At 43.8% G+C, this 70856-nt stretch overlaps 2 protein-coding genes across 7 annotated transcripts; one reads left to right on the top strand and one right to left on the bottom strand.

Moving 5' to 3' along the window:
• The first annotated feature begins 9271 nt into the window (after positions 1-9271).
• LOC107522575 (NACHT, LRR and PYD domains-containing protein 1b allele 5-like) lies at positions 9272-41327 on the top strand. Of its 4 annotated transcripts, XM_016188552.2 has the most exons (17): positions 9272-9431; positions 11539-11570; positions 13554-13598; positions 15371-15412; positions 15724-15753; positions 17998-18042; positions 18366-18413; positions 18555-18601; positions 18711-18760; positions 20107-20324; positions 20428-20678; positions 24424-24558; positions 25946-26084; positions 31262-31315; positions 31562-31642; positions 37180-37452; positions 39980-41327. In XM_016188552.2, the coding sequence occupies exons 1-17, from the start codon at positions 9400-9402 to the stop codon at positions 39997-39999; spliced, it is 1542 nt and encodes a 513-aa protein (XP_016044038.1). In that variant the 5' UTR covers positions 9272-9399; the 3' UTR covers positions 40000-41327. The 4 variants fall into 4 exon arrangements, with proteins under 4 accessions (XP_016044038.1, XP_016044039.1, XP_060053563.1 ...); XM_016188553.2 differs by lacking the exon at positions 18366-18413; XM_060197580.1 differs by lacking the exon at positions 15371-15412.
• Positions 22801-53604, bottom strand: IL12A (interleukin 12A). Of its 3 annotated transcripts, none has more exons than XM_060197585.1 (7): positions 53123-53604; positions 52512-52666; positions 49584-49697; positions 48302-48343; positions 48171-48212; positions 47935-48081; positions 22801-23047 (listed from the first exon to the last, which is right to left on the bottom strand). In XM_060197585.1, exons 1-7 carry the CDS (start codon positions 53568-53570, stop codon positions 22982-22984), a joined length of 1014 nt encoding a protein of 337 aa, XP_060053568.1. In that variant the 5' UTR covers positions 53571-53604; the 3' UTR covers positions 22801-22981. The 3 variants fall into 3 exon arrangements, with proteins under 3 accessions (XP_060053568.1, XP_060053567.1, XP_060053566.1); XM_060197584.1 differs by lacking the exon at positions 22801-23047 and adding an exon at positions 44727-45330 and having other exon boundaries at positions 47935-48078; XM_060197583.1 differs by lacking the exon at positions 22801-23047 and adding an exon at positions 44727-45330.
• Positions 53605-70856: the final 17252 nt, after the last annotated feature.

Consider the following 70856-nt stretch of genomic DNA (forward strand, 5'->3'; position numbering starts at 1 on the left):
ATATGAATAACTCACTCCTGGTTTGACCCCTAGCACCACATGTAGTGAAGTGGGCCTCTCTCTCCCTGTCTTTCTCTCTCTCCCACCCTGCCCCGTATCTTATGTGTCATATGCATAAAATAAATCTTAAAAACGAATAATCTGGGGCCAGGTGGTGGCACACTTGGTTGTATTACAATGTGCAAGGACCCACGTTCAAGCCCCTGCGGGGGAAAGTTCTGCAAGTGGTGAAGCAGTGAGGCAGGTGTCTCTCTGTCTCTTTCCCTATTTTCCTCTTCCCTCTCGATTTCTGACTGTCTCTATCCAATATGTTGTTAAAATTTCGGAGGCTCCTGCCGGCCGGTCTAGCTTCACGGGCGGGTAAGAGACGCGGAGACAACGGCTGGGCAGGGAAGCTGTATTTCTTTATTCAGGAACAACGATTCATAAACTAAGACAAACTAATCACCAAACAGAACTCTGCTGTCTCTTTGTGGCGGCGCAAGCACTCTCCCTTACTCTGTAACTCAGGAACCCTCCAACTCTGGAACTCTGAAATGCTCCAACTCTGTCACTCTGGAACTCTGGCGGGTTTCCTAGGGGCGGGGCCAAGCGGGCCTGCGAAATTAACTGGACTGATCTAATTCTCTTGGCGGGGGAGAACTAGAACCCAATGTAAAGCATACAACAATTCCCCCCTTTTTTTTAACTAAATGGCTACAGTATCAAGGGTGTGGGGTGAACAGAAACATATCATACAGGCATTTTTAAAAAAAAGAAACTGGCACAAACATGGAGAAACATGCAAGCAAATAACAAGAACCAGTGTGTTGCCAAGGGAAAGCCTGAGGGGGCCATATCTGCCTCTGTGGGCTAAACTTTATCAGCTTAAAAAAACATTTCTTGCCTCTGGGGGGCGTACTTTTTTCAACGGGCATTTGCATGGGGGCGGGGAACGGCCTAGAGTCCCAAAGGCAGCTGGCTGCAATTTACTTACTATGAAACAAAACTTGTTATTAGCATATTTCTAATAGAGAAGGAATTTGAGACTTTTACATAGCAACAATGTCTTTTAACCTTTTGTTACACCCATTCAAGATGGAGTCACGTTGTACTCAGGAAAGGAAACCTCAGGCATGAGAATAATTAGCATAGCCATTGTGCGATCTACCATTTCTAATAGAGAAGGTAACGGAGAGTTTTACACATCAACAGGTCTATTTAACCTTTTGTTTAGACCAACTTAGTTAAAATATATTGCTTGTTAACTAATTTTTACCTTAGACTTTAAATGTAAGTTAATTTTATCTTTATGAGAATTATGTTGAAAACCTTTTTCATTTAACTTTGACTAGTAAGAATTTAGCCTTAAAGTTACTGTTTACCAAACTTTAAACATACACATAAACATGGTCATTAATACACAAGGAGAGAAACCTTTGTTATGAAGACATGTCATTTTAAACACGAATTTAGATATGTACTGTCTTAGTTGTTGGGGGGGGGGGGTTCACCATCCGGAGGTGGCTTCCTGCGCAGCTTCACTTCTAGGAATTGCAGGTTGCGATCTCTGCACAAATCTCTGCGTACTCCAGCTTGTCTGCCTTCAGACCAGACCGGCAGCTGGAGATCTCGTGTGTCCAGTTTCGGCAGGGAGTCCGGGGGTCCGGGAGGTCCAGGACCGTTCCAGAATTCATAGCAAGAGGGCAGGCAGGCCAGTTTTGTAGAAGGCGTGGGCCTAGGTGCCCAGGGGTGGCGGCCATGATAGGCCACTGCGGCCGTCCCATGGCCCTGCCATGTCTGCTGCCCTGCTCGCAGTGGCCGAGCAGCATGGAGGGATCCCGTGTCCAGTGCCCTGCGCCACGCGGTGGAGAGCCGGCTCCTGTGGGCTGGCCTGCGTGCTGGCATTGGGCTCTTGCATGGTGTCATCGGGCTCCAGCGTGCTGGCGTCGGGCTCCAGCGTGCTGGCGTCGGCCTCCTGCGGGCTGCAGGGCTGCGGGGCTGCGGGCGCGGTGCACGGGGTTGTCTGGGTGCAGCCGGCTGGCTGGCTGTTTAACCAGGTGGAAACAGCAGCTCTACGCCTCACCTCCCACCCACTGGCTCTTCCCGCTGGCTGTTTTGAGTGCGCCTGAGCGAGTGGAAACCACAGAGTGGTCCAGAGATAAATGTTCCAGAAACAGCAAAACAGTCTCGTGAAGAAAGAGCAGAGGCCTTTGGAGATCTCTTCACAAGCAGAAGAGAAGGCCATAGTGCATAGGTAGTCAAATTGTCTTTACTTATCTGAGAGATGCGCAGGTCAGGTCCACGTGGGCGCCATTTGTTGTTAAAATTTCGGAGGCTCCTGCCGGCCGGTCTAGCTTCACGGGCGGGTAACAGAGACGCGGAGACAACGGCTGGGCAGGGAAGCTGTATTTCTTTATTCAGGAACAACGATTCATAAACTAAGACAAACTAATCACCAAACAGAACTCTGCTGTCTCTTTGTGGCGGCGCAAGCACTCTCCCTTACTCTGTAACTCAGGAACCCTCCAACTCTGGAACTCTGAAACGCTCCAACTCTGTCACTCTGGAACTCTGGCGGGTTTCCTAGGGGCGGGGCCAAGCGGGCCTGCGAAATTAACTGGACTGATCTAATTCTCTTGGCGGGGGAGAACTAGAACCCAATGTAAAGCATACAACACCAATAAATAAGGATTATGATTATGATAATAATAACAATAATAATAATACCAAATAATCCTTGGTTGGCAAAACAGTTCACTTGGATAGTGTAAAGCTTTGCCATATGTGTGATCTAGGTTCAAGCCTGGCCCCCACTGCATTAGAGGACGCTTTGGTGCTCTGGCCTCTTTCATTCATCATTTCAGCCTCTTTTTCTCTGTCTCTTTCTATCTGAGAGAAAAGAAAAAGTCATACAGGAGCAATGAAGTCCCTGAAACGAGAAGAGAAAGAAAGAAAGAGGGAGAGAGAAAGGGAGCCAGGCGGTGGTGCAGCGGGTTAAGTGCATGTGGTGTGAGGCACAAGGACCGGCATAAGAATCCCAGTTTGAGCCCCCAGCTCCCCACCTGGGGGAGTCGCTTCACAAGAAGTAAAGCAGGTCTGCAGGTGTCTATCTTTCTCTCCCCCTTTCTGTCTTCCTCTCCTCTCTCCATTTCTCTCTGTCCTACCCAACAACGACAGCAATAACAACAACAATAATAACAACAACAACAACGACGATAAACAAGGGCAACAAAAGGGGAAAAATTATAAAATAAATTTTAAAAAAAAGAGAGAGGGAGAGAAAGGCCTGCTGATTTAATTGAAAACAAAGACATTTGACTTTGATACCCCATCACACTTAAACCCTTGATGTAAAAGCAATGAAACAAAGAACTAGGGTTAGTGGAATTCATAACAGATGACAACAGAACTTTTGGGTGTGGCCTGCTGCTAAAAGAGATAAAAGGATATCACTTAGCCTTTCTGGAGAAAAAAAGGAGAGACTAAGTTGAAAGACCCCTGAAGAATATTGATTTTTGAGGATAAGAACCTGAATTCTGGTTTCATTGTCCTGGTCCTATAGCTGCCTATTACCTCTTAGAATTAGACGAATAATTTGTAGAAGAATCTTACAGAAGAATTTATGAAGTGTGAGGACAAATAGCCAATACTGGAATAGTTCAAAGAGACAGTTCAGATTTTCTTGGTTATGCTCTTCAGAAGACTTATCTAGGCAATAAAACATTTTAGTCTGTTCCTTCTTGGGTTCCAGTGTGGTTCCTTAGTTGTTCATTAAGCATTTAGCCACTGATAGGAATTATGGTTTCCTGGCAGTGGGTTTACCACCAAGAGGGTAAAGGGCTGTGAGAGTGCTGTAAGCCTCCTTTTATTGGAATAGCACATATGTTTTCTTAGTCAGATAAGCAGGTTCACAACAGCCCTGAGATGCCATGAAAAGTACCTTAAACAAAACCTGGATATCTTCACTCTAGAAAACAATCATTGCTAGCTCCAAGGTAGCACAGAGTCCGAGAGCATATAGCAATTCCTTAAGGGAGGACCAGAGAGTGGCTTTCCATGAGGAGAGATTTCCATGGACTATCAAAGCATCCTGAGACTTTCTTTGTATCTGTAACTTGCTGCTGCTGATTTACCAGGTCTGATGCAAAAGACAAGCATCTGTCTATCGTGCAGAGAGAAAATGGAGTCATCTTTGCCAAATTGAAACCAGAAAAACAGCTGTTCTCTCATTAAAGGCCTTGATCTATGGTTTGCTCTCAGATATATATTTAAGGAATGCTCCAAGATGCTTCTAGGAGCATTTATGCCTGAGGCTCTGTGCTCTCAGGTTCAATCCCCACCACCACCACAAGCCAGAGTTGAGCAGTGTTCTGGCACAAAATTTAAAAAAATGAACTTACAGTTTAAACCTAAAACCATGTAAGACACAAACACAAATTTCTTTTTTTTTTAATTTCCTTTTTTTTTATGAAATGAGGTAAGGTTTTTTTTTTTTTTCATTGTTTTGGTTTTTTTGCCTCCAGGGTTATTGTTGGGGCTCAGTGCCTGCACTACAAACCCACTGCTCCTGGAGGCCATTTTTTCCCATTTTTGTCGCCCTTGTTGTTGTATTTATTATTGTTGTTGTTGGATAGGACAGAGAGAAACTGAGAGGGGAGGGGAAGACAAAGAGGGAGGGAGAAAGATAGACACCTGCAGACCTGCTTCACCACTTGTGAAGCAACCCCCCTGTAGGTGGGGAGCCGGGGACTTGAACTGAGATCCTCATGTCAGTCCATGCGCTTTGTGCCATGTATGCTTAACCTGCTGTGCTACCTCCTGGCCCCGCAAACACAAATTTCATACAGTAGACTACTCAAAATGAGAGTGCCAAAAAAGAACATTTAAGTATTTTTTTATATTAATGGACAAGGGTTAAGTAAATAGCACTTAACTAGGGTTAAGTAAATAGTTATTAAGATGGATTAAGCTTTTTAGGTGTAGAATAAGAACAAATTGAAGAATATACATAACTTTTGAGGCAAACAATGTTAGTGCAAAAAACAATGTTTTCTATAATATATATATATATATATATATATGAAGATACAAAGAAGTAGCGTGGAAGGGATATTCACAGCTGAGGTGAGTGCTTAGTTCAGGACTAAATCTCAAATAAGATGCACAAAAATTTATGCCCAGGCTTTAACACAGAGTACTTACCAACAAGAAACCTGGCTAGGCCACAGAGAAAGAAGATACTCCACATCTTGACTTAACCAAAGGTATGAGGCAAAAATATCACATACATTTAAATGAAAGGGGAAGGAGAGGAGGAAAATTGCCCTTCCCTCCCATTCAAATGCTGCCTCCTTTCCCTCTAGCAAAGATAGCTTACCTGGAAAGTGCTCTCATTTTGCTTTGCCATGACCCAGACTTGAGCCTAGTCCCACCCCCCATGTGTTATCTTTCCTGCTCTACCTGAAAAAGACAGCTCCTTGAAGACCCCCTACCAAAAAAAAAAAAAAAAAGAAAAAGAAAAAAAGAAAAATGAAGTGAAGATAGAATTCAGTTGTTGACCTGGGTTTTTGGATTATTTAAGGGACTCTTAAGCCCAAAGGAACACCCTTGTGTGACTTGTCTTACTTAATATTTACTAGTTGTAGGATCTTGTAGATAGTTCAACTGTGGAGCACAGGACATGCATGTGTAAGACCCTAGTTCAGTTCCCTGTACTAACAAATGCAGAGCTCTCACTCTTATTCATAAAAATAAATAAGCAGGGGGTCGGGCAGTAGCGCAGTGGGTTAAGCACACGTGGTGGAAAGCCCAAGGACCAGGGTAGGGAATCCAGTTCGGCCTGGCTCCCCACCTGAAGGGGAGTCACTTCACAGGCGGTGAAGCAGGTCTGCAGGTATCTGTCTTTCTCTCCCCCTCCTCTCTCCATTTCTCTCTGTCCTATCCAACAACAATGACATCAATAACAGTGATAATAATAACTGCAACGATGGAACAACCAGGGCAACAAAAGGGAAAAGATGGCCTCCAGGAGCAGTGGATTTGTGGTGCAGGCACCGAGCCCCATCAATAACCCTGAAGGCAAAATAAATAAATAAATAAATAAATAAGCATACCTATGAAAAAGTTATAAATTAACTGAATATACTGATAATTGAAATATATGTTGTTGTGTCCTTGAGACAAACATTTCCATTAAAGATAAAGGAGGAGAGGGTTCAGAGTTGACTCCATGTAAGGCAGTGTGAGTGCCTCTCCCTTTTAAAAAAGATTTATTTACTCTTTGTTTATTTGTTTCCCAGAGCACTATTCAGTTCTGGTTTATGGTGGAGAAGGGGGCTGAAGCTGGGACTTGGGAGCCTCAGGAATGAGAGTCTCTTTGCATAACCATTATGCTATCTACCCATGCCTGATTAATTTATTTGGTTGTTAAATTTTTTATCTTAATTTATTTATTGGATAGAGACAGCCAGAAATTGAGAGGGAAGGGGGAGATAAGAGAGAAAGATAGACACCTGCAGCACTGCTTCACCACTTGCAAAGCTTTCCCCCTGCAGGTGGGGACCAGGGGACTTGGGTCCTTGCACATTGTAATGTTTGCTCAGCCAGGTGCACCACCACCTGGCCCCTTATTTATTGCCTCTAGGGTTATCTCTGGGGCTTGATGCCTGCACTATGAATCCACTGCTCCTGGAGGCTATATTTTGTCCCTTTTGTTGCCCTGGTTGTTTATTGTTATTATTGTTGTTATTGCTGTTGTTGTTGTTGGATAGGACAGAGAAATTGAGAGAGGAGGGGAAGACAGAGAGGGGGAGAGAAAGATAGACACCTGCAGACCTGCTTAACCATCCATGAAGTGCCCCGAACCCCCCCCCCCGCAGGTGGGGAGCCGGGGGCTCAAACTGGGATCCTTGTGCTGGTTCTTGCACCATGTACGCTTAACCTGCTATGCTACCGCTTTACTACCACCCCACCGCCATTTATTTATTTTTATTGCCATCAGGGTTATGGTTTGGGCTCAGAGCCTGTATGATGAATCCACAGCTCCTAGTGGCCATTACCCCACCCCTTTATTTGACAAGTCAGAAAGAAATTGAGAGGGTGGTGGTGGAACGGAGAGATAGAGGAGAAAGAGAGATACTTTCAGACCTGCTTCACCACTTGTGAAGTGTACCCCCTGCATATGGGGAGGGGGGACTCAAACCTGGGTTCTTGTGTATGGTAATGTGTGTGCTTAACCATCACTGGACGGCAATGTATTTATTTGAGAGACAGAGAGATCAGAACAGTGCTCAGGTCTGGCATGTCAGAGCAGGGATTGGGCCTAGGTCTTCAGGCATGCAAGTCTGTGCTTCAACACTTAGCATCTTCCTGATCCAGAAACCCCCTCTTGTTTTCTACTGACTATTCCTATAGTGAGGGGCTCTATACCCAGCAGGGGCTCTGTACCCAGAAGGGGCCCCTCAGCTCTGATCACACTCCTCCAAATGCACACTAGCTGGGAAGCAGATGATAATGGAGGGTCTCTTATGCATTCTAAGAGGTTGGACTTCATTTTGAAGATGAAAGAGACTTACAAGGTATTATGATGAAGTAAATGATGAGATTTTTATCAGAAAGAAAGGAGTGGAGAGGAAGACCAGTTTAGAGGTAGCTTTATTTATTGGGCATCTCTGACATGCCAGGTGACTGCTAGACTTCAGGCACTGTCTGAAGAGCCTGAATGGGCTAGTTTCTTTCCTGGGAGCTTCCCTTGGACTTCAGATGGGAGAATCACCAGATTTTTTGACTTCTTAATGATAGGAGTCTCAGGAAGAGACTTTACAGAATGGTAGGAAAGGGTTCCAATGTTGGTCAGTTGATTTGATGAAGGTTTATATCTGGAATGGATCAGGAAGCTGGGTGAGCTGTAGATGCATGTTCTCAAAACATCTGACCCAGGGGTGGGCATTCTGGAGGGAGAACAGGCTTCCTCTGGGAAGAAGCAAAGGTCAAATTTGTCAATCAAAACACTTGAACATTTGGTCTTCTGTGACACAAACAGTGTAAACCCTTTGTTTGTGTTCAGATATGATCAGTGAATGGCTGATTCTTGTTATGGCTCATCCTGGTCACAGAGGCTGTGGTTGGTTTATGAAGCCATTTATGTTGAACAGGAGGTGACCAGCTCAATGCTAGGCCACTTTGCTCACAACAGTCTATCCTGGTGAGTATGTTTGTCCAGGTCTTATGGCTGGACAAACATACCCCTTCCACACACTGAGACAAACCAGCAGGACTGCCACCAGGAGGTAGGCAGGGTATCCTGGGGCCTGGGAGGCAGAAGAATCTAAAAGGCAGTGTCCCTCCATACAGCCCTTGTATGCCATTTCCATAGGGACCTCACGGGCCCGCAGAACTTAGAAATTTCAGTCTAACTGCCTCCTTCCTTAATTATTTAATGAGCACCTACTGTGTGCCAAACCAGTGCTCCCACCCCCTCATGGAAATGATAAGCAAAAAGTGCTGCTGAAAAGGGTGGAAAGGAAAAAGGGTGATGGTGGTGGTGGTGGTGTGTGGCCAGGGTTGTTCTGGCAGGGATTCCCACACTGCAATGGACTTGGAACTTGTCCTATATATCCTGTTCTTGCACTGGTTTTAATTGGGTCTGGAAGACCATCAGGCCCTCCAGATTTAAAATCTCCCCGGTTGATCTTCTGTGCAGCAGATTTTGAAAACCACAGGATTAATCTACCAGTCCTCACAGCTGGGGAATGCAGGGCCACACAGCTGTTGACTACCGAGAAGAAAGTGCTGTTGGTCACCCAACACCTATATTCAGATAAAAAACAAAACAAAAACAAAACCCAACCTAGCTAAGAATTACTGGGAGTTTACGCATCCTGAGAAGCAATCAGGAAACTTTTCGGTAGGAAAGTAGTAGTTTGTGGCACCAGGTGAAATCCTCAGATAAAAGAGTATCCGGCCCAATCAGATGATTGGAGCTCACAGTTCCCGCGAAAGGGTGCTCGACTGCCTCCACACCAGCCGCCGCTGGGCCAGGGTTCCCACGTGTGCGATCCTTCACACTGGTGTGCACATATGTGCTGCTAGAGTGCAAGCCGGTGTGCACACATGTGCCGCTAGTATGCACGGCGGTGTGCACACGTGCGCAGCTGGGGTGCACTCACTGGGCCCCGGACAAACGCTATTTCCGTTAGGAAACCCCGGTCGCCACCCGCCGCTCGCTCCCCCTTCCCGCCAGTCCCCTCCCCCGGCCGCCCCGCTCGCTCCGCCTCCCCCGTCCCCTCCCCGGGCCGCTCCTCCAGGCTCGGCTCCGCTCGCCCCTCCCTCCGTGGTGCGTGGCCGTCGCCGGCTGCGCGGGGTCGCGCTCAGCGCACGAGTCCCTTCAGCGGCCGCCCCCGGCGCGGCTGAGCTACGATGAGCCTGAGCCCCGGGGTCCCGGAGAGCAGGTGAGCGCAGCCGCGGGCCTGGGGGTCGGCAGAGGGGCGGGGCGGCGGCGGCGCCGCGTGGAGCTGCCTGGTCGCCGGCCGCTCCCGCATCCGGGTTGTGCCCCAGTTCTGGCTCCCGGCACCGCGGCTCCGCTCCCCCTTCCCCGCCCCAGCTCTGGGCTCCGGCCGCACGAACAAAGCGCGGGCCAGCAGCGACGCCATCTGCCCGCGCGGCTTCCCAAAGTGGGGTGGGGTGCCGGCGTGCCCCGAGCCCCGATTTCGTACCCCGACAGGTCCCGGCGGCACCACCTGGGGAGAGCAGGAGGCTCGGGGCCGCGCGCAGGTGCCCGCGGATGGCGGCCGCGCTCTGCTCCGAGGCCCCGCGCGCCGGGCGGGAGGCGCGTCCTGTAGGCGGCGCTGCGGACCCCTCACTCCACTCCTGCCTGCGCCCCCTGCGCCCCATCAGTGCCATGCTGTCCCCCGCCTTTGTACTTTGGCCGGGTGGATGCAGGTGCCCAGATGGGTCCAGGAGGGCAGGACTGACCGGGTCCCCCGGGAACGGCGCATTAGAGGACGCTCGAGGTCCCCGTCCTCAGGTGCCCTTGGCTCCAAGGCCTCAGCAACCCGGAGCCCCACGCCCCCCCCCCCCCCCTGGCGTCGCGAGGAGGACTTGGAGGTCGGCCCCAACTGGGTGTCCGGGTCTTTGAACACCCAACTCGCAAATTGCTGAGAGCAGGATTATTTCTCTTAATCCCGCCCCCCCCCCCCCAAACACACATACACTGTGGGACGGACTGTGTGTCTGTGCACTGAAGACTCGAGGTCAACATTCCCATCCAAAGACCCTTTAAAAACAAGCCCTCCATGAGGAGCTGGCTTGGGTGCTCTAATGGTATCGTGGAGCCTTTTTGAGAAGAAGACCTTTTTTTTTCATTCTCTTTTCTTTTCTTTTTTCTTTAAAAAACCAAACAAACCAAAAACTGTTGCAGTCAGGAAGTCAGGCAGGAAAAGCAATATGTTGATTTTGTGTTCGGTTACTTGTCCTTGGGAGAGAACTACAGGAGGACATGAGAACTGAGTCCCCTGGGAGGGAATACCAACAGCCTTTCTTTTGAGGCATCTACTTAACAGCGAGGCATGAATGTTCTTACTAAAGCGAATTTTGCGTAAAATTATGCGTTAAATTATGTCTAAAGTAAAGATCTCTCCCTCCAACACAAGTAAGGTATTGGATGGAAAACCATAATAATGGGATATTCGTATACTCACAGACACCAGCAGCGCTAACCTGGGGACTGTTCAGTGTCTGGACCACTTGCCCTCCTGGTGCGTCTTTGAACTGCAGCTCTGTCCTCTCCATCATTTATTTCCTAACCTGCACCTGGGAGCTGGTCTCCTAAGGGACTTGTGGCTCATGCCTCACTGAGAGATCCAGGGTGGCAACAAAGTCCTCACAGCTGTGTCAGACCTGGGCATTCTCAGCAAACTATAGCGCCCACAGGTGTTTGCTACTGTTGCTTGCCATTTTTAGTGACTGTGCAGAATGCCACTGATACTTAGTCCCACATTTTTGGACATTTAACTATTTACCACAGATTTTTTTAATTACCAAGGGATAAGAGTCTCTAACCAGAACATTTGATCTGTCATTTATGTATCAAATGAATATTGTTTTTGTTTGTCTTTTGTGCAGACTATCAGTCAGTGTGTTGAATGCTAGGAATCTGGAACCCATAGCTGTCTATACAAACTATAGAAATGATCCCTGAAAGTATAGTCTTTCATAGCTGCCTATACAGAACACTCACATCTACATGCACAGCACTGCAGAGCGATAAACCCATCAGTCCTGGTGCATATCAGAAGCTGGCTCAGAGGGGTTCTGTTCTACTGATGCGGGTTAGGGGGCAGGGAAGGAAGGAGCTCAGTTATGCTTGATGGGCTCTATTACCTGATGATTTGAACCAGGAAACAAGTGGAGAGGGCTTGCAAGGATCATGCTGGAAAGAGAGTTCTGGATCCACTTCATTGCTAGAGAAACACATTATGATGGTTATTCTAGAGATTTTTATGCACTTGTATGAAATTCACATTGGTTTATAAAATGTTTCTTATTTCCTTTTTCTAGTGATGATCACAATGCTGTTTCAGAAGGAAAAGGTATGGCTTTCCAAGTCCATGCTGAGATACTGAAATATTCACTTTTAGAATAGTGTTCATTTTACTTATTGGGTACAATTGCTTTTTTGTGTTCATGCATTCTCACATTTACAGAAATAGGAATGTATTGAAATAATCATTGGGTTAGGCTATTGTTATAATAATGGTAAATTTAACTCTAGTATGTATAGGGATGCATTTTTCCAATTTGTCTGTTCTCTTTATCCCCCACCATGACTGTCACCCTGAGGCTGATTGCTCTCTGGAGGTTAGTCCCAGGACCACTACAACATTAGCTGGTGCACTTGACTTAGGAAGTCCTTAGTTAATTGTTGGACTGCTGTCTTACTTTTGCAAGTTCTCTGCCCCTCTCAGAGTTTACTATTTCCACATGGAACAGTAATTGTCAACCAAGTGTCTTGGTTCAGCTTTCATGCAGATGTACAGTTTGGCAGGTGTGTGTAGTTGTCTGTCCGCTCATGCTAGCTGGGCTTCTCTAACTTGGTGCGCCACCAGAACCTGACCTGCAAGAAACATACCTGTCTTAGCTTTTGCCTGTTTCTGCTCACCCCGCACCCTTCAGTCAGATGTGCTGAATACTTTGGCATTTCAGTGATTGCTCTAGTGCACAGTGCTCCCTGCTTGGCTGTCTGTGGACTCAGGAGCTGTTTACTGGGGCATAGATTTTTCTCCGATTTCTGTAGTGTGCCAGTCACAGGACTCTTAAGTGGACTCTTAAGTCAGTGTTCATAAGATTTAATGAATATAGGGGATTAGTCTGCCAATACCTGGGCCCCTACTCTCCAGCCAGTGCAGATTTCTCCCACTAGTTCTCCATCCTCAGAACTGGTTTTTGGTGCCTAATTGAGTTTGCCACACAAGAATGGGGACATGGCAAACCAAGGAGACTCTCCTCTCCAGAAACACCCTGGCTTTAGTGGACACTGTTGGCAACTCCCACCTATATTTTTAATTTTCATCATGTAATCTTTTTCTGAGTCTCCCTTACAGTCTACATTCCATGGCCACCTGCCCCAGTTAGACTTCTGTCATTATTCCCATCACTGCAGTAGTTACTTCCTATCAAAGTGCAACTGTCCTGGACTCCAGTCCCTCCAGTGTCCACTAACACATGGTGACTCCAGGGCCAGTGTGGCCATGTGTCCTGTGACTCCCTGAACTCCTGTCTTTTTCTGTGGGAGAAGCATCCTGACACCTAATTGTATTCAAGGCTTTCCTGGCCACCTTACCTCATCTGCCCAACCCTCTAGAGTTACCACACTGAGTTGCTGACAGTTGTTCACCAGATAGAGAGTTAACTAGGGAAGGACTTTGATTCTTTGACATAATAATGCCATTGTCTGTCTTTCAGTTACAAAATCTAAAGCCAAGTGCTCCCCCACCCCCCTTTCTGGAGTCAAATGACTTAATTGGTAGGGATCTTTGTAGGGAAGTGCTGAGCTGGTCAAACAGAAAAGCAATAAAACTCCTCTGGCACCAAATCCAGTGATGAATAGGGAACCATAGGGAACCAAGCAAGTGTAATTGTGACTTTCTGTCCTCCCTCTACTAGAAAAGACTGAGGCTTCTTGGTGTGGATATTTATTTGGTATTACTGGGCCTTCACTACTTGAAGGTTGGCTTTTTCAGATAGAGAGGAAGAGGGAGAGACAACACAAGAAGAAACACCATAGCACTAAAGCTTCCTTCAGTGCTGTAGGACTCCTGTGTGGTGGGATGGGGCTCAAACTTGGGTAGTGCTCACAGCAAAGCAGGCATCCTTCTGGTGAGCTATCCTGCTGCTTGAGATTCAGCTTATTTTGCCATGGTAGCTGTATCATAGTTGATGTGCAAAGCTGCTTTGGGCCTAAAGAGGTGATATGATTTATAGTGGATGATCCCTCCGTTGCTAGTCACTACTACAAAAGTAAACATGGTGTTTTATTTTGCACTATTAACCTTTACTTCTTTTTCCAAATTTAGATTGCCCTAGCCCCAACCTAGACATATCAAAGGACTCTAAGTCAGGTAAGAGATATGATTAATACTTGTAAATGCCCAAATGAAGTGTTTACAAAATAGCTAGTTGGTTTATCTTTCTGCTTTACTTCAAGTACATTGAGAGAAAGATAGGGAATCTCATCTTTCTACATGAGTCATATTTTTGGTTTTCTGATTCCTCTCCCTAGTGAGAGCAGTGATGTTAAGATCTGAGGGGTGACCCTTGCACTCTGCCCACCCCCCCACACACACACTTCCACTCCATGCTACTGGTAACTCAAAACAACCTATAAGAGTAAAAACTAAAGTTGTTATGATTAGAAGAAACAATTTTTTTAAAATAAAGAAATAAAAAAAAAAGTTTTTTTTTTTAATCCCAGGGGCAGGCTGCTTAGGGGCTGATTCAGACAAGATCTGTTCTATAGTTCCAGACTCCTAGGGGAAGCAGCAGGACAGCAAGTGGCAGGAGTTGGTGAGGCCTTCATTCCACACTCATCACATTCATGGAGAATCTGAAGGGAAACAGGTGTTTTAAATTGGTTCTTCTGAGGATTGATGTATAAATATATATAAAATCATTTCCATAAATATGTATAGAATGTATGTATATGTAAAATAGATAATTCTAAATGAGAGTAAAATTCTGTAGAGGAGTAAATATCACTCAGAAAAACTGCTCATAACAACTGTTGTTATTGTTCTCATTATTATCCTCAAATCTCCCTCCTCCATGTGGCTGTTGCCAGTCTCTGGTTCTGACATGTGTAAGGAAGAGATCTGAGAGTAGGACAGTAACTTTGATTGTATTAGACAGCCCATGTATTTGCTCACTGATTGCCCGCCTGAGTGGCGTGTGAGGGAGAAGGTGTGAAGGCGCAATGGGAGTGGAAGGGAGGTGATGACCTTGGCCAGACTGTGCCTGGTGTTTCTGTGGTTGGTAGGGGAGATCCAGAGCCCTGGAGGTGGAATGGGACTCCAGATTGGGAGTGAGTGGAATGTCCTATCTGGGGTAGGGAAGAGGCTAGGAGGGCAAGAGGGGAGTATAGAAGAGGGGGAGGCCAGTGGGGCACAGGGGAGTAGGAGCATGAGGCCAGTGCTAGGGTGCCTTGTAGGAGCCATGGATACAGCATTTCCAGACCTTTGGGGGCAGGAGGGATAAGGGTCCCTTCTTTTTAAAATCTTTTATTTATTGATTATTGAATAAAGACAGAGAAATTGAGAGGGAAGGGGGGATAGGGAGGGAAAGAGACAGAGTCCTATAGCCCTGCTTCACCACTTGGGAAGCTTTCCCCTTGCAAGTGGGGACCAGGGGCTTGAACCTAGGTCCCTGTGCATTGTAATGTGAGTACTGAACCAAGTGCATCACTGCCTGGCCCAGGTGAGGGTTTCTAACTGGAATGGTTCAACTGGCCAGTTACAGCAGGGTGTGGTGGGCAACTGAGTTCCTAGAGACTGCTTGTTTAGAGTAGTTGGATATGGGCAGCATTTGTCCTGTGCATCAACGAAAGTGGCATCCACACCCAAGAATTCTGAAACCGTCCTTGAACATGTGCCCTTCTGGATGCACAGGTGTGAGATAGGCTGAGTGACACCCAGAGAAGGTGATTTTGCAGCCAAATATTATCCCAGCTCATATTTCAAAGATGGGAGTCTACCTTACCTATCGACAGAGGAGAATTAGCTCCCTACCATGGGGATCAGATGAGTTTCGACTTAGTGAAAGAGAGTTGAAAAGAAGAGGAGTAGGGTCTGTTTCGTAACATATCCTTCACCCTCTGTGTGTGTGTTTTTTCACTTAGGAGAGGACAGCGTGTCGGAGAGCAGTTCTGAGAGTGATTCTGGTGAGTGACGAGGTGGGCTTTTCTTTAATCTCAGAGTTCAGTGGAATGATTTTAAAGGCTGGGAGGGCAACAGCACTTACATGGCTTGAGGACATGAATTGTTAGCTCGTTTTTGTAAAGACGTGCTTATAGGGTAAGTCATTTCTAGTTGGCAAGCAAAGTGGCAAAACAGGATGAGCTGAGGAAGAAAGGCAGGAAGCGGTTGCTATTGGCAAGAGGCAGACATTGCTCTCATCTGCTGCAGCCTGTGTTTCCCCTGAGTTATACTTCACCATGTGACAAATCTGACTTGCACTCTTTTCTTCTTGTAGATAATGGGGAGCCTAACCCAGAAACAACAAGTGAGTATTTCCTTCCTTTGAACTTTCTATGTGTCTGTGGTTGGGAGGAAGTATGCTTGCTTTGGGATTTAAAAGTAGGAGGATCCTTGTTCATTATCTCTTTTGGTACAAAATTAAGTGAAACCTCAGGGGACTTGTAGACATCCTGACACCTTGAGCTACTGAGCCCATGACTGAAGGGCTGTGTTCTTGCTTTGTCTTGAGATGCCAGGTGTGCTGTGGTTTCCTGAGGGGAACAGATTGAAGCTTGAAGCTGTGCGCAATATGCAGTGTAGCCTCGGCTGGGTGGCCTGCCTTCCTTCTTGTCACTGCTCACAGTAGTCTTAGGATGAGCTACTGCAATGTTGTGTCATTTGTGGCTTAAAGTTCCTGGTTTGCTCTTCTGGCTGTTTGTGAACAACTTGGCTATGAAAACAACTTAAGGACACAGGCTCTTGATATAAAAGATGGTGTTTGTGAAGTTTTGTGAGTGACTAAGCTTATATTTTTAACTGATGTTACTTCACTGAAAGCTTTCCCCTAGTTCTTAAGAGTATGATCTGCTTGGGGACATAAATACCTTAGTGTGGCTTCAGAGGATTCCGTTGTAATATTTCTAAATACATGAGCTCTTTAAATTCAGAAGCCTCTCTGTGTTTAATCTAAGTCTGTCTGTAGCTGCCTGGTGGGGCACTTGTGAAGGTGATTGTGAAACCTTTGAATGGTGGTGTGTGTGGACAAGAACCTGTCTTTGTCTCTGAATCCCCATCCTGGATTAGATACCAAGGGAAAATGTGCCCCAGCCCTCCTGCTCCACGCCCTTATATACATTGTGGATTTTTTTTTTTAAATCTTCAACATGCATGCCTCGATGGATTGGGCTAGACTAGAGACGAAAAGAGAAAGCTATATAGTGGAATCATTGTTACCCCTGACTGCCACTTGTGTAGATTTTAGAGGCACCCAAGAGGCCTGGTGTTTTGTGTTTTTTTTTGTTTGTTTTGTTTTGTTTTCCAAGTTCATTTGTATCAGCTCTCTAGATTCCACATATGCGTGAAACCATCTGGTAGTTGTCTTTCATCTCTACTTATTTTGCTAAGCATAATCACCTCCAGTTCCATCCAGTTTGTCTTAAAAGACATCTTTTTTTTTTTTATTGCAAAGTAGTATTCTATGGAATATATACCTCATAACTTCTTTAGCCAGTTATCTGATAGTGGGTATTTAGGCTGCTTCCACTCTTTGGCTATTGTGAAAATTCAGCTATGAACATAGGGAGCTTATGTACCTCCTACTTAGTGGATAAATGCCTAAGAGTGATAGATTTAGGGAGTCGGGCTGTAGCGCAGCGGGTTAAGCGCAGGTGGCGCAAAGCACAAGGACCGGCATAAAGATCCCGGTTCGAACCCCGGCTCCCCACCTGCAGGGGAGTCGCTTCACAGGCGGTGAAGCAGGTCTGCAGGTGTCTATCTTTCTCTCCTCCTCTCTGTCTTCGCCTCCTCTCTCCATTTCTCTCTGTCCTATCCAACAACGACAACAACAATAATAACTACAACAATAAAACAACAAGGGCAACAAAAGGGAATAAATAAAAAAAAATAAAATATTTAAAAAAATTTTTAAAAAAAGAGTGATAGATTTGGCATTTTCTGTGAGTGGTGAGGATACTTGCTTATATCTGTAGCCCAACTGGATGTTGGTGGCCCTGCCTTCCCCTCAGGCCATTCTCTCTGTGAAAGGCTGGTTGTTCTCCTAGCCAGGAGAGAAAGAGGCACTCTCCTCCCACCTCCATTCTCAGTGAGATGTGGTATGATGTTCTGGGCTGTCTGGCTGCTCTCCAGCCTATTTGCTTCTTCATGAGCCTAGTCTTGGGGTCACTTGCCTCATGGACTGGAGAGTAGCTGTGGTTTACACATTGGGAATAACTGCCTTAATTTCCCTCCTGTGGCTGGTTGCCTGTGCTTGCTAGTTGGTTGGGATTCTATAGCTTCCTTTTTTCTCTGCTAAGTAGACAAACTGCCTGCTTACACAGACTTTTACACTCATCCTGGTTGGAATCTGCCTATACCCAGATGTGAATTACCTTCTTGCTTCTAAGTTCTCTGTACTCCCCGGTGGGCTGATCCCACCATCTCTGGCAGAGTCTAGTCCCCACCAGGCCACCCTTCTTTGGGCCTCAGCGCTCCAGTTGAGCACTGGTGGGGGTTTAGAATGAGTGAAGGGTGGCCCATGACCTTGTGTCCTGAGTTCTTCCTGTCTCCATAGATGGGGATCTAGGAGAGTCTTCTGCTGAGGAAGCTTCTGCTCAGGGTAAGATGGAGTAGTGCACTTTTCTCCTTGTTTCCTAGGGATCTCCTGGCACTGGTGGTGGGGAAAGAAAGGCTAAGGAGAGTGGGTGGTCTCCAGGTAGAAGGTCAGATACAGACAAGTGGAAACTGAGAGGCTCTTTCAGATTAGTTTTCATGCGTTACAGTGGGACTCACAAGCATGATCATGAATCATGTGTTACCCAACCCCCTCATGGAAGTGTTTCACATTCATGTTTCATGTTCCTGTGGGTTATGAAGTGGAGGCGGGTGCTTAGTAGTCACAGTTTGCCCTGTGTGGTGGCTGTGCGATGCTGTCTTTTACAGCTGAGGAGTGGGAGGAGAAGGAGCTGCCCACGCATTATCTAAATTCAGGTGTGAATTTACACATTCCAAAATAGTCCTTTAGCTATCATTCTTGTTGAGGAACTTGTGCTTTTGAACTTTTTAACATGGGCCTACTGTGTACATGGAAAAGATCACTCAGATAAGTACTTCTGTTTCTCTGTTCTTTAGAATTTAGTAAAATCCAGTCTCAGTGTGAACACTGCAATGCTGAAAATGTAAGTATCTTTCAGTTATAAAACATGATTTTCCTAATTTGCTTTAGGAAAACAGCATGACATTGAATATCACCTACTGATGTATTTTATATTTGTACTTTTTCTCCAGAAGCACCATGAGCAGGTGACTCCCAGGCTCCTTGCCCGGGGACAGTTTTTGTAAGTAAATGTGAATACGAGAGACTTAATATTATCAGTAATTTTTTTTTAAAAAAAAAAACAATGTGACCTTATTTGGATTTAGGGTATTTTTATTTTATTTTTTAAAGATTTATTTAAAAAAGTTTTTTTTGGGAGTCGGGCGGTAGCGCAGCGGGTTAAGCGCAGGTGGCGCAAAGCACAAGGACTGGAGGAAGGATCCCGGTTTGAGCCCCCAGCTCCCCACCTGCAGGGGAGTCGCTTCACAGGCGGTAAAGCAGGTCTGCAGGTGTCTGTCTTTCACTCCCCCTTTCTGTCTTCCCCTCCTCTCTCCATTTCTCTCTGCCCTATCCAACAACAATGACATCAATAATAACTACAACAATAAAACAACGGCAACAAATAAATAAATAAATATAAAAAAATTAAAAAAAAATTTTTTTTGCCTCCAGGGTTATTGCTGGGACTCAGTGCCTGCACTACAAATCCACTGCTCCTGTCAGCCATTTTTTCAGTATTTTTGGATAGGACAGAGAGAAACTGAGAGGAGAGAGAGAAAGATAAACACCTGCAGACCTGCCTTACTGCTTGTGAAGCGACTCCCCTGCAGGTGGGGAGCTGGGGATCCTTGTGCGGGTCCTTACACTTCATATTATGTGCGATTAACCTGGTGCACCACCAACCAGCTCCTAAAGATATATTTATTTAATGAGATTATGAGCTTGGCAGATAGACAGATAAATATAACACAAGCATCACTGTGCGCAAGTGATGCGAAAGATTGAACTATCTTGGGGCCTCAGTCATGCAATTCCAGGGCTGTTCTATGACACCTCCTCCTGGACTGTTTTTTGTTTTTTTTTAATATTGGTTAAGGTTTGTTAGGAGAAAACAAGAGAGGGTGAGTAAAGCAGCATACTGGGGATTGAACCTGTGGCCTTTAGAATCTCAGCTATGCAGCTTGGTGCTCTAGCAGGCTGAGATGTCCTTACCAGTAATATATATATATATATATATATTTGAACTGGAGCACCACTCCATTTGAGCTACTGGTGGTGCTGGGGATTAAACCAATGGCCTCAAGTGCAAGTTCTGTTGTTGAGTTTCCACTGTGCTAGCTCCCTAGCCCAGCACTTTATGACATAAAAATACAGTAGGGGAGACCAAACAGCATAGCTAATGTAATACATCTTAAGTAGTTACTTGGCTTGTCTGTTCTTTGTAACAGTGCTTCTTTGTAGTGTTTTAGAGTTCCCTTTACTTTTTGTTTGAATGAAATTGTTTTGAGTTAAACAATTGTAAGACATCCTTCCCTAGCCAAAGGCTAAGTAGGACAAACATCAATCTGTTTTATCTGTCCACTGCAGACTGAAGGTGGACTCAGAGGGAACATACCAGTGCTCGGAAACTGGCCTGATATTCGAGGTTACCAGAAAAGTCGACATCAAGTACTGCATTTTGTCCTGGAGCAAATACGCAGACCTGGTTGTGAAGCCCTGGGTGGTGGGAGGGCCCTTGTTTGATGTGAAGTGTGACCCAGCCAGCCTCACCTCCATCCAGTTTCCGCACTCCCTCTGCCTGGGGCGTAAGTACTGGTAGCTAGAAGAGTGATGTGTGTGTGTGTGTGTGTGTGTGTGTGTATACACCTGATACCAGAGATGCTGATTTTTGCTCTCATGTTTTGATAGGCCATGATACCAATATGACGTTCAAAGTCTTCCATGTGAAGAGCTCTGGAGCCTCATTAGAGTACACGGTGGACCATTCTGCAACCCACGTGAAGTGGCGTGTGAGCTCACTTTCTCCCGTGGGGCCCGTCATTCAGAGCGAAGAAGCTATATTCCACCATGGAGCTGTGATCCTCTACAAAGTCATTGACCACAACCCATCCTTGTCTTTTCGTGTGTACATAGCAACCAATAATGAGTCCTTCATCAAGGTAAAGCCTGTGAGGAGGGAATGAGTGAGACTTTGTGTTGATTGTCACACCCTACTTGATCTAAGTGTCCCCCCAACAATAGTCTCATCTGGCTCTGACCTGTGGGGGCTGTGAAGTCACAGCCTGGTTGTGTGCAGGTCCTTGATTCATATGACGCCTGTACCTGACAGCAGATGGGGAAGTAGCTCTCCTAAGAGGCAAGCAAGCCTGCCATCTGTTCCCTGCAGCCTTGCTACTTAGAATGTCATCTGGGTCCAGGACCTGCAGCCATGGTGCCAGCTAGGAGCTCATAAGATTTCTCTCAGTTCCCCAGCATACCCACCACCACTACCTACCCACCACACCTTGAATTGAGCCTGTGTGAGTCAGGAAGGTGGTCCAGACCTGTCTTCTGGGAAGCCTGTGCTCACAGGTGCGCTGCTTTCAAGGTACATCCCTCATGGCTGTAGTATATTCATGGGGTACACTGCTCACAGGATACTCTGGGATGTTTGATTCTTTGCGTCAAGTGTAAGGTGCTTGGTGTTTCTTCATCAGAGCTCCTTGAGGATGGTGGACTTCCTGGTTTACTCCTTTTAGGGCAAGTGTTTGGATGAAAATTGACCTAAGGTTCTGGGTTTCACAGCAGCAAAAATTATACAGTGCCTGTTGTGGTCAAGGTGGGAGACCGGAGGGAGGGAATTTTTAAGTTCATAATGGAGCCACTTTTCTAAAATTTAGATGGATACTGTGATGTTTAACTCATTTTCTGAGAGTCTGTAGTTGAGGACAGGGTGGTGAGGAGTTCTTACTTACCTTCAGTGTGGCCAGCGGAGGGAGAAATGGAAGGGTCGACGTCATCAGCATGAGCTCTATAGCTAAGCACACCAGTGACTAAGTTAGAGGTACCAAGGAGACATTACAGTGGTTATGCAAAAGACATTCTAAGGTCCCAGATTCAATTCCGCATGACCCACCATAAGCCAGAGTTCCTTTGGTGTTTGTCTGTCTCCCTCTCTTTCATTTAAATAAATAAATATTTTTAAAGGATTTATAAGAACAAGAAAGAACTTACATTGAACTCTTCCAGTGTTTTTCATTTCTATTATTTTCATGGCTTCAGATATAAGTTACAATGCTTGCAAGTTAGCCACATAAAGTTTAAAAAACTTGAGTAACAGGATTTTAGATTTTTTTTTTTTTTTTTTTTTTTTGTCTCCAGGGTTATTGCTGGGGCTCAGTGCCTGCACCATGAATTTACCACTCCTGGGGGCCATTTTTCCCATTTTGTTGCCTTTGTTGTTGGTGGTGGTGTTATTGTTTTTATAGCTGTTGTTGGATAGGACAGAGAGAAATCAAGAGAAGAGGGGAAGACAGAGAGAGGGAGAGACAGACACCTGCAGACCTGCTTCACTGCCTGTGAAATCACCCCCCTGCAGGTGGGGAGCCAGTGGCTCAAACCTGAATCCTTGTGCTGGTCCTTGCACTTCGTGCCATATGTGCTTAACCCGTTGCACTACCGCTCAGCCCCTAGATTTTAGACTTTTTTTTTAAGAAGATGAAAATATGCTTCCTATATAAATCCCATTATTCTGGAATCTAATCTTCAAAGTGATATAAATTATAAACAACACAGATTTGGAATAAGTACTAGTATTCAGTAAATAAACATATATATATATATATGTTGGTATGTGTGAACTTAATCAGTTATAATGTCATCATCCACCACACTGATTGCTTCAGCTGATGTAAAGAGAGGACCCTTGGAGCATTGCAGAGCTTGCCTGCCTAGGGCAGGATGCTCTTCCTGTTTGAGGTTTTATTTTTACTTCTTGGCTTGAAATTTTCCTCTGTCTGCAGATAACCCACATCTCCTGTTCAGCTGCACAGCTGCTTTTCAGAGTAGCCTCTAGGGGCATTCTGATGCACAGCCTCCCTGGACCACACAGAGGGATGGCTGTGAGCTAGTGTGGTCAACATGGGAAGAAGCACAGTATATGGAACCTATTTGCATTGAAATCTTTTTTTTTTTAAATTTTTTATTTATAAAAGGAAACATTGACAAAACCATAGGATAAGAGAGGTAGAACTCTACACAATTCCCACCACCAGATCTCCGTATCCCATCCCTTCCCCTGATAGCTTTCCTATTCTTTAACCCTCTGGGAGTATGGACCCAAGGCCATTATGGTGTGCATAAGGTGGAAGGTCTGGCTTCTGTAATTACTTCCCTGCTGAACATGAATGTTGATAGGTCGATCCATACTCCCAGTCTGTCTCTCTCGTTCCCTAGTGGGGAAGGGATTTGGGGAAGTGGAGCTTCAGGACACATTGGTGTGGTTGTCTGTCCAGGGAAGTCTGGTCGGCATCATGCTAGCATTTGGAACCTGGTGGTTGACAAGAGAGTTAACATACAAAGCCAAACAAACTGTTGACCAATTATGGACCTAAGAGCTGGAATAATGCAGATGAGGAGTTGGGGGGGGTCCTCCATTTTGTAGCTAGCTAGTAGGCATATTTTAGTTAAATTCCAAAGGGCCTGTGGCTATACTAGGTTTTTTTTTTCTTTCTTTTTCTTTTTGCCCTTGAGCCTGAAATCTGATATGCCAGTGGATTCAAGTTATTGTCTGGGGAGATGATGTCATGGCTGGAAAAAGGACCAGAAAGCTGGATCAGGGAAGAGAGTAGCTCCCTAATATGGGAAAGGAGTATAAATATTGTTGACTGTAAACCTCATCGATTTGATGTGATCTGGGGCTCATAATTAGCTTAGGATCCTATGTGACCTCTGCATCCCTGTAGATCTGAGCTCACATTCTGTGGTCATGAGTAGGAACATTCCAAGCTGCCCCAATATCAACCCATCTTCCTCAGGTGTAGCATAGAGTATGTTGTCCATCCTCCCTTCGGAAGATGGAACATTCTCTACCATTGTTGATCCAAGTTGAGGGCAATGTCCTATGGGGCCCACAAAGGGGTCTACTGTGTTGTTCCTGATAGAAATGACCGGTGACAATGGAGAGGGATTTTTTCGAGGTCTAGGCTCATCAAGTCTGTTTGGGAATCTCAGGACTCCCTGATTAGGGCCCCAGCTGATGGAGTGGCCTGATAGTGACTAAAGAGTCATTGTTACTATATTGCATTGAAATTTTTGCTTTCTCTTTGGTGGTGAGCTAGCAATCCATACATGTGTAATGCTGTTTCAGTTCTTAGATCCTGTGGAAGTGAATTGTTGTTGTCACACAGGGCCTCTGTGTTGCTTTTGGTGGTACTGCTTTTGTAGGTTGTTTGAGGATTTGGGGCCTGAAGTATGGTTGCATGTTGGGTTTGGGAAGCACTGTGGAACCACCCCTGATATTGAACCAAGAGACAGATTCCATGGTCTGCTTGTTGTGTACTTGCACCTTTTTTTTTTTTTTGGTTGTTATTGGGGCGTCATTGCTCCAGATCAATTTTTTTTTCTTTTTCAGATAGGAGATACAGAGACAGAGATACAGGGAAGTGGGGAAGATAACATAGTACTGAAGGCTCTTTTGGTATGGTGGAGGCTGGGCTTGAACCTGAGTCACATGCATTTGGCCAAAGCGGCTGCTCTTATCCAGCTCCTCTCTCTCTCTCTCATACAAACACATATTCTCTCTCTCCCTCTCTCTCTCTCTCTCTCTCACACACACACACACACACACACACACACACACACACACACACACACACACACTGCTGTTGCTGATGAATCTCAACCAAAGCCTGTTTCTACCTTTAGGATATTTCCAAGTCTGTAAAGCACTCCTCTAAAAAATTCATGAAAATTGACAAGCCTCCTGTTTGCCAGAAGTTGTTGCAGAATGGAAGGAAATACAGACTGATCAGTGAGCCTGAAGCTGAGATCACCCCTGAGGTATGTATCTAGAGCCATTGTGGATGGCAGGATAGATGAATCTATCTTAGATAATAGTATTTTGGTGGTTGGAGAGGTGGCTCAGATGGTGGAGTGCATTTCTTGCTTGTGTGAGGGGTTCAGCCCCTGACAGTCCATGTAACAGAGTGGGCTTAGATTCTCTTAAATGGACATGGTATTTTCATTACATGCTTGAGTTGTGCTCACTATCATCTGTGGAGATTTGTTTTTTACCCTTTTTAGGTTGATTATCATAGTGCTTACATTTAAAATATTTATACATTTATTAGTGAGAAAACCAGAGCATCACTGGCATATGTGGTACCTGGATTTGAACTTGTTACCTCATGCCTGCAAATTCTGCATCCTGCCACTATGTCACTTTGTGGACTGCTGCTTTATAGTTTTCATAAAGTTGAAAACATTTTGATTCAGTGAAATTATGAGGCAGGAGAGAATTAATTATGATGGTCTGTGGGGACTAGTCTTGGTCAGAGACAACAGACATTCTCTGTGACCCTCCTTCCATTTTCTGGCTGGGGTATCTGGAGTCTAAACAACAGAACTTGTTTAGAACCATATGCCATGGCTTTTGGTACCATAGTCTGGCCACGACTTGCAGAGATGGCCTTTCTGCATGGATAGAGCATCATGGCCATTGTGAGAAGAGCAGACTTTGAAAGTTATACTTTAAAAAACAGAACCAAGGGGAGTCAGGTGGTAGTGCAGCAGGTTAAATGCATGTGGCGCAAAGTGCCAAGGACCAGAGTGAGGATCCCGGTTGGATCCCCAGCTCCCCCACCTGCAGGGGAGTTGCTTCACAAGTGGTGAAGCAGGTCTGTAGGTGTCTTTCTCTCCCCCTCTCTGTCTTCCCCTTTTCTCTCCGTTTCTCTCTGTTCTAACAACGATAACATCAATGACAACAACAATAATAACTACAACAACAATAAAAATAACAAGCAACAAAAGGGAATAAATAAATAAATATTTAAAAAAAAAAACAGAACCAAGGTGGGAGACATGCACCAAGCAGAGCACATACCTTCCATGCACAAGACTCTGGGTTTGATCCCTGGAATCGTATGGGAGCACCATGGCACCAGGGGAAGCTCTGTGAATGTTCAGAGGCTGTATTGGGCATCTTTAAGGCCTTGAATTCATTCCCTGATGCTACATTAGAAAAAGAAAAAGACACAAACGATCCATGGGACTGGAAGCCACAAGGCAGCAGCAGAGTCACCTGGAGGGAGGAGGTGGGGAGCTGGAGAAGGCGCGAGCCCTCAAGCCAGCCTCTCTTGTCATTGATTTGTGTTTGGTTTTTTATCTGTCATTGTGTGTTGTTGATGGATGGCACTTTAAAGTTAAAAAGCTTTTTTTTTTTTAATAGGAAATTGAATTTGTGGATGGCTCACTTTTAAAATTGAAAAGTTACATTGAAGTTTATTTAGAGCAGCCAGTAGAATTCAAGTTACTTCTGGTTGAAATGGATTCTGAGGAAATTGTATGGAAAGCGAAACTGAGAGAATGTAAGTGTTTTGGCTCTTGGATGGGAATTGGTTTGTGGGATGTTGAGTGGCAGTCTACCAGTAATTGTCCCATCAGTGGCATGTGGAAATCTACAAAAAATAGGGTATACAATCCTGTATTCTACCAGCTGTGCTGTATACAGTCCTGTATTCTACCAGCTGTGCTGCATACAGTCCTGTATTCTACCAGCTGTGCTGCATACAGTCCTGTATTCTACCAGCTGTGCTGTATAACAGTCCTGTATTCTACCAGCTGTGCTGCATACAGTTCTGTATTCTACCAGCTGTGCTATATACAGTCCTGTATTCTACCAGCTGTGCTGCATACAGTCCTGTATTCTACCAGCTGTGCTGCATACAGTCCTGTATTGTACCAGCTGTGCTGCATACAGTCCTGTATTCTACCAGCTGTGCTGCATACAGTCCTGTATTCTACCAGCTGTGCTGCATACAGTCCTGTATTCTACCAGCTGTGCTGCATACAGTCCTGTATTCTACCAGCTGTGCTGCATACAGTCCTGTATTCTACCAGCTGTGCTGCATACAGTCCTGTATTCTACCAGCTGTGCTGCATACAGTCCTATATTCTACCAGCTGTGCTGCGTACAGTCCTGTATTCTACCAGCTGTGCTGCATACAGTCCTGTATTCTACCAGCTGTGCTGCATACAGTCCTGTATTCTACCAGCTATGCTGTATACAATCCTGTATTCTACCAGCTATGCTGTATGTCCCAGCCACAAAGTTACTCTTTTTTTTTTCTTCCTTTTTTTTTGTCATCACCAGTCCTGGCTGGCTTTTTTTTTTTTTTCTCAGAAACAGAGATAGCTAGGAAGACACAGCAGCACTGAAGCTTCCTTTAATGTGGTGGGACGTGGGCTTGAACCTGGACTTGCCCATGACAAAGCAAATCCAAGTGAATTGTCTTGTTAACCCAAGTTAGTACTTATTAATCACAATGAATAATACCAGCACCTTAGTAGTTAGTACTGGCCATGCAAATAGAAGATGCTCTTTTGGGCTTGCCTTGTTCTTCTTCTAGCGTTTGCCCTTCTTCCGTAGCCAGTCAACAGCGTCAGGTTGAGCCTGATGTCTGCTTGTTGCTGGCTTTGAAAGTGACTGGGATCCATGTGGATTCAGTCGGCTAGGAAGGATCGTCAGTTTCCCCAATGAATGGGTACTCACGGGATGCACCACGAGAAGGTCGATCCAGTGCATCCCGGCTTGCCTTGTGAGATGTGGTAGAAGGAGCACTTGTTTTTTTTTGTTTTGCTTTTTTTTTTTTTTTACTTTGTTTTGCTTTGTTTTTCTAATTTGGATGCTTTTTTACTTCTCTTGGTAGTTCTTTTTTCTATTTATTTATTTACTACCAGAGCACTGCTCAGCTCTAGCTTATGGTGGTACTGAGGATTCAGTCTGGTACCTTTGGTACCTCAAGCATAAAGTCTTTTTGCATAACGGCTGTTTTGTCTTCCCGGCTCCATTTTCCTTTTCTTATTTAATTTTTTTTTTACAGTTTTGGTTTACACATTTTTTTTCTCTTGATAATTTTCAAAACCATTCTATAGTGCCTCTTAATATATATGTGTATATATATATATATATGTTTTAAACTTTTTAATAATACTCTGCTTTGTAAGATGTTTCTGGTTCCCTTAAGTTCTGGAGGCCTGAGCTAATGAGGTTGCCCATCTCTGTGCTGGTATCATCACTAATGGAACCTAAGAAGACTTGTGAGGAACACAGGCACCTGTTGGGACAGTGGCTGAAGTGCAGGCAGGATGGGTGCACCAGATCACAGCATAGTGCCCAGAAAGAGCTCCCCTAGCATGGCATTTTCTTTCTTTTTAAAAATTATCTTTATTTATTTCTTGGATAGAGACAGCCAGAAGTTGAGAGGAAAAGGGGTGATAGGGAGAAAGACAGAGAGACACCTGCAACACTGCTTTACCGCTTGTGAAGCTTTCCTCCTACAGATGGGGACTGGGAGCTCGAACCCAAGTCGTTGTGCACTGTAAGCTGTGCACTCAACCAGGTGCACCACCACCTGGCCCACATAGCATTTTCCACAATTCAGAATGACAGCAGTTGAGATGGTTTTAGGGGGAGCTCATAGAAATGCATTTTAAAGTGTTTGTGTGACCTCCTTTCCAGTGTGGCACATAACACTGGTGTTCTGTTTGTAGTAGTAGCTAGAGATCTAGACAAATACTGAGTGAATAACACTTCATTTGTCAGCAGAGTGTGGCACAGATTAGCAGGTGGAATGTTGATGGCGTGGGTTTAGAAAACACTTGCCTTGTGAGATGTAGAAGGAACACTTTTTTTTTTACTTTGTTTTGTTTTGTTTAGCTAATTTGGATGCTTTATTTCTTTTAAAAATTTTATTAGTGATTTAATATTGATGTATAGAATTATAAGATAACAGGTATAATTCCACTCCTTTTCAACCACCAGAGTTCTGTGTCCCCATTCCCTCCATTGGAAACTGCAGTAATTCTCCCAAGATCACAGATATGAGTTGACTATTATTTCTATAACTATCTATATTTATATATATTTGCCCATTTTTTTCCCTATGGTCCTGCCTTCTCTTTCTTCTTATTTTATTTTTATTTTATAAAATTACATGTCAACAGGGGTTTAAATCCACACCATTCCCACCACCAGAGTTCTGAATCTTCAGTCTCCCCACTGGTATCCATCACAGTTCCTCTAAGGTTGTGGACATGGGTCAACCATCTTCTCTACAACTATCTGCTCACATTTATACCTGATCGCCCCCTTTTTTTTCTCCTGATCCAATCCACTCTTCCCCTCCAAGCCACTCATGACAACATAGCTACCTCCATATGTCCCTCTCCTTTTCCTTCTCTCTCTCTGGGTGCTGATGGAGCTGGAGTTCAGAGCCTTCTTATCTTCATCCTATCACTTCCCCAGCTGGGAGTATGCCTTCTCTTTCTAAGTCACACCTATTCTACTACTTCTGAGTATCCTTCTCCCCCAAGCCTCCTTTCCCCCCTTCTTTTCTCTCTAGGTCCTGATGGAATTAGAGTTGAGAGCCCCTGGTCATCTTCCCCTAGCACTTACCCCCTTGGGATTATGGAGGAGCACTTGCTGTTTTATCTCATATGTCAAACCTAGTACTTCTGTGTGCAGGCCACATTAGACCTCAGCATTGTGTTCGAATTTTAGAGGTTCAAGACCTAGGGTACCAGGTGGTGGTGCACCCAGTTAAGCGCACATAGTATAAAGTGCAAGGATCTGGGTTCAAGCCCCCAGATCCTCACCTTCCATTGAAGCAGGTGAAGCAGTTCAGTAGGTATATATCTTCTCTCTTTCTCTCTGTTTCCCCCTCCCCTCTCATTCTCTCTGTCCTATTCAATAAATGGAAAGAATAGCTGCTAGGAGCAGTGGATTTGTAATGCCTGCAACCATCGATAACCCTAGAAGCAAAAAAAAAAAGATTCAAGACTTAGAGCCTCATGAACATTCACAATTACTTTATATATACATTTTATTTATTTATTTTTTTATTGTTGTAGTTATTGTTATTGTTGGATAGGACAGAAAGAAATGGAGAGAGGAAGGGAAGACAGGAGGAGAGAAAGACAGACACCTGCAGACCTGCTTCACCACTGTGAAGCAACCCCCCTGCAGGTGGGGAGCTAGGGGCTCAAACCAGAATCCTTACGCTGGTCCTTGCACTTTGCGCCACCTGCACTCACTGTGCTACTGCCCAACTCCCTATTTATTTTAATTTTAATGAGAGTGAGATAGGGAGGAGAGAAAGACAGACCAGAGCACTGCTCTGCTGGCACTCACGTGGAGTGGCTCCAGCTGGGGGGGGGGGGGTTAGGCCTCCTATCCTCCCTCACTGGTTCTAGTGACCGCGTGAAATAGAAAGAGGCATCGGGAGATATTCTGGTACGAACATCCGTTTATTTGGAGATGGGTACAGGCTTTTATACTGAATTAAACAAAGAGCATTTTTCACATGTGTCAGAAATTACAGGTTTCTTAAAGGTCAGCTTGCCCCCATGGTAGGGGGTTGGTATGACAAGAAGTGATGAGATACATAAAGGTCAAGACAATTAGTTTCCATGATTCAGGCAAGTTAATTATCCAAAGGCATTTGAGAAAAGCATAGGGGTTAAACCAGTAAGTTGAGGTAGAAGAAGAAAAACAAAGATTGATGTAAATCACAGCTATCAAAGGGCACAAGGAAATAGAATATGGGGTCTCATTGCCAGGTACTGGCAGGGGTGTATGATAGAGTGTGTTCTCCTATATGGTTGAAAGGTGAAGTTTTAGTGAATGTGTGAACTTTGAATGGACTTTGAAGCAAGCAGCCACTTAGTCTGCTAGCAAGAGAATGGACTAAATGTGAGAGGCAGTAGGCTTTCTGTGAGCTTGAGAGACTAACAAGGAGAAACTGAGTCTGGGAGACTTTTCCTCTTGGCTCGTCTCTATAAGGAGAGAGGCTAACAAGTGGGGTGTCTTTCCAGACCTCCATCCGAGGATGGGAGAGCTCCCCTAAGCTCTACCAAGCTTTCACATAGTCCCACACTGCTCAGCTCTGGTATATGGTGGTGAGGGAGATTGAACCTGGGACTTGGGAGCCTCAGGTATGAGAGTCCTCTTACATAACCATGCTATCTCCTTTGCCCACAGGTACTTTTTTTTTTAATATTTATTTTATTTATTTATTCTCTTTTGTTGCCCTTGTTGTTTTTTTTATTGTTGTAGTTATTATTGTTGTTGTCGTTCTTGGATAGTACAGAGAGAAATGGAGAGAGGAGGGGAAGACAGAGAGGAGGAGAGAAAGCTAGACACCTGCAGACCTGCTTCACCACCTGTGAAGTGACTCCCCTGCAGGTGGGGAGCCGGGGTTCGAACCGGGATCCTTATGCCGATCCTTGTGCTTTGCACCACCTGTGCTTAGCCCGCTGCGCTACAGCCTGACTCCCCCCACAGGTGCTTTTAACAAATGCATATATTAACAAGAGATAGAGAAAACTAGGGCATCCCTCCAGCATATGCAGTGCAGGGGATGGGCTGCATGCACGTGAGTCCTGTGCTCTACCTGCTAAGCACCTCCCTGGCCACACACACTTAAGTTTTTTAGTTCAGGCTTCAAACCACTTCCCCCCATCGATAATTGTTGTGCTTTAACAGGTGACTGGGTCCAGCATGACCAGAATCGGAACATCTCAAAAAGCTGCATAAGTGGTGAGTATGAGTAGCTAGAACCCGCTCTTCTGTACCTTCCATTCAAGAGGGTTAGTAAGTACTTTGTTCCACACAAGTTGTGACATTAAAGGTCTGTTAAGTTTAATAATTCCTAGTCACCTTAATAGCCATTGAGTCCATTGTCTATTTATTTCTACCTGTATGGTGATTGTAAAGAGTATTTTAGATTAAATGTGATAGAAAGTAACCACAGGGTAAAACCAATATGTTGATTTTACTTTTAAGGTAACAGACGCCGGAAAATGAGCAGCAGTTTGGCTGATGAGGAAGCCTATGATAAAAGGATGAGACAGGTTGACACTTCAGGTTTGTAAAAATGCCACCTGTGGCATGTTTTGTCTTACCCCCTGCCCCCATACCTTCTCCCTCCACACATGCTGCTGACTCAGTCTTTCTAGAGCCCCAACCCAGACTGTCCTGGGTACCTCCAGGGACCAGGAGTCCCCTCTGAATCTCAGCTCCCGAGGCCTGAGAAGGGTTCTCTTTTGCCAGCCCACCTCACCCCCTACTCCCTCATACTGTCAGAGCATTATGGGTGGATGGTGGTGGTCATGGCTGACCTCTTCATGTCACATGACCCTTAGCAGGGAACCCTTCATGGAGAGCACAAATGGAATTGTGTACATCCTTGTGTGATCATGGTCACTGATTGTCACCAAGTGCAGGGTAGAGAGTCTTCTCTCAGTGGCCAGAGACAAGTTATAAAAATACAAGCTAGGGAGTCGGGCGGTAGCACAGTGGGCTAAGCACAGGTGGTGCAAAGCACAAGGATGGAGTAAGGATCTTGGTTCAAGCCTCCGGCTCCCCACCTGCAGGGGTGTCACTTCACAGGCAGTGAAGCAGGTCTGCAGGTGTCTATCTTTCTGTCTCCCTCTCTGTCTTCCCCTCCTCTCTCCATTTCTCTCTGGCCTATCAGACGATGACAACTAATAACTACAACAATAAAACAATAAGGGCAACAAAAGGGAATAAATAAATAAATATAAAAAAATACCAGTTAAAACATTTGACAGGATGACTCTAAGGGGCCCTAAATTTTTAAGTCTAACCAGAATTTACAAAACTAAGTTAAAAAACCCAGACAAGGGGCCAGGCGGTAGTTCACTGGGTTAAGCAGACATGGTGTGAAGCACAAGAACTGGCATAAGGATCCTAGTTCGAGCCCCTGGCTCCCCACCTACAGGGGGGTCACTTCACAAGCAGTGATGCAGGTCTGCAGGTAGCTATCTTTCTCTCCCCCTCTGTGTCTTCCCTTCTCTCTTGATTTTTCTTTGTCCTATCCAACAACAGCAATAACAACAATAACAGCAACAGCAACAAAATTAAAAAAAGAGGAAAAAGCCAGGCAAGTCTCAAAGCTTTAGCAGAGAACTACCTTGTAAACTTCTTATCTTCATATCTTTTGTCCCAGATACTTCTCTGAAATGATTTCAGTATATTCAAACCTTTTATCCTTGATCTTTTTTTTTATAACAGACTAGAAATTTCTCAAGCTAAGAGGTGTCATTTTCCATCAAATGAATCTTTTTATCAAAATGCCTTTTGCTATTATTGTTAAGATTGAATCTCTGAAAGTAGATACATCCTTTTTTTTTTTAATTATTCCCTTTTGTTGCCCTTGTTTTATTTTATTGTTGTAGTTATTATTGTTGTTGATGATGTCGTTGTTGGATAGGACAGAGAGAAATGGAGAGAGGAGGGGAAGATGGGGAGAGAAAGACACCTGCAGACCTCCTGCTTCACCGCTTGTGAAGCGACTTCCCTGCAGGTGGGGAGCTGGGGGCTCGAACCGGGATCCTTACACCAGTCCTTGCACTTTGCGCCACCTGCATTTAACACGTGCTAATGCCCAACTCCCAATACATTCTTTTTTTTTTTTAAATTTATTTATTTATTCCCTTTTGTTGCCCTTGTTGTTTCATTGCTGTAGTTGTTGTCGTCGTTGTTGGATAGGACAGAGAGAAATGGAGAGAGGAGGGGAAGACAGAGTGGGAGAGAGAAAGATAGACACCTGCGGACCTGCTTCACCGCCTATGAAGTGACTCCCCTGCAGGTGGGGAGCCGGGGGCTCGAACCCGGATCCTTACTCTGTCCTTGTGCTTGGTACCACCTGTGCTTAATCCGCTGCACTACTGCCCAACTCCCAATACATTCTTTATAAAGCAAAATAAGATAGCCATTATTTGGGAGTTGGGTAGTAGTGCAGTGGGTTAAGCACATGTGGCGCCAAGCACAAGGACTGGCATAAGGATTCAGGTTTGAGCCCCGGCTCCCCACCTGTAGGGGAATCACTTCACAGGTGGTGAAGCAGGTCTGCAGGTGTCTATCTTTCTCTCCCCGTCTTTGTTTTCCCCTTTTCTCTCCATTTCTCTCTGTCCTAACAATGACGACATCAATAACAACAACAATAATAACTAAAACAACAATTTAAAAAACAAGGGCAACAAAAGGGAAAATAAAAAATAAAGATGGGGAGTCGGGCTGTAGCGCAGCGGGTTAAGCGCAGGTGGCGCAAAGCACAAGGATCGGCATAAGGATCCCGGTTTGAACCCTGGCTCCCCACCTGCAGGGGAGTCGCTTCACAAGCGGTAAAGCAGGTCTGCAGGTGTCTATCTTTCTCTCCTCCTCTCTCTCTTCCCCTCCTCTCTCCATTTCTCTCTGTCCTATCCAACAATGACAACAATAATAACTACAACAATAAAATAACAAGGGCAACAAAAGGGAATAAATAAAATAAATATTTTTTTAAAATAATAAAAAAATAAAGATAGCCTTTATTTTTTTAGAGCAGGAGACTGTGACTTTACTGGACATTATTATAGGAATGTATATGGTTATTTTTGCTAATTAAATATCAAAATAGGCAAGCATCTAGAATTTTACTTATCAGAGGACTGCTCAGCTCTGGCATACCCTTGTGCTAGGGAGTGACCCACATCCTCTTCTGTGTGCTATATGGATTCTAGAATTATTTTTTAAAAACATAACTGAAAAAGTAACACCTAACTAGATTGGGATGTGATTTGAGATATAGTTGACAGGGGAAATTACATACTGCATATATTTGATATAGAACATGATGATTTCATATATGTATATGTTGTGAATTACCAGTCAGATTAATTTACACATCCGTCATCTCACATAGTGACTTTTTCTGGTGATGAGAATGTTAAAGACCCACTCTCTCTATGTGTTTTATTTTACATTTTGGGAGAGAGACAGACAGACCAAAGCAAGCACTGCTCCTCCATCCATGGAGTTCCACATATCTCTGTCCTTGGTGCTAGGGATCAAACCCAGGACCTCATGCATGGAAGACATGCTCTCTAGTGGCTGAACTACCTCCCAGACCCCACAATATATTATTAACTATAGTCACCATGCTGTACATATAAGGTCTGCAGAACTTAATTTATAACTTAGTGGGACAGGGTGGGGTTAGCTAGCATAATGGTTATGCAAAAAGACTCTCATGCCAGAGGCTCCAAAGTTCCAGCTTCAATCCCCCACACTACCATAAGCCAGAGCTGAGCAGTGCTCTGGTATAAAAAATAAAATAATAACTGAGTGAGACACAATTTTATAGTTAAATTCATATATCAGATAAGTTTTCGTACTTTAATTATTTGGCTATTTCAGTAGATGAACACCAAGAGCAAGTAGCTAGAAAGATTAGTTTAGAATATTTATTTATTAGTGGTTCAATACTGTTTCATACAATTATAAGATTTCAGAGATACAGTTTAATAGTACACTCACCATCATAGTTCTATGCCTCCCCACCCCCACCATAGTTCTTACAAAGTCTGAGAGATAATTTGATTTTTTTTTTCTTGGTAACTTTGTATGCTCTATATTTCATTTATGAGCAGTGCCATCTGGTAGTTGCCTTTTACTTCTTATTTATACAAAGGTAATATAAGTGATAGCTACTGCTTACAAAGGTAAAGGATTTTTTTTAATTGACAATGTGGTATCTAAATAAACTAATAAACAGTTAGTTTTGAGGGGCCAGGTAGTGGCACACCTATTTGAACCCACGTGTTACAGTGCACAGGACCCGGGTTTGAGCTCCTGGTCCCCACCTGCAAGGGGAAAGCTTTGTGAGTGATGAAGCAAGTGTTCACTTTCTCCTTCTCTGTCTCCCCCACCCTCTTGGTTTCTGGCTGTCTCTATCCAATAAAGATAGTAAAATAAATAAAGATATCTAGAAAAAAACTTTTTTTAAGTTACTTTTGTTCATAGCATTCTTTGAGGCATCTAGTCATGAGCTTGGCAGTTTCAAATTTAAGTGTATCACTGGATTGTGCTTTATAACACTGTCTACATTCAATGTCAACAGAGTCCATTTGAGACCTTGTTAAAATTCAGGTTCAGAGTCTGCTTGGCATATAGGGGTTCCCTTGACAGCAGTAGGTTCTGGCCACTGGCAGTGGTGGCTCACATATGTAACCACTAGAGGGCATGACCACCTCTCAGATTGCATGCTTCCTTTCAGAAGTCAAGGGACTGGATGTGGGGCATGAAGTACAGGTGCTAGATAGGTTAATGTGGTGTGCGCTGCAGGTGAGAAGTTTTTGTCTTGGAGTATCAGGAAGGGTTTCCTCTTCTCCCTTCTGATGTCACATCCACAGTTTATAATGTCTGGAGGAACTTAACCAGAAACACCATTGGCTTAGAACCTAAAAGTGGTAAGTGTGCCCTAACAAGAAGGCTTGAGATTTATACATGCCATAGATTTGTGTTGACATACAAGCGCCTTCCAAGGTCATGACTGTTTCTTAGAGAGTGACAGTACAGATACAAGGTGACTTCTGTGGTCTGTGCTGTTCCCCTCAGTGCCAGGAGGTGGCATACAGGAGACCAGGCCAGCTCTCCTGCTACCCCTTTAATAGCCAAAAGTAGCATATGTGTGTGATTTAGACAGTGAGATCAAGACACACAGGAGGACAAATGCACAACTGTATTTTTCTTTTTGAGCCACCTAAATTCCTTTTGGGGGTCTGAGTTTCTTTTCACTCCAACTTAATTTATGCTACTTTGTAAAACAGTTCCATCCCCTGAATTACTCATTGTGAACATGAGACCCTGGATATGTTTTATTAATTGAAACTATTGGAAAGGAGGGATTTTTTTTACACTTAAATATAGTGTAAAAGCAGCTAAAGTTACAGATCTTATAAATTAAAGGATGCAGGTGGGGGGGGCGTGGCTGAGCAATAGCACACCCACATTACCATGTGCAGAGATCTGGGTTCAGGCCTCCTGGCCCCACTGTCAAGAACCTTCACAAGTAGTGAAGCAGTGCTACAGGTGTGTCTCATACTCTCCAGTTTTTCTATCTTTACCCAAAAGGGAAAAAAGGAAAACAAAAACAAACAAACAAACAAACAAATGGAGGTGGGGAGCTGGGAGCCATGGATTCATTGTGCAGGCACCAAGCCCTAGTGATTACCCTGGTGGTAATTAAAAATAAAATAAATAGGGAGTTGGGCGGTAGCACAGTGGGTTAAGCGCAGGTGGTGTGAAGAGCAAGGACTGGCTTACGGATCCTTGTTCGAGACCCCAGCTCCCCACCTGCAGGGGAATCGCTTCATAAGCAGGTCTGCAGGTCTCTTTCCCTGTCTTCCCTTCCTCTCTCCATTTCTCTCTGTCCTATCCAACAATGATGACATCAATTACAACAACAATAAAAAACAAGGGCAACAAAAGGGAAAATAAATAAATAAATAAATATAAAAAACTAAAAATAAATAAATTTAAGGATGTCATCTTAATTGCTAACTGTTCTGAGGAATGGTGGTGTGGAGAGGAGTCACTGAGCTCTCATCCACTTCTAGATGGCGTAAAGGCCAGAACGCTCCTCACGGATGCTCAGCTGATCACTCTGGCTGGGAAGCTGGGGAAGGACTGGATCAAAATCGCCATTGCCAATCTAGAGCTGGAGATCAGTGACATCGATGCCATCCGGGAAAAGAAAGAAGAGGTGACCATCAGTAAGTTCAGGATGCTGAAGAAGTGGCAGGAGAAGGAACAGAACAATGCCACAGCTCAGCACTTATATAACTGCCTGAAGAACACCGTCTCAGCCGATGCCCAGGATGTGCTGAAAGGTGAGGAGGAGGGACATTGCTGGAGGATGTTCTCAGGCTGCGTCTGTGGATGTATCTGATGTAGGTGTAGCCCAGGCTTAGGAAACAAGTAGTCATTGTGTGGGCTGTGTCCTCTGAGTTGGGATATGTGGTATTGAGTCCAGGCAGGGTCCACACCCAGCTCAAGTGCTGCTGCTCTGTGCCTGTCAGCCTTTCTGTTGCCACTTGCCAAATGGATGCAAACTTTTGCATTTGGTGCTGTGGTGGGAATGAAGGGAAGAACTGCTTGGGTGGTTCTGGGTAACCATGAGCCATGAGGGGCAAATGCAAATGCCATTATGTCACCAGATGCTGGAAACAGCCAGTCCTTCTGTACAAGGGCACCTGGGGTACTGAGAACCTCAAGGTAAAGAAGGGAAGGGTGACTGCGAAGGTGGCATAGTGGTAGAGTACACGACTTGCATTGGTGAGGACCCACATTTGACCCCTGGCACCAAGTATGCCAGAGTGATACTCTGGTTCTATCTTTCTCATAAATCTTTAAAAAGAAAAAGGTTTCTGGGGGAGGGGAAAACAGCTTACAGAGAGCTAAGTGGAGTTGATTCTTGGGCCAGCGAGATAGCTCTCCAGGTAGGGTCTCTACTTAGCCATATGAGTGGCCTGGGTTCAATCCCCAGCACCAGATGGCAAGAAGGGATGTTCCAGTACTATGATGTATGTTTATCTGTCTGTCTGCATCTTTCTCTGTTATCTTTATTTAATGAATTGTGACAACCAGAATTCGAAAGGGAAGGGAGGGATTGAGAGACAGGCACCTCCAGCATTGCTTCACCACTTGCAAAGCTTAACCCCTGGCAGGTGGGGACCAGGGGCTCTCTAACCCGGGTCCTTGTGCATTGTAACATGTGTGCTCAACCAGGTGCATCATCACCCAGCCCCTCTCTCTCTACCTAATATAATAAAAATGGCCCAGACTGATGAAATCAAGCTTGTACAAGGCTCTGGCTCTGCAAAAAAGAAAAGGGGAGGGAGGAAGGGAGGGCAGGGGAAGGAGAAAAGGAGAAAGGAAGAAAGAAAAGGAATTGGTTCTGGTCTCAGTCTAAAAAGTTGTGGTCAGATCAGTTAAAAAAAAAAACTGAGACCTTGGTTGCTATGAGCATTATTATATTGTTATCTTGTTCCCTTGGTTAACAAATGTGCTACTTCTCAGAATCCTCAGTAAGTTAGGGACATCTTTATTTGGGATTCTGTTTGGATTATTCAGTCCTTTAAGAATACAAAAATGTAAATGCCCCAAAAGGTTGCATATAAAACAGAAGTGCTGGGTGGTCTTAGGATGCTTCCAGACTGAGGAGGAAGCTTTCTGAATCCCAGGCAGGTGGGATACTGGTTTCAGTACCAATTTTTTTTCTTTATATTGTTGAAATGAGGCACATTGCTGAGCTCTCTGTGGTCAACCCGTGAGAGGATGGCCTACAGCTGTGGCCCCCAGTCCATCCAGCCCCTTCTGTGAAAGCAGTTTGGAAACTCACAAGCCCCCAAGAACAGGCTTCTTATTTAAAGATGCTTTTTTTTTTTTTTTTTTTTTTTTTTTTTAACAAGAGAACCAGAGCTACTCCAGCACATAGGGTGCCAGGGATTGAACCCAGGGCCTCATTCATACATGTCCTGTGGTCTGCCACTGAGCCAGACCCCCAGCTCCTCTTTGCTTTTATCTAGCCCACCGTACCCCACCAGACATTTCACTTGCTCACACATTAGCATTGTAAAGACTTTGTGGTAGTTCTTAGCAGTAAAGGGTGTCATAAAAGCTTCTTAATCCAACTTCCTCGTTTAAATAAGAAAGAAAAAAAAAATCAGTGAGAAACACTCCTCCCCAAATTTACCAATTTTTTATGCTTTCTTTTTTTAATTTTAATGGGGGGATTAAATTTATATTATAATCTTTAACATGTAGGTACAACCTCTCATCTCCCCTTGATAGATGTTGAGGAGATGCACTAGGACCCCAATGTTCCTCCATCCTGTCCTTTCTCCTCCTTCTCCAGAGTCCTTTGCTTTGGTGCAACATCGCACACCTAGTCTGAGTTTCACCTCATGTTTTCCCTTACTGTTCTTTATTCTTACATTCTACTTATAGGTGAGATCATTTGACTTAGGTCTTTCTCTTTCTGTCCTGTCTTACTCAACATAATACCTTCAAGTTCTGACCAAGATACTGCAAAGGAAATGACCCATCATTCTTAACAACCGCATAGTATTCCATTGTGTATATGTACCATAACTTTCTTAGCCACTCAGCTGTTGTTGGGTATCTGGGTTGCTTCCAAATTTGGGCTCTTAGAAACTGCTGCTATTTTATGCCTTATAGCCAAAATAGCAGGTTCAAATACCTGATACAGAATGTTGGGCTGACTTTTGTGTTCTCATCTGGAGATGTTAAGTGTTTTGGTGCCAGAAAGTCTAGCCGCAGCCAATGCCAATTAAAATCATACCCCCCACCCACACACCCAGCAGAGACTTCTTGAATTTGATTCTGTTTTGCTAGGTTTCTTACAGGAAACGTGAAGTTTGGGAAAGAAGCTAAAACAAGGAATCCTCTGGAACTTCTGTGTGAGGAGACTGAGCTGGCTCGGGTCTAGGTGTGATGGATGAGTGTGAATGTGATGAGAACGGACTCTGGTTGTTAGGCGGTCATCTGGCCTCACAGCTCACTTCATTCAGGGGCACCAGGAGTGAAAACCTTTGGAAACCTTTTTGGAAGAGAAAGCCTCTAGCAAGATGATTTCTTCTTTTTTTTTTTTAAACTTCGTGTTCAAACTCTCCCACCCCACCTCTCAATCTAAACGGGTCTAATTACAAAGGGTGCTTCACATGACTCCACTCTGTCAGGTCCTTTTGGAGTCAATGAACGGGATCCAAGAGTTTAAAACATTTTTCAGCAGCTGCATGGTGCTGTCCTCCAACTTGCACCCATTTAATTTGCCTTCATTCACATTATGATGAAGAAAGGTTCTCATGTTCCTGGGTGTAGTGTGTCTGAGGATGTGATTTTCATGTCTTCCATCACAGCCAATGGTCTGTTAGCCTGGAGACCAAGCATGCTTGAGTCCCACACATGTGGAGAAGTGTAGCCAGGAGCCCCCAGTTCCAACTGTCTCCCCAAGTCACAGGCCTGACCCTACTTTTCTTAAGCTGAGGAGTGTTCAGGGTAGTCTGGCCAGGGACACCAACAACACTACTTTTGTTGAATTTACCTGACAGCATTTGCTTTCTTGGGGGGTAGAGAATGCTACTGAAAACTTGTCTTAATCAGGACTGAGGGAAACCCAGGGAGTGGGATCTCTTTTTGAAGAAGACTTGACCCAGGGAATGCATTGGGCCACATTGGCTCTTGTTGATTGGTGTTTTTCTTTTTAATATATTGTATATCCTGCCACTCTCCCAGCATCGTGCCTTTGGTGATTCACATTTTGACTCTGCTTCATTAACTTATTTAGAGAAAATATAAATTGCCATTCTTTTTAGACATCAGCTGGAGAGTAAAATAAATCAATGAATTGACCAGAGAAACACACGTTATAATTTTGTCTGTGAAGAACAAATTCACTTTATAGGGAAGAGCCTATTTTTACATGTCAGGGATCCTGTGGAATTCAAAATCAGTGTCACTTTATATGATTTTTTTTTAATTGTGCTGTATTTTAGGAAACACATGGACTTTTTTTAAACATTCAGTTGTAAAATACTTACAGGACTTGAATTTTTTAATGCTTATTATTTTATATAAGTTGTTTTCTAAAGGGTAGTATACTTTCAGAGGTGGTTTCCCAATACATTTCACCCTCTTTCATGCTGTGGATGAAAGGAATAAAAATAAACCTGCCTTCCTGTAATGCTGATGTGTCTTGTTTTATTTTTTACTTACAAATTATTTAAAAATACTTATACCTGCCTTATTTTGGGGCTCTGATCACTAATTGATTTTGCCCCAGCACTGTGCTCTGGGACTGAGGCTGAGTGGGTGCAGACCAGATACTACAGTTCCCCAAGCTGTGCCTAGGTTGGGGGCATAGTTCAGAAAACTCACAGTTCAAACCCCAGTACGACATGCCAGACCTAAATAGAGCTCTAGTATCTCTCCTCCCTCCCTCCCTTAAAGATAAATCTTCAGGGGGAGGGAGTTGGGCGGTAGTGCAGCAGGTTAAGCACAGGTGGTGAGAAGTGCAAGGACCGGCGGAAGGATCCAGGTTCGAGACCCTGGCTCCTCGCTTGCACGGGAGTCGCTTCACAAGCAGTGAAGTAGGTCTGCAGGTGTCTTTTTTTCTCCCCCTTTCTGTCTTCCCCTCCCCTCTCCATTTCTCTTTGTCCTATCCAACAACGATGACAACAATGATAACTACAATCAAAAAGGCAACAAAAAGGGAATAAATATTTTTAAAAATTTAAAAAAAAAAGGGACCGGGTGGTGGCGCACCTGGTTAAATACACGTTACAGTGCTCAAGGACCCCAGTTCAAGTCCTTGGTCCCCACCTGCAGAGGGAAAGCTTTGCAAATGGTGAAGCAGTGCTGCAGGTGTCTCTCCTTCTCTCCTATCTCCCCTACCCTCTTGATTTCTGTCTCTATCCAAAAAAGATAATAAAAAAAATTTAAAACAAAAAGAACAATGGTTTCAGTCTAGGGAGATTAACATAATAGTTATGCAAAAGAGTCTCATGCCCCAGGCTTGAGGCCCCACCGCTCAATCTTCACCATAAAAGAGGTGCATAAAGCAAGGGACCAGCATAAAGGATCCTGGTTCAAGCCCTGGCTCCCCACCTGTAGGGGGTTCACTTCACAAGCGGTGAAGCAGGTTTGCAGGTGTCTATCTTCCTCTCCCCCTCTCTGTCTTCCTCTCTTCTCTGGATTTCTTTCTTTCCTGTCCAACAACAATGACAGCAGTGACAACAATGATAAGCAACAAAAGGGGAAAAAATAGCTGCCAGGAGCAGTGGATTCATAGTATAGGTACCCAGCCACAGCAATAACCCTGGAGGCAAAAAAAAAAAAAATGAAGCCAGCAAACAGTGGTCTCTTTAGGGAGTCGGGCGGTACACAGTGGGTTAAGTGCATGTGGTGCACAAGGACCGATGTAAGGATCCTGGTTCGAGCCCCTGGCTCCCCACCTGCAGGGGAGTTACTTCACAGGTGAAGCAGGTCTGCAGGTGTCTATCTTTCCCCTTCTCTGTTTTCCCCTCCTCTCTCCATTTCTCTCCTATCCAACAATGATGGCATCAATAACAATAACTACAACAACAATGAAAAATTAGGGCAACAAAAGGGAAAATATATAAAAAGGAATAAAAGCAAGCATTCACATAAAAAAGGAGAAAATTTTACAAGAGTAGTAAAAATGAGCTGCCAATGAAGAGAAAAATCCCACTAGAAATGTACAGGTGAAAAGCCAGTGTGAGTTGGCCTGGAGGGACTGTAAGTCCTGTTGTCTAATGCTGAGCTGTCTCCCCAGCATGGAAAACCTTTTTAGGGGGGATGTAGTGCTCTGTTCGGGGGATCTTGGTCAAGGAAATGTATTTGTATGGGGTGTCTTTCTTTCCCTCCACATTTTTCTGTGCTGATTCTAACTGCATGTACTGAGCTAGGGCCTGGGATTTATTTATCAATTTTTTTATTCCCAACAGGGTTATTGCCAGGTCTTGGTACCCACACAACAAATCCAGTGCTCTCATTTTTTGTTTTTCATAGAGACGGAAAGGGAGGATGAGGATGGAGAGAGAGAGAGAGAAAGAGAGAGAGAGGGAGAGATACCTATAGTACTGCTTCATTGCTTGTGAAGCTTGCAAACCCAAGCTGGCAAGGAAAATAGGGTGGAGTGTCAAGTGTTGACTTAGGCAGTCCTATTGTGAAGTATGTGTCATGGCCAGTTTAGAAACCGGAGGGGACACACACACACACACTGCTGCTGCTTTTGCACATGACCCCTCATAGATTGGACTCTTCCACCTTTCCTGGAGGGGACAGTAGCTGCCACTGCCCCACATGAGTCTGACTGCACGAGGCCAGCAAGCCTCCCTCCCCACAGTTAAAACCGAAGTCCCACCCCAGCACTTGCTGGCAAGAAACACCTGTGAATTATTTGAAGTCCAGCCAAGTGTGTGGAGGAGTCCCCTGCATCCATCTTCTGAAGAGTTATCAGTACTTATCAGTTGGGTGTGAGAATCTTTTTTTTTTTTTTTTTTAACATTTATTCCCTTTTGTTGCCCTTGTTTTTTTATTGTTGTAGTTATTGTTGTTATTTGATGTCTTTGTTGTTGGATAGGACAGAGAGAAATGGAGAGAGGAGGGGAAGACGGGGAGAGAAAGACACCTGCACACCTGCTTCACCACTTGCAAAGCGACCTCCTACAGGTGGGGAGCCAGGGCTCGAACTGGGATCCTTACGCGGGTCCTTGCACTTTGTGCCATGTGCGCTTAACCCACTGCGCTACTGCCCCACTCCCAGGTGTGAGAATCTTAAGGGAATACAGCTGCCTCAGAGTTGAGCTGGGTGCACACAGCCTCTACAATTCACAGGAGCAGACTGAGGGTCTGGTGGGAAGGGATTCACCCTAAGTAGTTGTGGCCTTTCCATATTTTATATTAAGGGGGAATGTGATTATGAGAGTGATGAAATTGCATGGTATTCTGTCAGGTGAGCTTTAGAGTTCATAAGGTTTTGACAATTAAAAAGATAGAGTTTAATAATTGGGTCATTAAGAGCACATCGCTTTAGCCAAAGCAAGGCAATTATCTGTGCAGTTCAGGCGGAAGTTCTGTGCAATTTAGAACAAATGGAGATCAGCTTCCCCCCTGAGACTCCAAAGGGTCACAAAAATTAGAATAATTTAACTGGAAGGCCTCTTGTGGATGTTTGCCCAGTTGGATACTATTATTATGTATTTGTCTAATGCATAGTGTGTTATGAGGCTGTGTTATTAGAGAGACACTTATGATTCAGATATTGGACAAAAATAATTATACTCTTCAAAAACTGTAACTCATTGGCTTCAGTACTAAAACTTACATAGTCAACTGAGACTTTAAAACAGATTAAAGGGAATAGGGAATGGATAAGAACACTGCAGCTCTCTAAGGTAATGTTACTCAGATCTTATTCGAGACTCCAGTTTTTCCAATAATGTGTATTTTATCGCTTAAAGTAGTCCAGCTACATTAGAAAGGCACAAAACTTGTTTTAATTCCATCATTTAATTTTTAGTACAACATAAGGTGCTTCTGAAATCCATTTGATAATAAATATTTTAATAAATATTAAATAAATATAACAGTCCACATACTTCCATGAACACAATATTATATAAATAAATATTTTAAAATAAATTAAGCTTGAGTGTTTCTATAAACACACTGGTACAGAAATAGCTTATAAACTTTGGCTCTTCTATTAAAGGAAAAAGAAAAACACTCACGGAAAACACTTTCCCAGCTTAGCAATTTTCTCATGAAAACAAAAATATCTATAGCAAAAGTGAAATGGGCATGATCAAAGGCATCATGTGTCCAGCAAGTCACCACCCTTCAAATCAGGAATGGTGACAACTGTAAACAAGCGTGAGAATTACTGTCCTTGAGGAAGCAGGACTAACTCAGCCACCCCCCACCCACTGCTCCTAAGCCACACCCCTTTCAATTTCTTTGGCTCAAATTTTTATAAAAATGACTTTAAGGCAGGGAGCAACCACAGCCTTTTAAGAGGACAGATAGGTCATCATTCTGTTGATAGTCACCACTCGAACTCGGAAAGCATGCAGAAGTATGCAGAGCTTGGTTTTCATTTTATAAAAATCCAGTTCTTCCAGGGCAGGGTTTTGTGACGTGTTCTCACTGTTCAACTTCAGGCCCTAAGAAAATGAATATTGAGCAGGACATATGTAATATTCCAAAATTAAAACAGCCAGGTCCCCTGTTTGATACCTGGTGCAGCACATGCCAGAATGTGTTCTGGTTCATTTTCTCTCCTTTTCCTTCCCTTTCTCCTCCCCCCTCTCTCCCCTGTTGGTATGTTTCATATTGGTTTGCTCCCCTTCCCTCCGACCTCTGAGAGAATTGGTTTGGCCCTTGCTAGTCGTCCCCCCCCCCCCTTTCTCCCCGCCCCCTATACTAAGGACGTCCAGTGCAGCAGCAGCAGCAGCAGCAGCGGAGGGAGAATGATGGGGAAGCACATGGTGTGGTGATTTGCCCGTTCGTGAATAAAGATTAAACTGCAGCTTCTCAGCCCAGCCGTGTGTCCCCGAGTCTCTGTCTCTGTCTACCGCCACGAAGTTGGCCCGGCCTGCTGGAGCCCCCGAACCTTAACAACACTCCCCCTCTCCCTCCCTCTCTTTCTCTTTAAAAAAATTTTTTTCTCTATTTTAGCTTGGTCCTTTTTAGAACAGGACCTTTTGGGTCAGAAATTTATCAGTGACAGCTGGGGTAGATAGCATAAAGCTTATGCAAAGAGATTCTCATGCTTGAGGGTGAGGCCCACTTCAGTCTCCAGTACCAACATAAGCCAGAGCTGAGAAGTGTTGTGGTTAAAAAAAAAAAAAAGGAGTAGGTGAAGAAGAGAAAGAAATCAGTAACAGAGCTCTTCACTGAGACACCCGTTTATGTCTGATAAAACTGGCAGTGGGGGAGTTGGGCGCTAGTGCAGCGGGTTAAGCACAGGTGGCGCAAAGCGCAAAGACCAGCGTTAGGATCCCAGTTTGAGCCCTGGCTCCCCACTTGCAGGGGAGTCATTTCACAGGCGGTAAAGCAGGTCTGCAGGTGTCTATCTTTCTCTCCCCCTATCTTCCACTCCTCTCGTCATTTCTTTCTGTCCTATCCAACAACGACATCAATAACAACAACAACAATAACTACAACAATAAGACAACAAGGACAACAAAAGGAAAAATAAATAAATAAAACCTGGCAATGGATTCCCCATTGCTAGCCCTTTAATAATGAAAGGCTGGGAAGATAGCATAGTAGTTATGCAAAAAAGGACTTTAATGTATGAGGCACCAAAGTTTCCAGGTTTAGTCCTAGCACCACTATAAACCAGAGCTGAGCAATGCACTGATTTGAAACAAACAAAAACACAATAATGCACAGCCTGTATTTGTACAGGGGTCAGCTTTCACATGTATCTCATGAAAAGCCTAAAAGACAGGGTAAATGAAATCATTTCATTCTATAGAGGAAGAAAATGAGGCAGAGAGGAGTAAATGGTGTAGGCTTATTGATTACAGGGGGAATTGATTCTAACGCCCAAACCATGGGTATGAACTATAATTTACATATCTTTATCAGCATTCTTTATTTTATTTTTTGCCTCCAGGATTATGGCTGGAGCTCGGTGCCTGCATTACTAATCCACTGCTCCTGGAGGCCATATTTTCCATTTTGTTGCCCTTGTTGTTATTGTTGTTGTTAATTGCTATTGTTGTTGTTGGATAGGACAGAGAGAAATTGAGAGAGGAGAGGAAGACAGAGAGGGGGACAGAAAGACACCTACAGATCTGCTTCACTGCTTTTGAAAGCAACCTGTCTGTAGGTGGGGAGCCGGGGGTTCGAACCAGGATCCTTGTGCTGGTCCTTGCACTTTGTACCATGTGCACTTAACCCACTGCACTACTGCCCAGCCCCCTGTCAGCCAGCATTCTTTAGTAAGGCATGATAGTTACTGTCTTCCATGTAAGCTACTTGGCACACACACACACACACAAAAAAAAAGTAAAATAAAACCCTGGGTCAAAGACCAGAGAGAGATCTCAGTGTTAGAGCATAGGATTTGCATGTCAAAGACCCCAAATGCAATCTCTAGCACTTAAAGAGTAGTGCTTGTCTCTTAGTCTTTTTCTTGCTTATAAAAATAAATCTTATATTAATTAATTAAATAAGTTCCAGATGACAGTCTCTGATACCACATTTTCACCTTAGTGCCCCACATGCATTTTTATGAGACTGCTGTGTTCTGTGTTAGCACCATGCACAGCCATGATTCAGAGAAATCACAGTGTGCTCCTGTCTATAAGTGTCACAAGTGTGTTGAGGTGATAGAAAATTACTTGCATTTGAGTTCAAATAGGTCACCCTGGGAAGCAGCCTGTCTGCCCACTCCATGCTATGCTGCCACCCGCCAGCATGCCCAGGAGCGTGCTTTAGGGGTGAATGGGAAGCAGGTGCAGTGGGGTTCCTTTAATAGGGATTTTAATCGCAGGCCTGCTATACAAGCTGAGTGACCTCCAGGAAGTGGCAACTCATTAAGCTTCCATTTCCTCCTCCATAAAGACCCCTTGTGGTGGCTGTAGGCATTGCATAACGAAACATTTACAGAACTGGTGTGTGATATACTCAGCAAAAGGTGTAGGGAGACTCTTTCTCAGGATGGCCAGAAGTGGGGTTTAAAGAGGGATGCTTCTTAGGGATGGCTGGCTGTTGGCATAAGGCTGAGAGATCCTTGTGGATAGACTGGGCCTTACCTGCATCAGCTCCCCAATAGCCATCATCAGGTTTTGATCTAGAAAGATCTGCCTCTTGGGATCCATAAGAAGCGTAGCATTCATGGTCTTGAACTCCAGCTGGTACATCTTCAGGTCCTCATAGATACTGCTAAGACATAGATCCTGCTAACGACACAGTGGGCAAGAAGCCAGTGAGAGGGGCTAAAACAGCTCCCCCCTACACACACACATTTGAGGGAAGTCTTATACCTTACCATCAAAGAAGAGGCCTTTCTGGAGGTCATACAACTCCCATTCTAGAAGAAAAAATAACCAGATATTTGTATGCTGCTCATTCACAACAGGCGTTGAAATGCTTCATTTTCTGACCATGGTTGTACCTTACCATCAAAGAAGAGGCCTTTCTGGAGGTCACACAACTCCCATTCTAGAAGAGAAAATAAATAATCAGATGTTTGTATGCTGCTCATTCACACCAGGGGTTGAAATGCTTCATTTTTCTGACCATGGTTGTGACAAAGAGCTCCTTGAGCCACCAGAAACCTCTAGTTCTAGAGGGAGAAATCATACATCACAGCATTAAAAAAAATTTATTGCCTTTATTTATTTATTGGATAAAGATAGCCAGAAGTTGATAGGGGAGAGGGAGAGAGGAAGAGAGACACCTGCAGCCCTGCTTCACCACTTGTGAAGCTTTCCCTCTGCAGGTGGGGACCAGGGACTTGAACCCGGGTCCTTGTACACCGTAACATGAACTTACCCAGGTACGCCACCACCTGGCCCCCATCACATCTATTCTTAACAGACAGTTTCTGACTTCATGTCAAACGTACCTATTTTTATATTGTGATAACAATTACAAATTTAGCCACCTGAAATATTTTTCATCATAGTGTTTATAGGCTCGTGTTGTCACAAAGCAAATGGGTTTTTATAAATCATTTTCTCAACTCTAATTTCTAAAGTGAGACCTGAGGGGCTAGTGGCACACCTGGTTACAGTGCACATGTTATAGTGCACAAGGACCCAGGTTCAAGCCCCTGGTCCCCCCCTGCAGAGGGAAAGCTTCAGGAGTGGTGAAGCAGTGCTGCAGGTGTCTCTGTCTCTCTCCCTCTCTATCTCCCCCTCCCTTCTCAATTTATCTCTGTCTCTATCCAATAATAAATAAATAAGTACTTTAAAAAGGGAGTCGGGCGGTAGCGCAGCAGGTTAAGTGCACATGGCACAAAGCGCAAGAACCAGCGTAAGGATCCTGGTTAGAGCCCCCGGCTCCCCACCTGCAGTGGAGTCGCTTCACAGGCGGTGAAGCAGGTCTGCAGGTGTCTATCTTTCTCTCCCCCTCTCTGTCTTCCTCTCCTCTCTCCATTTCTCTGTTTTATCTAACAACAATGACATCAATAACAATAATAACTACAACAACAACAATAAAAACAAGGGCAACAAAAGGGAAAATAAGTAAAAATTTAAAAATTAAAAGAAAAAAAAGAATACTTTAAAAAAGGGAAAACAAACTTAAAGTGAGACCTGCTTATGTTTCCTGATGCTGGAGGCCAGCAGTGCAGCCACTGCTGGTGGAAGGTGAGGTTTTGTTCTCTCTCTCTCTCTCTCTCTCACACACACACACACACACACACACACACACACTCAGAGAGGAGACCCAGCCATACCATGGCCAGCTCCATGGGCAGGCAGGCCTCCACTGTGCTGGTTTTATCTTTTGTGATGTCCTCATGATCAGTTTCTTCAGGGCTGCAAGGGTAAAGCTCTAGGGTTTGTCTGGCCTATGGAAACACAAGGAAAAACAGGTTTATAATATTTATAAGATTGCTGGCATTCTGGGCCTAGGAGAGCAGCTGCCCTGACCCCCACCCCTAGAACCTTTAGGAGACAAAGGACAGAGGTTATTTACACTCCCTCCCTTCCTATTACTGAGGATGCATCTCTTGGTGATACATCTTGCTTTCTGTAAATACAATCAATCATTTCAGCAGGCCACTCTACTCAGCTTCTGATACTTGCTCCTGGGGAAAAAACTTCTGCCCTTTGCCAAAACACCTCTATGTGAGGAATGTCTCGTTCAAGTATACCTTTCGGAGAGATGAAACAAAGGTGCAGCCCTAAAGACTAACAGAGTCTCTTTCTCTCTCTCTGTCACTCTCTTTTACAGGCACATAGGAGAGCACTGTTGAATACAACTATTTAAATTAAGAAGCCACTGAAAGTTCAGCTGGACATCACAATCCCTTTCCCATTTCCATTCAGCAGCCTAAGAAGAGCAAGCATCATACAAGATGTCCAAGCAAGTGACCAAGAAGGGGATCATGTATATCTCCAGCGTTCCAAGTTCAGCAGTGGGGATAATCAAGCATACAAATGGCTAAGAAACAGTCAGCAGGTTACAGGTGTGAGAAGAGAGTTTCCAAGGAGGAACTGGGAGGAGAGCAAACACTTTGCCCAGATGGGTCACTGACAGAGAAAGAAGGAATTTTGACAGAGAAGTCTGTATGAGCTAAGAATCAAGGTAGGAGAGTACAGAGGATGTCTAGGAACAAGTCTAAAATCTCTGCCTGGTGGGGAGGGGATATATTCTTCTTCCCACTCCCCCCCCAAAAAGGTATCTACCTCCCAGTTCCTGGAACCATGAATATGCTGTTACATGAAAAGAGGAACCAAGGGAGTCGGGCGGTAGCGCAGTGGGTTAAGTGCACGTGGTGCAAAGCGCAAGAACTGGCCTAAGAATCCCGGTTCGATCCCCCGGCTCCCCACCTGCTGGGGAGTCGCTTCACAGGCGGTGAAGCAGGTCTACAGGTGTCTGTCTTTATCTCCCCTTCTCTGTCTTCCCCTCCTCTCTACATTTCTCTCTGTCCTATCCAACAACGATGACATCAATAACAACAATAACTACAAAAATAAAACAACAAGGGCAACAAAAGGGAATAAATAAATAAATATAAATTTAAAAAAAAAGAAAAGAGGAACCAAGTTTGCAAACAAATTTCAGGTTGTTGGATTGATCTTACAGTGGAGAGGTGAGTGTAGCAGAGAAAAGTTCTAGGCAGAGTGGGGCCACATGAAAAAAAAAAAAAACAGCCAGTCTTTGCTGGCTTAAAAGACAAAAAGACCCAAGCCTCTAGAAGCTGGAAAAGATAACAGAATGGATTCTCCCTAGAACCTCAGGAAGGGTCGAGCCCTGTTGATACCTTGGTCTCAACCCCCATGAGATCTTTCTCAGATGTCTGATCTCCAAAGACATGAAATCAAACATGTGCTGATGCTTCGGAGTGTGTGGTTAGCTGTCACAGTAGTGACAAGGAAGTGGATGTACTGCTCTTAGGGGTGGCCAAGCTGACCTTTTGGTCACAGTCCTGAGCAGCTTGCACAGAGCCAGCTACGGGAATAGAGCTCAGTGTGCGATGCTCCAGATCTTCTCAAGAGAAGCTGGAAATGTGGGTTCTTTGATTAAAGACCCACTTTTACAATGGCATCAAACTTAAAATCCAAAACACAAAAATCAGGGGTTCAGCTGCAAATCTGTGAGCTGAATGTGGCCAGTGAGTCGAGTGCATCCGGCTTCCTGCAGCAGCCAGTTGATGTGCACCACCAAATTTGATGGAGGGATGAGATTTGAAATAATAAAAAAAAAGTATCAAACTGAGTCCTACCATCTTTTGACCTTTATAGTGCTGTCTCTAGGAGTAAAAGAGTCAGCTTTTTCATGAACAGCATTCATCTGAACTCAAGCTCCAAAATTTTAGCCATACTGTGCCTTTCTTAGGGATCCAAAGTACTTATCCCTGCAGTTTTCACTTGGTAAGCTGCCTTTTTAATTAAGATTGATGGGACTGCAAGGAGCAATCGGCAGTGCATTATGAAAGATTAGAAAAGAGCTTCATGAAGGCTGTGTGGCATTGAGCTTATTTTAAGATATTCATAAAGCAATAAGCTAGACGCAATTCAGGAAAGATTTACTAGAGAGCGGAGGGCAAAAGGACACCCTGTAAGACATCTGTCTCCAGTGGTTGTTGCAAAAGCAATAGATGTTGGAGGACTTTTAAAAGGAAATTCGCATTAAAATGCAAAATCTTTTTTTTTAAAAAAAGGTATCCCAATGAAGTCAGTTGTGACTTTGGTTTGCTAGCTCTCCCCTAGAAAATGCAGGCTGGAAACACGCTGTCACAGGTGTCTGGAACTGGCTCTGAGGGGAACTGCACACCTGCACTGAGCACTAGTGAACTTCAGAGGCCAGGTCCGGCCCACTCGTGCCTCTCACCCAACAATGCCTGCCCTGAGAAAGTCTCCCAGATCTATAAATGATTCGGAGACAGTGGGGGCTGACACCACACCATCCCAGCTGGCAGGCCACAGGGACACTGGATAGATACTGTCCCCTGTGTAGACATACTACAAATGCATGCCATTGGAATTTATCACCACTCTTGCTTCCTCTGGGGACAGTTTCATTAAGACGCTTTCGTTGAGTCATACATAAAATTGCCCGCCACCCCCCTTCCCCATCAAACCTTAAGATTTTCCTGCTGTCTCTTCCCTTTCCCTAGTGAGGATGAAGGTTGGGACAAGGACACGGAAGGGCTCACCTTCTGTAGCGTGTTGCTGACAGCCTGGAGCAGCTTCTGCGAGCGGCTGAGGCACTGGGCTATGCCTGGCTCCTCGGAGGTTACAAAGATGCTCGGGGCCAGACTCAGGTGGTCGCTGGCGCTCAGGAGGGCCAGAGTGGCCACAACGAGGAGGCCTGGAGGGGAGCGAGGGGCTCTAGGTTAGCACCCACTTTGGCCACCAGCCTGGCTCCTCTTCAGCCTCTTCTGAACCCCCACCCTCCACAATCCAGTCCTTCAACACTTAATAGATGGTTCCAGTCCTAGGAAGGCGTTCCTGGGAGAAGTCAATATTTTCTAAGCATCCCCTACTTAGAGGAACGACGGGTCTCCATTTCACAAATAGGGAAACTAAGGCCAGGTGGGGAAGACTCAAGACCTGGGATTCTGTAACCAGTGAGGTGATGATGGGGGCTTCACTCTGAAGCCCAGGGGCCTTGGGTGGAATGTGGACCGGGCATTCCACGTCCCGGTTTTAGTGCACTGTAAGTGTGCACAGGTGTCCCCTCCCGTCTAAGCCCTCTGGTCCCAGCCTCCTCCCGCTGACCCCCCCGCCCCACCCCGCGCCGCATCGGGGGTCGCCGACCACTCACTGCTCTGGGGGCTCATGCTGGGCGGCCTGGCTGGACGGTGCGGGCTCGGGGCTGGACGCGGCCGCTGGGCGCTCCTGGACGGGACTGCGGCCGCGGCAGGTGAGGGCGGTGACTGGGAGGCGGCCGGGGCCCCATTCTTATAAGGCTCCCAGGCCCCAGGACTTTCCCTGACGCCGGGGTCCCGTTTCTGTCTCGGCGACACGTGGGTCGGGCCCTCAGGCGCGCTTTCGGGTTCGCCGGGACCTGCAGCGGTTCCGGGACACGCCGCCCCCGCGCCCCAGCGAAAGCGAAATCCGCGTGCGGACCCCACGCTGGGGTCCCCGGCAGGCGCGACCCTCGGGCCCCCCAACCGTCCCAACCCCCCGGCCCGGCCCCGCCGCGCCGCGCCGCGCCCCTGGCAGCCCCGCCCCTGCAGCACCGCCCACTGCGCGGGGCCGAGCTCCTTCATCTGGGGGCGCCCTTGCGCCACGCGCCGCCCTCCCGCAGTGAGCTGGCCCCTTGGGGGCACCCCGAGTCAAACGGAGCGCCTGTGGGCAGGATCTTCCATGTGAAACGGGGTGAAATCGGCTGACTCTGCATCTCTCTATAGAGAACGAACTCCTCACCCTTCCAGGAGGGGGCCCTTGGAACTAGAGCGGGGAGCACAAAACCCCGAGGGCTGGGTGGGGGGAGCCCACGAGGGGCACCTCAGCAGGAGCAGTGGGGCGACGGGGTGCGAGACACTCAAGTGGCGTAGGGAGCAGGTGGCGGGGTCAGGGGGTAGGGGACAAGGGCGAGCAGCCTAGGCAGTGAGGTAGAGAGGGGCACTGGGGTCATGCCCTCTGGCAGGCTGGGAGGGGGCGGCAATAAGGTGGGGCTAGGACTGCGCATGCCTAGATTGAGTGGCGCCCCTTTGCTCTAAGGGGCAGAAGCACCTTGGAGGGTTTGGGATGGAGAGAGGGTGCAAGATGGAAGGGTGTCTAGATGACTAGAGAGCATGAGCCCTAGGGGTGAGTCAGAGCGAGGCCTAGACCTCACAGGAGCTGCAGAGCTGGGCATGATCTGCTGACTACCTCCTCAGGAAAGAGGGATGGAGGTTGTTCCTTCATGGGCCTGGGGGTGGGGGAGTCTGGGGGGCTTTGCAGGAGAAGTTCTTTGTGAATGTGCTGGGTCTGAGTTGCAGTGGGACTTTACAGTTCACTCATTTCCATGACAAACTTAGTCACCCTGGGTGTGTGGAGGAAGGGCTGTGTTTGGTCACCACTCAAAGCTTCCATGGGTAGGGAGATGCTCATGCTTGGGGACTTCACAGTGGAGCTTTGGGGTGCTCTGTGAACACCAGGCAGGGTCAGCCTCTACTGAAGATGCATGATGAAGACAAGTGGAAAGAAAAGTTGTGCCTGTCCCCAGGTGGGGTTCACACTGTTGACATGAGCCCCACCCCTCTCCCCAAACCCGGACAGATCATCCGCTCAAAGCTGATAAAACTCCCACTGTTGGAACGGTCACACGTGTGTAAAATGTTAAGCTCTAAATGCTTCTCCCATACCTCTGTCTCTGAATTCCCCAGTGACAGCATCAGAGACCTAGCGTTGTCAGAAAATTGCACCAGCCAAATGTGAGGCCGTGTGGTTGCTGAAGGACCTTCAGAGTTTCATGTACTAAAAGCGTGAGTAAAGTCTTTTATCGCAGTGAAAAGGCTGGATGGCGAGCAATCCATTTGGAAGGTTAGTTGGAAATAGTTGCTGGGGGGAAAAAAGCACATGTATTTTTTCCTCAACCTTCCCACTGCTCAGAATTTATGTTATATGCTATTTGATTACTGTTGAAAGTATTGTTTGTAATGTCAAAAAAAAAAAAAAACCTCAATACATGCTAAAACTACCTATCAGCAGAGGGTTCGCTCATCAGTAAAATACTATGTACTTTAGTAAAAAGATAGAGTTAGATTTATATTTGTAAGCAAAATTTGCATTGTGAAATGTCTTATGAAAATCAATAAAAGTTTAGTCCAGAGTACACAGTTCCCTTTGTGCAAAGAAATATATATATATATATAATATATATTCATATGATAGATGGATAGATAGATAGATAGATAGATAGATAGACAGACAGACAGACACAGGTATAGTGCCGTTGTGATTCACACTCATAAAAGCCCTGAAAATCAGTGACAATTGCCATTAGAAACTATTGAACCCGGGAGTCAGGTGGTAGCACAGCGGGTAAAGCGCACGTGGCACGAAGCGCAAGGACCAGCTCTAGGATCCCGGTTCGAGCCCCCGGCTCCCCACCTGCAGGGGGGTCACTTCGCAGGCAGTGAAGCAAGCAGGTCTGTAGTTGTCTTTCTTTCCCCCTCTGTCTTCCCCTCCTCTCTCTGTTTCTCTCTGTCCTATCGAACAACGACGACATCAATAACAACAACAATAATAATAACTACAACAATAAAACAACAAGGGCAACAAAAGGGAAAATAAATAAAAAGATAAAAAAGAAATTATTGAATCTATGATGAATAAAAAGCAGGAGGAAACCTGCTTCTTACTGAAAATCATATGTTCTGTGTGAATTATTTAATATGCTACAGCTTTATTTCTTTTAGTTGGGCTCTGTTTATTTGAATTTTAAAAATAATCTACTGACAGGTGAACTGAACTAAGACAGCTGCTGGACCCTTCTGTCAGCTTCTGAACAGAGAATTGCTTGCACATTTACCATACAAACTTTGCATCTGTGAGTGGATTAACCCTCTGCTCTCTGTTCTTTGGCAGGGTTTTTGTGTTTGGCTCACTCCAAAAAATATTTTATTTGGATCTGGTTGCTTCTATCTGGATATTCTCTTTCTTTTTATTATTATTATTATTATATATTTATTTATTTATTTTCCCTTTTGTTGCCCTTGTTGTTTTTCATTGTTGTTGTAGTTATTATCATTGTTATTGATGTCATTGTTGTTAGAGAGAAAATGGAGAGAGGAGGGGAAGACAGAGAAGGGGGAGAGAAAGACAGACACCTGCAGACCTGCTTCACCGCCTGTGAAGTGACTCCCCTGCAGGTGGGGAGCCGGGGGCTCGAACCAGGGTCCTTAGGCTGGTCCTTGCTCTTAGCGCCACATACGCTTAACCCGCTGGGCTACCGCCCGACTCCCGATATTCTCTTTCTTTTTAAATTTATTTAATTTTTTAAATTTATTTAATGTGAGAGGGAGAGAAGCAGAACATTGTTCCAGAATTTGCAATGCTGAGAATCAAATCCTTATTCAAGCAAGTTATCTGCTACACCCTTGGTCACTATCTGTAAGGGTATTTTCATATATATATATATATATATATATATATATATATATATATAATTTTTTCTTTTTTGTTGCCCTTGTTTTTTTATTATTGTTGTTGTTGTTACTGATGTCATCATTGTTAGATAGGACAGAGAGAAATGGAGAGAGGAGGGGAAAGAAAGACACCTGCAGACCTGCTTCACCACCTGTGAAGCAACCCCCCTGCAGGGGGGGAGCCAGGGGCTTGAACCGGGATCCTTACGCCGGTCCTTGTGCTTTGCGCCATGTGTGCATAACCTGCTGTGCTACCACCCGACTCCCTGTAAGGATATTTTCTACCAGACTCATCTTTCAGATGACTAATGCTTTCTTCACCTGTGTCTAAACTATTGTTAAATTCATTTATTGAATTTGTAGTTTAAATTATTGCCTTTTGCTCTTTTAGAATTTTACTTGAGTTTTCACTTTTAACACATAAATTGCAGTCATCTGATGAAACTCTCTGTTTTGCCATCTATTTTCTTGAACATGTTATTAACATTTATTTTACATTCTGTGCCTGATAATTCCAGCATCTAAATCATCTCTGTGTCTGATTCTATTGTTTAGTTGTTGTTGTTGTTGTTGTTTTTTGTTCTTGTCCCTACTTCTTTGTCAGGTAATTTCTGGTTGAATGCCAGGCATTGCATCTGAAAAGATGAAGAGCCTCTCAATGATGTTAACTCTGGTAGCAATCAGATTTAAAGTACAACACGTTGAACCAATCATGAAGAAGCCAATTTGAAGCAGGGTTTCAGTCCTCAGAAAGGCTGATCTATGCCTGTTTACCCTCTATCTAGGGAGAGTCCAATGAGTTCCAGCTGAAAGCATGCTGTGTAGCAAGGCTGCCTTGCTTTGGTCCTTTGAACACTGGTGTTTATTTCCAGCATGGTGTTGGGATTGTTGTTTGTTTTTTCAGTCTCTTAGCAGCCACTTTTGTTCTCTTTCTCTAACTCTTCATTAGTCCTGCTTACAGATTGGTGGACACTCAGGCAGAAAACAGCTAATTCCATTGAAACTACTTCTTTGAACTTTCTTTCCCTTTAAGATCTTGGCATCAAGTTCTGACTGCTTTGGTGACTCTGAACTTCAAATTCAGAATGATCATGACAGGTGGTGGTATTTTCCTTTTAAAAAATACTCTACTGTCCTTGATTCTAAAAGGACTGTGGTGGACAGTGAAAAGTGGTAACATCCTGAAGTAGGCATTGGTATCACTACCCCCAAGTTCACATCTGGGCTGAACAAGCCTCTGGAAGTCCTATGCTAGGGGGTGACAGAGCTGGGGTTTACAGTCATAGTGGTTGACTCCAGATGCCAGTCTACTCAGGAGGGTAGACTTTTGTATCAGCCCTGATGGTTGGGAAGTCAGTGTGAGTCTTCTCTTTTCCCTCATCTATAGCAATGAGACTTTTACATGTCACGTCCTTGATGACTCTCAGCTGCCTTCCCCTCCCTTGCACAGAATGGATATGCACACATCTGTAATAAAAACAAAACAAAACAAACAAACAAAAAAACCCCTGTGATTTCTGGATCTAGCCAAAGTCTGAAGTTAGTTTTTATCATTGTCCCAGTGGATTTTCTTGTGTCACTGTAGGAATTCAGCCACACTTACATCATTTGTAAAACTGGAATTGTATACTGTGACTGTGTAGGCCAAAGGCAGAATTTGAGGCAAAACTAGCCTGTTTCTATGCTAGTCAGGATGGGTCTCTCTCTCTCTTTCTCTTCCACTGTGGAGGAAGGGTTGGGGGTGGGGAGGCTTTTCTTTACTCAGGATCTGGGCAGCTCTAAGTCATAATTATTCTCTACTCCATTTCATAGAGGAGTTGTTAGCCCATCATCTCTGGCTGAAACACTTAGATGGGAAGAGGTCCAAACCAAAGTGTTTGCTGTCACAGACTCTTGTTTATATGGTGAGTGATCCACAGCATTGGACCTTTCTAGGGTCTGATAACACCTATCTAGGGAAGAAAAAAATAGGGCAGGAAAACATTTGAGCTTCAGAAAGGGAAGAGCTAAATTGATTTTTCTGTTCCCAAATGCTACTTTTGGCATCAGCCCAAAGCTTTTGATTTAGTAGATTCCCGGTGAGGAAACTCCAGGTGAATGCAGCAACTTGGACCTTTCTGATACCCTACAGTTTCATTCTGTCTTGCTTTTGATGGCATGCAGTGGCCCAGTGTGTTTCTCCTTCCCTCATGTGAGGGTGTGCTAAAGATTTTAGAAGAGTAGGCTCTGCATAACTGACCGACTGGCAGTGATATCCTTACAGACACAGAAGAGCCCTGAGTGGTTTTTCTCTAGAAGCTAAACACTCTCATTCCATACCCAATGAATACCTAACTCTATACAAAGACTGAGCAACTGTATTCTCATAAAGCAGAAGAAAATGATATATTTTGGATTTTAATTGAGTGGGTTCGGTTTCTTGCAAGTTTTAGGGCATCCACTGGTAATCAGTTTTCTAAAAATTATTTCATTTATTGTGTTTATGAAGGATGTTCTCAGTGAAAATTCTGAGCCTAGTCAAATAAAATAGTTACCCAAATTCAGCTCCAACTCCCAATAGATCTTTTACATGAATTGGGATAGTTTCTTTTTATTAAGTTGCTGAGGGCCATGTCTTTTAAAGGTTCATGGCATATTTCTTGAGACACCGAGGACCAAAGTATGGATAATATCTATGAGACCCATTTAAAAAATTTAATGTATTTGTTCATTTTTACATTATTTATTTATTTATTGCATAGAGACAGAGAAAAATTGAAAGGGAAGGGCTTGATAGGGAGAGAGATACCTGCAGCACTACCCCACCCCTCTCTAAACTTTCTCTATGCAGGTGGAGCAAGCATTGTAACTTGTACATTCAACTGGGTACACCTCTTTTCAGACCCCAAATTTATGTATTTATTAATGAGGGAGAGAGAAAAGGAGGGAGAACCAGAGGATCACTCTAGTACATGTGATATCAGAGATCAAACTTGGGATCTTGTTCTTGAGAGTCCAACTCTTTACTCACTATGAGACCCATTTATGATAATAAATTCTATCAGTGCTGGCTTTTTCTCTTCCTAGAATTTTACTGCCTGAATTTGAGTCATTTTCTCCTTAAATCTATCTGTTTCCCGTAAAATAAAAGAAGCATGTATCATCATTAAGATAAGATACATAGAGTAGGAAACACCTTTCAAAATATCCTCCAACTGATAAGCTACCATTTTTTAGAACCTGAGGCTGTATGTGTAGGTGAGTGACCTCAGCTCTTAAACAGTTTTATTAAGCAGGGAAGCTTGGGACTTTTTCCAGCTTTGTTAAGGGGATTTTTCACTTAAATATTACTCTGGTTCCAAGTGACTTGAGGAAGAGTGGTTTCACCAGTTACTTGTAAAAGTTGCTGCCATTTATTGGTACATTCCATATCAGGTACTATTCTAATCAATTTTATATTTTATTTCTTTCTTTTTAATTTATTGTTTTTATTTATTGGATAGAGACATAAATTAAGAATGTAGGGGGAGATAGAGAGGGAGAGAGAAAAAGAGAGATACCTGCAGACCTGCTTTCCCCTTGCAGCTGGGGACTGGGGGCTCAAACCCAGATCCTTGGAACAATTTTACATTTTCATTTAATCCTTTCTTTCTTTTTCTTTTTTCTTTTCTTTCTTTTTTTTTTTTTTTTTTTTTTTTTTTTTGCCTTCAGGGTCATCCACTGCTCCTGGAAGCTATTTTTTCCCTTTTGTTGCCCTTGTTTATCATTGTAGTTATTATTATTGTTATTGGATAGGACAGAGAGAAACCAAGACAGAAAGGGAAGACAGAGAGGAGGAGAGAAAGATAGACACCTGCAGACCTGCTTCACTGATTGTGAACTGACTCCCCCCCCCCCACAGGTAGGGAGCTGGGGTTCGAACCGAGATCCCTACACTGGTCTGTGAGCTTCATGCCATGTGTCTTGACCCACTGCGCTACCACCCGGCTCTTTATTTAATACTCCTAACAACCCTGTGAGCCACATGCCATCATGATGCTTATTTACAGATGAGGAAACTGAGTTTTAGAATGGCTAAGAATCTTACTTAAGATAGCAGAACTGGAATTTTTTTTTTAATTCTAGTATGTTTAATTGGATTCAAGAAGAAAAAGTGCATTAGATATAATAAAAAAAATACTGAAAAATTGACAGGTCAGAATTTCCCAGAACTGATGAAAACCATTAAATTCAATGTTCATGTACCAATTTAAGGAGCAATATGTAAGGCAATACAAAGGAATATTATATCTTTGTCCACTAGAGAAAACTACTGAAATCCATAAAGAAAGTTTTTTTTTCTGTTTTCTTTTTTTTTAAATTTCTTTATTGGGGAATTAATGTTTTACATTCGACAGTAAATACAATAGTTTGTACATGCATAACATTTCCCAGTTTTCCATATAACAATACAACCCCCACTAGGTCCTCTGTCATCCTTCTTGGACCTGTATTCTCCCCCCTACCCACCCCAGAGTCTCTTACTTTGGTGCAATACGCCAATTCCAAGAACTAGAATTTTAACCTAGTATATCTTTACTACTGTTTTAAAATGTAGTGGGGGAGATAGCTGATTGGAGGCAGCTAGAAGAAAATATAGATTAATAAAACTTCTTTGTAATGCAATTTTGAGATACTTCTTAAAAGTCTCCTAAAAGTACATATCTTTTTTGGTATTATATTTATTTATTTGTTTATTTATTTATTGAATACAGACAGCCAGAAATAAAGACAGAAAGGAGAGAAGGAGAGATAGAGAGGGAGAGAGACAGAGATACACCTGCAGCCCTGCTTCACCACTCATAAAGCTTTACCCCTGCAGGTGGGGACTGGGGACTTGAACCCAGGTCCTTGCACACTGTAACATGTACACTCAACCAGGTGTGCCACTGTCTGGCTATAAAAGAGCATATCTTTTGATCAAATAATTCCACTTATAAGACTCTAGTTTAGGGCACTGCTCAGAGTTTTTTTTATTTTTTATTATTTATTTATTTATTCCCTTTTGTTGCCCTTGTTGTTTTATTGTTGTAGTTATTATTGTTGTTGTCGTTGTTGGATAGGACAGAGAGAAATGGAGAGAGGAGGGGAAGACAGAGAGTAGGAGAGAAAGAGACACCTGCAGACCTGCTTCACTGCCTGTGAAGTGACTCCCCTGCAGGTGGGGAGCCGGGGCTCGAACCGGGATCCTTATGCCGGTCCTTGTGCTTTGCGCCACCTGCGCTTAACCCGCTGCGCTACAGCCCGACTCCCTGCTCAGAGTTTTAGACAATGAGTCCAGAGAGGTAGTGTTACAATAGTACACTGGACTGGCATGCAATGGTTCCAAGTTTGACTCCCAGCATCATCAATAGTTAAAGATGAGTGGTACTCTAGTCAAACATCCCACCCTCCCCAATACACAGAGACTCAAACTATCATTATGGCTAAGAATGTTCTCTGCAACACTGTTTACAAGAGATTCTGACATTAAGTTGAAAATAAGTGATTATCCACAATAGGCACATACTAAATAAATCACATAAGGGCTTAGTTGTAATATTATACATCTTTCACTTATTTTTATCTTTTTTTTTTTTTAGGTTGCCACTAGGATTACTGCTGGGGCTGGGTGCCTGCTTTTAATATTTTATTATTTGACTTACTTATTTTGGATAGGACAGAGAGGAATTGAGGAGGGGGAGGGAAATAGAGATAAAGATAGAGATAGAGACCTGCACTGCTTCACTCTCTGTAAAGCTTCACCCCTGTAGGTGAGGACCAGGGACTTGAACCCAGGTCCTTGTGCTCTCAACTGGGTGCACCATCTCTTGCTCCCTAAAGCTGTTTGTTTGTTTGTGTTTTTGCTTTTCTCTGTACCAGAGCACTGCTCAGCTCTGATTTGTGGTACAGAGCGGTAGAGGGGATTAAACCTCGGATGTTGGAGCCACAGGCATGAGGATCTCTTTGAATAGCCATTTTGCTATCTTCCTCACCTTCTTTTCCCTTCTATTTTGATAGGGCAGAGAAAAATTGAGAGGGGATGGGAAAGATAGAGAGGGAGAGACAAAGAGAGATAACTGCAGCAGTGTTTCCCTGTTTGTAAAGCCATCCCCTCTGCAGATAGTTACTAGGGGGCTTGAACCCAGGTCCTTGAACATGGTAATGTATGTATTTAACTGGGCATACCACCTTGTATTCACCCATTATTTATCTTTAAATAGTAAGATTAATACAAAGACTATTGAGAAAATGTTCACAATTTGTTGTCAAATGAAAAAGAAAGATTTAAATTATGCACAAAGTATAATCATCATGTTTCAAGTGGAAGGGAATTCAGCAAAATGTCAACAGTAGCTATCTCTGAGTTATACATATGGGTAATTTTAATTTTCTACTTTATGCTTTTTGGTACTTAAACATTTTTCTGCAGTGAGTAAAGGTTAGTTTTTATAACCAGAAGAATCAATTAATAATAAGAATTGGGAGTCAGTCGTAGTGCAGCGGGTTAAGCACATGTGGCGTGAAGCACAAGGACCAGCCTAAGGATCCCAGTTAGAGTTCATGGCTCCCCACCTGCAGGGGAGTTGCTTCACAAGCAGTAAAGCAGGTATGCAGGTGTCTACCTTTCTCTCCCCCTCTCTGTCTTCCCCTCCTCTCTCCATTTCTCTCTGTCCTATCTAAGAACAATGACATCAATAACAACAACAATAATAACTACAACAATAAAAAATAACAAGGGCAACAAAAGGGAAAATAAATATAAAATTTTTTTAAATAATAAGAATTAATAATAAAAGGACAATACATTAAAATGTCAGTAAATGAGTTTTTTCTTATTAATTTTTTTAAAAAACTTCTTTTGCTCTTCGTCTTTTTTTTTTTAACTTCTATGCACTCTTTTGAAAGTTACTGTAGCAGAAATTGTCCTCTCAGGCAGTTATTTGAGGGCAGAATGAACCAGTGTTTTGTCAAACCTGTGCCCCAAAATTCTGTCTGTAAGTGCTAAAGTTCCAGAGTACTCCTTTTTGGCTCAATTTAATTTCTAAACCTTCTCAGCATAGCAACCAACCTTCTCCCCTCAAAACTGAACTCAAGTAGCTATAATCAAAATGTCTCCTAGTTATAGTAAAATTAAAAAAAACCCTGAAAATCAAAAAGTCTCAGTACTGGAGACATAGTCAGAAAAGACACTAATCAAATTGACAGACCTCACCTACCAAGTAAAGGAGAGAAAATTGTAGAGAAATTGTGGGTTAGAATCTTTAGTTCATTATAGATAATTCCAGACCACTTTCTTTGTTACAGATTCCGCATTAGATGAGGTGGTGGGAACGCAGAGAGAAGGTGAACATAAGGCAACCCTAGTGAGTCCTCCTTGCTGCCTGGGTTTATATGAAGATGTAGAGTGTCTCCAACCATGAAGCTCTAGCTAAGTGGCCAACTGGAAGGATCTTCTTGCTATTAAAGTTAGGAGGACTAAAAAGGCATTCTTACAAGACCCAGACAGCCACTAGGCAATACCTAATAAACAGGAGACACAGAAGGGGTAAAGGAACAAATAGAAGCAGACCTGGCCCCATCTTTCTTTTTCTTCTTGTTTGTAGTCACTGCCCTTCTCTTTGGACAACTGCTCCACTGGGTCAAACTCATATCTCTTCCTCACAGTCCTCTCTCCTCCTCCTGCAACCAAACACATTGCCCCTCCTCTCACAATTCTCCAGTCTCTTGCTCAATTTTATTTTGTTTTCCTAGCACTTGCATCCATTCAGTCATATAGCATATATCACAAAACAGCACATTACATTAGCAGGCACTGCCACCTTCCCCATGTGCAAAGAATATTTGGTAGGTAGTTATGTTCCAGTGTAAATCAAACAGTTGGTGTACTTTCTTGGAAGCTGTTTGGTAACATGTATCAAACCATAAAATCACTCATCCCTTTGACCTGGCCAACTGAAGTCAGATCTAAGGAGTAGAGAAAGGGTGAGAAATGCTGTGGACAGGCAAACTCATCATTGTGGTATGCAAATAAAATTTATCACTATGGAAAAATATGTACTTATATCAGGGGATGGGTGATAAAACTTGAATCTGGCATGACTACATTACATAGGGATAGCATATTTACTGTGTATGTTAGTGCATACAAGGATTTTTTTTCCCTTACAAAAGCATTAACCAAAATATCAATGCTACATTTGGTGGTGGGTACAGTATGGAACTATATCCTGTAATGTTACAATATTGTAGCCTACTATGAATGACAAATATGGGGACAATAATGTTAAAATATAATAACAGTTAAATCTGTGGGCAAGAGAAAGATTTGGGGGTAATCTTTACTTATTTTTTTTTTGCATATTCTTTGTATTAAAAAAGAACTTTCATCTTTTTGAAAATGTGTTAGATCATGATAACTGTCTTGTATAGTAAGCAGTTTTTCAACATTAGAGCTTATTCTGTTTCATGCTTTCAAATCACTGTTCATGGGCTCCTAGGAAGGAACTGCTTGTTTTCTTTGGCCATTGAGGTTGGGTTACTATCTTCTCAAAACCTCATCCTTTCTGCTTTGCTCTGCCTGGCCACTCTCCAATTCAGACCCTCCTCTGGTCCTGACCATCTGATAGCAGCTGTTTCCTACCTGGCCCTCCATCCTCTTCCCTCCTACAGACAACTTGGCTGCCCCATGCCCTTAAGATCCATCTTGTCCAAGTTTGTCTGATTATCCACACAGCTAGCTCTGTCTCCAAACTCATCCTACCACTGCCCCCTGACCAGAATACCTGCCTTTCTCGTTCTCTGGAGTCCCCTTATCTCTGCCTCTTCTTCTCATGTTTGACTTTTTCACCTTGGTCCTAGAGAACTACCTTCCAGAGGAACGACAGTACTTTCCACTGATATGAGTCTTTGACATGTTAGAAGATGGGTTTCTCTTTATTTGGTTCTATCATTTGTTTACATTACAGCCACAAAACTTAATGGGAAGGCATATAAATCTTGTTAAAAAAACAGATTAAGTGTAGATTTTAGGTGAGTTTATTAAGAATCAAACTGAAGTCTTAAGCCTAGGAGAGAACTGAGCTGAGGCTTGGGTCTTGAAGTTGATATTTTTATACATCATGTGCATTTAAGGGAAAGTTACATTTAATGTTTTTAGGAATTCTACAAAGTAGAGTAAATTAGACAATATGTCTCTTATCCTATCTACATGTTGGGGCAACCAAGTAAGGTAATTATGTGTCTTTCAATCTACTGTGTTAACCTGTTCTGGGAAGTGGGGACTGGGCATCAGGGACTAGCTGTTTTTTGTGCATCCTTTATGGTTAGTGACTAGGTCTATGTTTTTCTGCCTCATCTCCTTGAAGAAAGCAGATTCTTTGGGTGTTGTTTCGTCACAGAACTAGACCAGCTGCCTTCTGACTTTTGGTTTACACACATGACCAAGAAAAGTGATGATGCTCATAAATGAAATATGTAAGCAAGTAAAAGACAATTACTGGATGGTTTCACTGATATGAGGAATATAAACAATGAACACAAATAAACCTGTAAAAAAAATGATAGTAGTAACCAAACTGACTCCCAAGACTGTGAAAACAGTAGTACTAGGTTTTGGTGGGGGTGAAGAGAAATAGGGGGAGATAAGTAGTGGGTATTCTTTGGTAGGTAATGAAACTGGAACTTTGATGGTAGGTGTGGGGCTAGTGAAATAGCTCACTTGAATAGTGTATGGTTTTGTCATATGCACAATCCAGGTTTGAGCCCAGCCCCATCATTGAAGTAAGATTTGGTGCTGTGGTCTCTTTCACCCTCTGCCACTCGAAAGGAAGAAAGAGAGAGAGAGAGAGAGAGAGGGAAAGAAGGAAAGAGAAAAAGAAAGATGGCAGTGTGGTAAAACTTACTTACACACACGTATACTGGTATGAAACTGTATGTCTGAAATTTTATCATACTGCAAACTAAAGTTAAATTAACAACAGCAACAACCTCAAAAGAAATTTGGTTGACTACAGGCCAATTTCTTTGACAACTCATTGTTCCTTTGTTAGTCCTAACTGGATGGTCTCAGGGCCTCCAAGGAAGATATAGCTGGAACAAAAGAGCAATATAATAAGGATTGACTTTAGGTCAGATAAAGCTTATGCATGTCAGGAATAAAGGGTATCATGTATCCTAGGGGCAGGCATGAGAGATATTCCAGAATGTTTCTGGAAAAGCAGCAGATAAAAAGAACCTCATTTACTATGCAAAGGATTCTCTTTTGTGGGAGTTTAATGGTTGTTGTTCTCTGTTTTTGTTTGGAAGTTAACTGACAGTGAGGTGAGCAGAGAGGAGGGAGCTGCACAGAGACAGCTGTGGTTAGGCTAAGTATTGCAGGGGTGTATGCAGAGGTATGTGGGGGAGATTATTACCAGGAGGAAGCAAACTTAGAGGGTGAGACTGACATTTTCTGGGAAGAATAGAAGGAAGGAAGCATGGGAAGACATTGAAGCTTTATTATCCCCCCAGTTCTTGCTGTGCTTCACAGAGCCTGGATGTTGTCAGCTCTGACTGTTCCAGCCCCTGAGGAGTGGGGGTGGGGTGGGGATGTCTTCACTGGTGAATCTAGTTCCAGGTTTCTCCTGTCAACTGGCTGTGATCAAGGGTCTTTTCTGGTTCCAGATAAACATTTGTAGCATTTGTTCTATTCTCCTAAAAAATGTGGTTGGGATCTTGATGGAGATAGCATTAAATTTGTAGATGGCTCTGGGTAGTATATTCATTTTGATGTTGCTAATTCTTCCAACCCATGAACATGAAATATCTTTCCACTTCTTTGTGTCTTTTTCAATTTCCTTGAGTAGTGACTCATAATTTTCAGTATACAAGTCTTTCAATTCTTTGGTTAGGTTTACTCCTAGATATTTTATTGCTATAGTAAAAGGAGTTGATTTCTGGATTTCAATTTCTTCTAACTTAGTGTTTGCATAGAGAAATGCCACTGACTTTTGAATGTTAATTTTGTAGCCTGACACCTTACTGTATTGCCTGATGATATCCAAAAGCTTCTTGCTGGATTTCTTAGGTTTTTCTATGTATACTATCATGTCATCTGCAAATAGGAAGAGTTTGACTTCTCCTCTTCCAATATGTATCCCTTTAATTCCTTGCTCCTGCCTGATTGCTATGGCAAGAACTTCCAACATTATGTTGAATAGTAATGGTGATAGTGGGCAGTGCTGTCTAGTACCTGATCTGAGGGGAAATGCTTCCAGTTTTTCACCATTGAGTATGATGTTGGCTGTAGGTTTGCTATATATAGACTCCACTATCTTTGTAGTTTTTGATGGGTTAGGTTGTTTTCTCCGGGCTGGCTTCATGGGCAGGTAACAGACGACCAGGGACTCATAGTTGAGCTGTAGGCAGTATCTCTTTATTCATGCAGGAAGCAGCACAATCTAAGACGAGCTAAGCTAAACTCAAGGTAAAGTACTCTAAAACTCACAATGCTGTCTTTATATATACTTGCCAAGTAGGGTGGAAACAGGGTGTGACATAGAGAGGGTGGAGAGAAAAGTGACTGGTGACAATCAGAGTGTGACAAGGAGAGGATCAGGGTGTGACAAGGAGGGGGGGTGGAGCAAAAACATATCATGAAACAGTGGGGATTGAACCAATGCCCTGGAGGGAGATGCTTGTTAACAGCGGTTATACAAATAGAATGAAGTGGTTATGTAAATAGAATAGTGTTAAGCAGGGGGGATTTAAACCAAATGAAACAGAAGGGGTCTCATGCATACCAACATATCTTCAGGAATTTTCTGTCTATTCCCATTTTTTGTAGTGTTTTGATCATAAATGGATGATGTTGGAATATGTCAAAGGCTTTCTCTACATCTATTGATATGACCATGTGGTTTTTGTCTTGCTTTTATTGATGTGGTGGATCATGTTGATTGATTTATGTATATTAAACAAACCTTGCATGCCTGGGATAAACCCCACTTGGTCATGATGAACAATCATTTTAATAGACTGCTGTATCCAGTTGGCTAGAATTTTGTTCAATATTTTCGCATCTATATTCATCAGAGATATTGGTATGTAGTTTTCTTTTTTGGTTGTGTCCCTGTCTGCTTTTGGTATCAGAGTGTTGTTGGCTTCATAGAAGCTGGAAGGGAGTATTCCAGTGTCTTCAGTCTTCTGGAAGACTTTTAAAAGTAGAGGTATTAATTCTTCTTTGAAGGTTTTGTAGAATTGATTTGTAAAACCATCTGGTCCAGGACTTTTATTTTTGGTAAGATTTTTGACAACTGTTTCAATTTCATTAGCTGTGATGGGCCTGTTCATGTTATCTACTTCCTCTTTATTTAGTTTTGGAAGTTGGTAGGTATCTAGGAAATCGTCCATTTCTTCCATGTTCTCTAGCTTGGTGGCATATAGTTGTTCATAGAAGCCTCGCATGATATGTTGAATTTCTGTGGTGTCTGTTGTGATACCTCCTCTTTCATTTATGATCCGATTTATTTGGGTCTTCTCCCTTTTTTGTTTTGTGAGTCTGGCTAAAGGTTTGTTGATTTTGTTCACTCTTTTGAAGAACCAACATTTACTTTGGTTGATCTTTTGTATGGTTTTCTTATTTTCAGTGTTATTGATTTGTGCCCTAACTTTAGTGATTTCTGTCCTTCTGGTTGCTTTAGGGTTCCTTTGTTGTTCTTCTTCTAGGTCTTTAAGATGTGCAGTCAGGCTGTTTATTTGTGCTTTTTCTTGTTTCCTAATGTGTGCTTGTATGGCTGTGAACTTCCCTCTCAGTACTGCCTTAGCTGTGTCCCAAATATTTTGATAGCTCGTGTCTTCATTTTCATTGAACTCTCAAAACATTTTGATTTCTTCCTTGATTTCCTCTTTGACCCAGAAGTTGTTAAGTAGTGTACTGTTGAGCTTCCACATTTGGGACTATTACTAATCTTTTGTTGATTGTTAAGCATTAGTTTAATTCCACTGTGGTCTAAGAAGATGCTTGGGATGATTTCAATGCTCTTGAATTTGCTGATGCTGTCTTTGTGGCCTAACATATGATCTATCCTTGAGAATGACCCATTTGGACTTGAGTAAAATGTGTATTCCAGTTTCTTGGGATGAATGACTCTGAAAATGTCCAATAGTTCTAGCTTATCTATCTCTTCATTTAGCTCCCTTATGTCTTTATTGATTTTCTGCCTGGATGATCTGTCAAGTTGAGAGAGTGGGGTGTTGAAGTCCCCTACTATGACTGTGTTGCTGTTAATATATTGCTGTAGCTCTTTCAGTTGACGTTTGATGTATTTATATGGCTTCTCATTGGGTGCATAGATGTTAATAATTGTTAAGTCCTTTTGATTGACTGATCCTCTGAGCATTAAGTAGTGTCCATTCCTATCTTTTTTAATCTTATCTATTTTAAAGTCTATCGTATCTGATGAGAATGGCTGTTCCTGCCCTTTTTTGTGGGCCCATGTTGAGGTTTTCATTTATGACTAGGAATAAAACATCACAGATAGGATTGTGGCATAATTAAATCCTTGGACCAAAACAGGAAGTCCAGGGAACTGAGCCCAGGCCTGCCTTTGACCTGCACAGATGCAACGCTGGCCCTAAACAGATGTCCAAGGACAGTAATAACTGAATTGTGTGAGAGATCTCAGGCAGGTCCACAAGTTTCCTTGGTTTTTTTTTTTTTTTTTTATGATAAAGGGGTAGAGCGAGTGAAAGAGATCATAGTCCTAAAACTTCCTTCAATGTGGTGGGGGCCAGGCTCAAACCTAAGTCTCAGTAAAATACTACCCAAGTGCACTACCCAAGTGAACTACTTCTCTAGCCCTACAGGGTCTTTGGATGGTGTGTACCACGCATGGCATAGACTTTTAAAACTGAGCTGTCACTGGAACTCAACCCATGGATGGCTGGTTCAAAACTATGCCTTGAGCCCAACTAGCTCAATCATCTGCTGAAACAAAAACCTTAACATTCTCCCAAGGATTTACATAAGACCTCAGACATCATTCAGAATATCAAAGGTACAATCCCAAATTCCCTTCTAACAAAGAGCCAGGAAAGTGCCAACACACATCAGAAAAGACAAGCAACAGAGGCATGCACCCAGCAGTGGCAGACTTTGTAGTTACAGCTGCTCTTGTAGGTGGCCCATGGAGCAGGGTGGAGCCTCAGAATGAACTGGAGATAGAAAATCTCAAGAGAGAAAGGAAGATATAAAAGAACCAAAGGAAATTTTAGAGCTGAAAAACACAAGAACTAAAATAAAAAGCACTGCAGACAAATGAGCTCAGGAGCAATGTGGGGACAGTCAGTACAGGTACAGAGAGATTGGTGGAAAGGCTGCTTTTTGAATGAGGAAAGGAGTAGTGGTGGGGGTGTCTGCTCTCCTATGGAGAGTCCCAGAGA

This window comes from Erinaceus europaeus, chromosome 9 (assembly GCF_950295315.1).
Source record: "Erinaceus europaeus chromosome 9, mEriEur2.1, whole genome shotgun sequence".
NCBI lineage: Eukaryota > Metazoa > Chordata > Mammalia > Eulipotyphla > Erinaceidae > Erinaceus > Erinaceus europaeus.

Bases quoted from the DNA above. Each gene is read 5' to 3' on its own strand.
- LOC107522575 (XM_016188552.2), top strand. From the start codon at position 9,400: ATGAGCCTGAGCCCCGGGGTCCCGGAGAGCAG. The intron at 18,414-18,554 runs GTGTGAATTTAC...TCTGTTCTTTAG, and splicing joins CACGCATTATCTAAATTCAG to AATTTAGTAAAATCCAGTCT. The intron at 20,325-20,427 runs GTAAGTACTGGT...ATGTTTTGATAG, and splicing joins GCACTCCCTCTGCCTGGGGC to GCCATGATACCAATATGACG.
- IL12A (XM_060197583.1), bottom strand. From the start codon at position 53,570: ATGAAGGAGCTCGGCCCCGCGCAGTGGGCGGTGCTGCAGGGGCGGGGC. The intron at 48,082-48,170 runs GTAAGGTATAAG...CTGTGTCGTTAG, and splicing joins GAAAGGCCTCTTCTTTGATG to CAGGATCTATGTCTTAGCAG. The intron at 45,331-47,934 runs GTAAGGCCCAGT...TCATTTTCTTAG, and splicing joins CTATTGGGGAGCTGATGCAG to GGCCTGAAGTTGAACAGTGA.